We start from the raw sequence: 69772 nt of genomic DNA, 5'->3' as shown, positions 1-69772 counted from the left end.
TTGGTATGTTTTTGTAACTCGGCTATTAAGGCATGGCCTGCCTAGATTAGCCCTTGTTAGTTGCGGGCATGCCCTTTTTTTGTAAAATATAATTTGAAAATAATGAAGTGTTTAGAGTGTGTATAGAGTGTGTCCAGAAACACAGTTTCAGATGCAGAGAGTTGCCAGAACACTTTAAGACTGAACTGTGTGGAAAAACCCCACCAAAGAAAAGCACGGAGAGTTTGCCGAACAAAATCTTGGGAACACTGGGCGTAAAAATTTGAATGGTACACCCTTTCTGAGTACTACCCTGGTACTGCTCACCTTGACCCTCGGTCAGCTGATATATGTTTGAGAATTGCAAAAATTGCAGCAGGTAAAATGTGCCTTTTCAAACTAGTTTACACTGATAGTGATTGTATCGTGCCGGGAAATATCCACATCTTCTCCAGAGAAGGTTTTTTGGTTTAAACCCACCAAGGTACCAGAAATTTTTCTTTAGCTTTACTTTCCTTGACACAATGGAGGTAGGGATCTGTTGGGTGGTTATGGATATTTCCTAGAACTACACAATAAGAGTAACAAAAACCAAAGTATAAAGTGCCATTTTGAAATATCATCAAAGTACTTTTAAAATTAGGAATAATGTGCATGTCTTTCACAAGTTTGCTCCCTTTTTGGGATGTTTAAAAATAAAAAAAAAGGGCTACCGGTACACTAAAAGTCCTGTATGATTATGAAAACCTACATTTTACATAAATGGGGTATAACAGAATTTTTACAGTTTAAGAAAGTGGTGATGTGTTGCACAACCCTGCATACACATTTGCAAAAGGAGGGCTGAAGTCTATTCATTTCATTTTTTGATCCTTTTTATGTTATGGCTGTTCTCGGTAGTGACCAGCAGTTCTGGTCTGCACTTAAAACCGGATTGGCCAAGTCTGTCCATCTTGATGAGAGGTCGATCAAGTTTGACGGATTACGGTAGGACTGATGCGTCAAAGAGAGCCAAAACTCAGCCAATGGAAAAAGCGCAAGCTGCTACTAAAAATTCCACCCTTGAAGCGACCAGCCGATGGAGGCCTACAGGAAACTTCCCCACCGAGTTCGCACGTCCATGGAAATCCCGAGGAAAGATATCCGGTCCTGAAAGATTCGACTTTCGTCAGAGCCGGTCGACAGCTAGCTTGTTTAGATCTGTTAACAACACTTCCACCGCAGAATAAAACTGAGTACTCCGTCAAAATTTACTCACTGATTGAATGTAAATCAGGAGCCATAATCGGGGACGGAGACCGTAAGTCTTGGGATCCGCGCGCACCTATGATATGGGACAATTTTTCTATTTTAAGGGCCCATTAACCGATCTTTTCGAGCCGTTGCTAAGGAAAATTTATTCTCATATAACCTCATCATTTTTAGTTACTTTAGAGTTATTTCATGTGTTTTAACTTTTTCATGATCAGTAACACTAGTGATGACGTCATCAGGCCACGCCCACTGTCATGTGATTAATACTGGAAAAATGCAAAGGCTCCCAGGCAAATTACTATTTCGGGATTTTTTTCATTGAATTAATATTTTAATTTAAATCCTCATTACATTATGCATAGATTTTGTTTCATTTCTAAAAGGTCAGATTTTGAGAGAATTTCAAAATATAAAAAAATTCGTAATTTTCTGAAAAAAGCATGATTTCGAAAAAAGAATACATAGCTATGTTTCCAACGTTGGTTTTAGTCGAAATACGTCAAAAAAGGCTGGAGTTAATGAAAAACCGCGTTTCCTTTAGCATTTGAAGAAACCGGAAGTGCGCTCAATATATACTGGAAGTTACCCTATCAGCGAGTGCGCAATTTACACTACCAGTGCACTTCGGTAAGATCAAACAAAGCCACACGGAGTTAGTTTTTCTCTTTCTATTGCTCTTGTTTTGCTGTCTTTCTCTTATTTTGTCTTTGCTTGCACTTTTTTTACTTTGCATTTTGTGAAACACAAAGAAAAACATCTAAAATGTAAGCGAATTTGGAAGTTATTGAGTTGTTTTTATTTTCCGTGCTCAGGCTGACGTAACTTTGCTGATTATTTCTGCTTTATTCACATATTTTCAGCTTAGCTTTTAACATGTTCTGAAACATTTATCAATCTTAAACACGTTCAAAAACTATAGAGTTATTATGTGAAGTTTATATGAAATAATTCATATATGAACTGCGGTTGTAGATGAGAGTGAAGAATGATCATCTCAGTTAATTTTCCAATTTAAGCAATTGGAAAGAAGAAACCTGAAAAAAAAAAAAAAAACAAAAAAAAAACAATTCAGGGCCTCAACGGGAAGACCGTTGAAGCCCTGATTTTTTCAGGCTTCTTCTTTCCAATTGCTTAAATTGGAAATTTAACTGCGATGATCATTCTTCACTCTTATAGAGTTATTATTTGAGCTCGATGTACATTTTCACACAAAAGTGCGGCAGAAGTACAATTTGACTGACTGTACAAAACACACATCGGCGCTCTCATTCATCGACAACAGATAATTTACTGGATTTTTACACAAATATACTGAGCAGTATCTACGGACGTAAAGTTATTGGGCCTTGATGAAACATCAAGCGTTGCTTACAATTCAGGCGAAACTCAAACTAGCAATTATTTTGTTTTACTTTTCGGTCGCGATAGACTGGCAAATTCCTCGTAAGCGCGTGGCAAGAGGAGCTAGGAAACTATGAAGTCTTGAAACTCTGCTATATTTAAATATATCCAGCTAGTTTTTTGCTGTGTCATGGAAAAACTGTTAATCTTCAACATATGTAAAATTTAAAGTGGAGTAATATACAGCTCATGTAAAAGAAGCATCGGAGCACAACTTGGTCAGCGATATATATAAGCTTAAAGCGGAACATACCTAAATTCGACACCGTCTTACTTCACTCAAACTTGAGCAGCTTACGACGAAAAGACTTACGCAAAATTCAAACAGACGTAAACGCGTTGAGTTGTGGGCCAAAAACATGATAAATTTCGGGAATTTCGGACGCCATTTTCCCCGCGCGACATCCGCAAAAATCCTCGCAGCATGTACGCGCGTGTGCCGCTGGCGATGGCGCAATCTGTGCTAAAAATAGAAAAATTATCCCATATCATGGGGAGAGCCCCAAGACTAGAAATGGCGCGCACTTACGGTCTCCGTCCCCGATTATGGCTCCTGATATAAATTCAACACTCTTCTACAGGAAAGAATCGAGCGCTGACGAAATCCGAAAGAATTATACCAGGGTTCGACCCACAGAAGACATCCTAGTAAGTAAGACTTTGACCTTTCACTTTCAGTCTAATTTAGAATAAATATCTCTCTTCCATGGAACGACTTCTTTGTTGCAAACCTTCCCGCATGGCCCGCGTTGGTTTATGGGATACGGCATTAAAATTTCTTTCCCCAGGCTCCCGCAATGACGTCACAGATCTCTTGGAAGTGACGCGAATTGGTGAGTAGACAAAGTTTTCTATTTTTTCTGATATAACCAGGTACAGCTATCAGCGAATGTGCCAAAACATTGGACTCGAATAATCTTTCATGATTTTGAGGGGTTTTCGAAAGGTTTTAATTGGAAATACGATTGTTACGTGCCTTCAAAGCAGCTATCGAGCAAATAAAATGAACATTTGCAAATTGATGTTTATTTCATGTTTTCATGCAACCCGGAACTCAACGTAATGGTTGTTTTATTATAAATATTTGTTTCAGCTACAGGCAGGATCGATTCTAAAGCGCTCTGCTAACAAAAAGCTATGTGAACCAGGTCGATACAAAGATCGTTCACATAATTTCTTCATACGGAAATTCTGGATCCTTTCAATATTAAATACCGACAGATCAGGAAGATTTGCTTTACACATATAAACAAGAGTAAGTTCCGTGTCGTCTGTTCACCATCGTTTCAGCTTAACCGGATAATATTTCAATACTATCTCAAAGGGATTTCATTGGTTTTATGAAAAGCTTTTATAAAGCTAGAGTTATTGACCTCGCCGTCCTATACGAAAATTACACAACTTAAAGCATTTTGTCTTTGGCGACACGGTACGCGAAAGTTTCCCGCGTCCGCTGCCGTTCCCGTCTTGGCCTACCTGTCCTCGCATTGTATAAAGGTCCCTAATGTTGCTTGTGATGCAGAGGACATTTATGCCATGCACTCAAATTTTAAAACAATATTTCGCAATGTAGAACAGAATCTGCGATCAGGCCGGTTACATCACTGAGCGACCCAAATGACACAGAATCACGAATTCACTGTTCGCGTAATTCATTCCTCTCAAGGAAACTCGAATCCCTTTCGAGGGATTATTCAACCCTTTCGAGGGATTATTCATCCCTTTCGAGATATCTCAAGGGATGAACTATGGATTGTCAAGCTTGCTCATGAAGAAGAGTCTTTTTTTACTCGATTTTTTTTAAAACAAAATTTGAGCAAGAAAAGTGTTGGTCTTCTGGTACGAATCATAAATGTTATCCAGAATTTTTGTCCGAGTTCAGTTGGATAAGAAGAACTACATCTTGTCAGAAAAGAAGCTTTTGTTATCTGGAGACATTGAATTAAACCCAGGTCCTGCAAAGATTCCTAATCGACTTACCTTCGGCCGTGGATTCATGTGCTCATCGAGCAACTATTTCTTTTTTCCTGGGAGTAAACGCTTCAGTCTCAACCTGTAAAGTTCTGCTGCAGGATAAACTCGGAAGTGGACGAGAGACAGTTTGTTTAATTTGAAAAAGCACACGTTCCTGATGAATAATTAACGATATCTTCCTTGTTTAAACATAACAAGCAAAAAAGCTTAACTGTAGATCCACTTTAGCAGAAAAGAAATTGTTCAAAGTTATGTAGTTCCAGCAGGGAACTGAAGGAATTTCAGATGTTTTACAGCTTGTACCAGAGCTTGCCTTAATTTTGGGCTTTACTGTATTGTTAGAGACTATTATTTACTCACTACTGCTCTAAACTGACAACCGTCGAATTAACCCACGTAAAAGAGTATTCTTCTATGACATTTCTAAAATGTATTATAACTGTCAAGCTAGGTTATTCCAAACAAGTCAGTTTTCCTAGACGTAATTTCTAAAATGTAAAATGTTTTAATATTCATCTCCATTTTTAAGCTTTTAGCAATTTTTTAATGTTCTTTCAAACAGTTTAGTTTTTGCTACTCATCAAGTCACAATTAATTTAGTCGATGATGCAGAATAAGTCAGCAATGCATATTTGCAATGCCTAATTGAAATGCGTACAGCATCAAGGGCTAGTACAAAACAAGTCAACTTTCTTCAGGGTTGTAATTTCTAAACAAATGTTTTAACACGCATTTTCATTTTCAAATTTATCGTAGCCCAGGAAAGTTCGAGACAATGGCTTGAACCAGCTTTATAGCTTTAAAACTGAATATTTTGAAACTATCCTATAAATTAGACTTACAAGGACACGTTTGTAGTGTACAGATTATTCTTTCTTATTTTTGTTGTTTCAATTTATAATTACTTACTTAGTTTTTTTCGAATAAGGCATGTTAAAAACTTGAACTTTTATGTATATCTTTTTGTAATCTCATAAATATTTTCTTTCATTTCAATTCTTTTAAGAAGAGCAAGAGTCAAAACTTTTTGGGTCTAGAACCCGGGCATTCAAAGGATCAAAAAATGGTGTGCTGTCTCACTTTGAAATAATCATCGCAGTTTGTAATTCTTGGCTCAATTTGTATGAAAACAAAGTGACCGCATGGTTAGTGGACTCTGGATCGAGGGGTCTGGGTTCGAGCCGTGGTTGGGGCCGCTGTGCTGTGTTCTTACTCACGGTGCTTCTCTCCACCCAGGAGAGTAAATGGGTATCGACAAATTAAATCCCAGTTGGGGTTAACCTACTCTCGACTAGCCTCCTATCCTGGATCAGAAATTCTCTTCTCGCTTCATGCTACAGAAACCTCGTGCGATTTTTTTATTTGACCAAAATTCCGGTTGAATTTGGGGAAATTTCTATCGGCGAATGGAAGAGGGATTTCCTAAAGCTGCGGAAAAGATTACATCCTCGCAAGGCATACCCAAACTTTGAAAATTTTCTTACCGAGAATTCCTGTTCCAATATATTTTCCTCGCGAAATTTTAGGAATTTTGAGGTTGAAAGATTCGCATTTTGGAAATTTACCCTCCCTCCTCCCCTAAGAATTAAGTTCTCTATGGAAGTTCCCGAATATAAATTCACACCCTGGCGGTTGAAAAGGGTAAAAGCGTTTATTCTGGCTCGGTGAAGAACGTGTTACAGAGAGTTAATTAAATGCATTTAACATTTTAAATAAGCTTTTACAGTAGTAATGTCATACTAATATTGTACTGTAATTGTTTCGACTCTTTGGAATCGAGACGGTACGACAGTACATTTCCTTGTATCCAGGTATACAAATGCGTCAAAAGAAAGAGAAACACCAGTTAGAATTCAGAGCGGAAAAACGCATAAGCATGCGCGAGTTTTGGCCGCGTACCAGACTTCCAGGTTTGAAAAAAATGGCGGGAATAGACGTTTTTAGCTTGGGCGGTTTGTTTTCCCATTACAGACCACGTGATATTCTCTAGAGAATTGTTCTTTTATCTATCTTGAAATTATTCATTCATACAAATGCGACTATTTGAAAATTTGAAAGCAAGAATTCAAGAAAATCATCACATGGCCTGAAATGGGACAACAAAACAACCAAGCTAAGAAGGTCTATTTCGTCGATCTTTCGCAATTTTCCAGGTAACAAGGAACATTTTAACGTCACTAATGAAAAGCTGGTGTATTGTTTTCCTGGGGAATCAATTTGTTCTGACAAAATGAACCTAAAGCCTTTATTTTTCCGCTGTATAGATCGTTTTCTCTTTCACGCAATTAAAACAAAAAAAAGAAAAATGAATAAAAAACTATCTAGTGGAAAAACTTAAGAAATTGTGATGCTACAGAAGATAACTAAATAAGACACTTTTCTAAGTTTTGGGCCTGTGCGTTTCTCCAAACTTCAGATATTCGTCGAAATGTTTCGCAGAAATTTACAGAGCCCAGTAAGAAAGCGCCATGTTGGTGTGCATCCGTGGTACACCAATATGGCGGCCGGAAAATAGTGTAAACATCTGGACCTTACTTTGGCTTTCTAGGTGACTCATTACCAGTACTGAACAAACAAGCATTAACACAAGCACTTATCCTAATGTTCTAACTTCTAAAAAGGCTCAAAATCATGAGATAAGTATATATTTTTCACCAAACTCGATCGTAGCCTTGTGTCACGCACCTCCATAACGCTGAAATTCAAAATGCTCTGGGACCCGTTTCTCGAAAGCCCCGGAAACTTTTCGGGTCCGCAAAGCCATTTTTAGTCCATCTGTTTCTAAAGTCGGAGAAGTGTATACGCCTGAAACTTCTTGTATGAAGGGAACTTTTCTTCATCCTAAGAATATGTGAATAAAACAGCTCTGTAATCGTAAGGTTCGAGATTTTGCTTTGGCTTTACGGGCCCGAAACGTTTCCGGGGCTTTCGAGAAACGGGCCCCTGGTTTCCAAACGAAGCACGCTATTGAGCTGTAAAATTTAAACAAATATAAGTGTATTGTCCCTTATGCCTGATGAGGATAAAAACTTTGGTGGCTCTTTAGTTTTGGATTTCGGAAAGTGATGACGTCACGCGAAAACGATCTCTACAAGAAATTTCGGTGCGAAGACACATTTTTTCCCCCACAAACACTCTTTACATATTGCATTCATATAAGCAACCGATTGAATATATAATAAGTAAGAGAGCCCCTCAGCAGGCGGGGGGAGACTTGTTTCTTAACAGAGAAATGCCGAAAACGATTCACGCTTGCCCAAGTATAAATAAATGATTCGAACGACATACGCCGCTGTTTCCAACCACTGCTACACCATACAGCTTGCATTACTACCTGAGCCCGCAAGTGGAGTTAGGGATGCGCAGAAAGCTGCGCAGTACGTTTTTCCGCTCTGAATAGAAAATCAATGGATTTTCTCGCCCTGTGAGAAATAACCAGCTTCTTAATTGTCAAGTCAAGAATTAAGATGGCGCAGTAATTAATGGTGATATTTAGCTAAACAAATACAGCTATTTCAATATTAACGTTGACGAATTTAAGCCTCGATCTTAGGCGTCAAGTTAGTATGTGTAATAGTGTGAAGGTCACTTCTGCATCACCAGATATTAATGAATTATAACGACACGTACGGGGAACGCGATTTGATACATTTTTTCTTCAGACATGTAAGGAACGCTACTGGTAGGTCACTCTAAAGTCTGGAAGATTTTCCCGGGGCAAAGCCGTGTAACAGTAATGAAAAATATGAGAGAGAAACGCCTCATGAAAGGAGAAAGAAATAAATCTGGCGCAAAAAAGTGCAAATTTTCAGATTTCCTCTACAACGATATGCGTGGATCAGTTTTCAGTGTTGTCACAAAGAGTTAATCCCATACGGACCCGGCCAAACGATCGCAACGTCTTCAACGCAACATATCGCAACATTGTTGGGCGCAACATGTTGCGTGGGTTTGGCCACTCTGTTGCGACGTGTTGCCACATTTTGGGTGTTTTAAAAAAATGGCTCAAGTTTGAAAATGGTCAAATTTGAGCCAACAACATTCAACGTGTCGAATCACGTCGCAACAGGGTGGCCAAACGCGCCAAAATGTTGCGCCCAACAATACGGACAGCATACATTTTAAAAACGTGCGATATCACAGAGCATAAAAAAATCATTTAAGACAATCTTGTTGCTCGTTTAATACTGAGTAGGACATAATTACAGGGTTATGTTAAACCAGTTAGTTATCTGGACTACAAGTTTGAAGTTGGCTCTCATCCTTGTTCGAGAGTTTTCTCAGAGTTATCTAATTTTACTACATCTACAAAATCAGAAACTGCAAATTCCAATTCAGTCTCTAGGCACGTTTCCTTAATAAAGAATTCCTAAGAACTCCTCGATGCTCCGTGGGTAAATAACAAAAACTACTTACACATACATTACATGGGTGACTTAGTTACTTGCATTAATTCAACGGTCAAGTTCAACAATTTCAAAACAATTGTGAAAGCCAAGACAAAGTTAAGGGGACCTGCATACATGTGTCCACCTCCCGGGAGGACTTCTATATGAAAGGGGTGGGGATACTCGCCGTATCCCTCGGATTTTAGTTTCATTTAGGGTGTTCCAGACAGAACTTGAATATTTTATTTATTTTAAAGGAATCTGTTAGAGTTTTAAACGACGAAATAAACAATTCAAAGGTCCGTGATAATGTTTTGATGTTGTTCATAGATCTGGGACGAAATGTTTAATGAATTTTCTTTCTCAAAACATGTCATAACCATACCAGTGTCTTTAGTATACTAGAATAGCTCTTGCTTTTGTGGTTGCTTAGAATGGAATCTTTAAGGGATAAAATAAGGCTTAGCTATGTCGGGATACAAACATCCTGGCCCAATTAACATGTGAGTCCTCCTCACCCTCCCCTGGAAAACAGCTGGTCTAGCTTCATATATATAAAGAAAACTTGTGCTAACCGCATGGAAACACATTTATTTATGAAAGAGATTTGCATTACTGCAGTTCTTTAGCTAACGTACATGCCAACATTTGATATTTTTGCTGAGTTCTGTACATCAAAGCTGTACATGCGCATTCCTGGCTTCCAATCCTTGAACTTTTGGTAATGTGTTGTAAGGAATTATTTTCTTAAAGTCTACTGTTTAATTTCACTCAGCTTGATTAGCTTTCAAGTTATTCTGGGTTCTTGTTGTTGTTGGGTGAATTTATCTAATTTTCTGTTCTAATCATCGTTTTTCGTAACCAAGAGTTTTTTCTATTTCGGCTGACAGTAACAGTAACGTTAACTTTATTAATATACTCGGTCGAACCCCTATTAAGCGGCCACCCATAGAAAAATGGGAGGTACTGCTTAATGGGGGTTTGTTTACCTTTAATATTTTTTGCCAGCGGGTTAATTTCTAGTGAACATGGAATCGCTTAAAAACAATCATGATAAAAGTGTGTTTGAATGTTTTTCCCACTTGTCACCTTCTATTTCGGATTCTTATCCGCCATCGCCTTTACCAAAACAAAATTAATTTACGCGTATTAAATTTTGAGTGGCTTAATAGGGGTAAAGCTGACAATAGAAAAACTCTCATCGGGACGATCAAAAGGTGACCGCAGCCGCTTAATAGGGGTGGCTGGTTAATAGGGGTTTATTTGCATTATTTTACGCGCAATAATTTCGGGACTTTGATAACTGGCCGTTTAACAAGGGGTGACCGCTTAAGAAGTGGACTCCTAATAGAAGTTCGACTGTATACATAACACATAATGTAGAAATTAAGTAGCAAAACATGGCTGACATAAGAGAGTAGAGCGACTTAACAATAATAGTCGAGAACGAAATGGGAGAAAAGGGTAATAAAATGGGTAATAAAGCGCTTGTTGTTGCTGTGAGGTAAATGCTGAGCTCGCCATTCGTTTGGTATTCTTATAATAATCGTCTAATCTACTTTGTTGATATAGCAAAAAGGCAAAAACAGATAGCTCAAGCGAATGATTCATTCACAGTTCCTGTAACGTTTGTCATGGAGTCTGTGGAAGTATAAACACCTATCTCCTGACACAACAAATGGAATTTCTCTTCTTCTTCGCAGTATCCTTGGACTATGCCGTCCAAACGTTTAAACAGATCTTTCTTGGTCTTCTGTAATCTCCTAAGTTGAGATTTAATGACATCGTTTCTGAATCGTACTTTACGTTCCTTCTTATTATGGTTCTGATTGTCATAGTTTGCTTGTTTCAGGTGTCAAACAATATTACTGGCTTTAGCAAAGAACGACTCTCTTCTCGTGTTGCTTGGTTTCTCATTTCCTGATATCTGGATAATTTGTTTGCTGGCGTTTTTAATTGCTTGGCTGATTAAATCAAAGTTAATCGCCGTACCGTTCCTGGAATTCAGTTCTGGAGTTTTAATCTCTGTTTCACTCGACCTGGCTGATGATTCATTGACTTTCATTTGGTGTATACCATTACTAATCGCATCAAAAAGAACCTTGCGCTCTTGTGTACTCTTCCAATCGCATTCATCGACGACATAGTTTATTTTCATTAATGGCGTTCTTTGCCTCCAATAGGGCGTCGTTCATTAGAGCGATAAAGAAGTTCATTGAAAGTATGGTTAGACTTAAGTAAGTAAGGCAGCAAAGATCCTGCCAAAGGTATCGTTGGCCTCTGCTAAGTCGTTAATAGGTCTCGCTTTCACTCGACCTAAAGTTAACTCGAGTTGAAAATACGTTGCTTTTAGAACCGACGAGTAGTACTCAGCTCCCTTTCCAAAGATCAGAATACCGAAGTGCAAGAAAGCAAGGAAGAAAATCAATAACACAACAACAAAAGATGAAAGAAGTCGCGCAGATGTCTCCAATGTTTTGGAAAACTCCGCAACATGCTGATTAAATCGAATAAGTCGTAAAAGTTTTGCAGTAACGATAAAAGTGAGAATCCCCAAAACAGCATTCTCAGCTTCAAGCCACGCAATAGCTTCTTGGAAACTTACATTCGCGTAAACGTTTTCTTGTAATTTCCTGATTACTGATGTGACTCTGTCCGATTGCACGATATACATAACCACCGCTAGCACTGAGAAAAACACTTGACATAGTTCTACCAAGTTCCAGAAGGATTTAAAATACCGGAAACCCTGCTTGTAGAGCTTGTTACCCTCTCGCCCAAGGTACCACAGCACGAAGATGATAAATAGAAGAACACAGATCGAATAAAATTGCTGCGAAGCGGATTCAGTGGAGTACAAAGAGATAACATCAATTCTCGTGAAAGGTGCAGTGTATCCCGAAGCCTCAACCTCGTAAAAATTAAAAAAACTAAAACATATACTGACGGGTTGAACGCGGAAAACTCCACAATAACAGCTCTGGTTTGTCTGTCCAGCCAGTCATTAGTTTTTAAATTCTCAATGATGCTAAAACCTGTTGCGTTCTCGTATTCTAAGTCAGCCACAAATCCTCCCCCAGGGTAAAATGAGAATTGTCCCCACTTGGGCACCGTGTCACTAACACCAGCATCTTGGTATCGCCAGGGCTTCGGGCAAAGTCGGAGTAGTTCGTGATGAGTCGTAGAGTTATCGATAGGCTTCCATCCCGGTTTATTGTAGGCTGTCTTATCTTCGTTTGCTTCCGAGTATCCATCATAACAAACTGGAAACATTCTCTTCATGAAATCCATGACGTCGCACGAGGCTGCAAATTTTAGGAAAAAAAGTTAGTAAGATAATTTTATATGAAATCGAGATGAAAATACGTGCTCGTTATTTATAAGCTGTTCTCGTGTTCCCCCAAAATCCCGCGTGGGTTTATTGCGCCGGCAAACCCATATATATGTAATGATGGGATCAATAATTATTGCTTACATTCGGTATCAGAATAGATACAAATAGCACATTCTGACTATGCTGTATTGGGTTTCGCAGCACATTCATGTCACCCGATGAGTGTTTTTGTTTCATTGATTCCATTCGTTTTGAGTTAGTAGTGTATCATTTTTTGTGTGCTTTGCTATACAAAAGTTGGTCGCTATTGACTAATCAGGTCGCACAGGTTATCCAAGCAACTTCTAGTACCACGAGAGTAAGTTTAAACTGAGAATGTTTTGGAAATGCCAACGCACACCTGTTTCGAGGTATTGAAGCCTTCCACGAGTGTTTCTAAATCTTAACATCACTCTAAAGAAAAATAGATTTATTTCGTGCTAGGAGAGCAGAAATGGTGCAGTGGTGAGAGCCTCCCACCAATGTTGTCCTGGTTTGATTCCGGCCCGGTGCCATAGGTGGGTTAAGTTCATTGTTGGTTCTCGCCTCCTCTGAGGGTTTTTCCCTGGGTTCTTGGGTTTTTCTCCCTCCACAAAAACATTCCAAATTCCAGTTCAACCAGGATAGAAGACCCGCATGAGAACCAGCTAAGGCTGATGTGGCTTCCTCTTTAAATATTGTAATTAATTAATTAATTTATTTATGTACGTACTTATTATTTATTTATTTTTCGAGCACGAAAAGATGTAGTGAAAGGCGTTCAGAAGATCAAGGGATCGAATACTTTCGATCCGATCATGATCTCTCAGAATCCTTTGCGATGAAACACGAAACTTCGATTTAGTGTGTTTTTAAATGTTTAAGGGAAAACAAGTTGTAATTATTTTTAAGCATTTCCCTAAGCAAGGGTTTCCACTCCAATCAAATTAGAATTACACGGTAATCAAAACATGTACTATATGTCACTGTAAATGAAACTTACTCGGTTGAACTCTTAGTTGCCTTGCTCGAGCCATGCCAACAAGAATAGAGCGCTTATTACCAATGTACACTGTTTGATTTTCTTGCTGTCCGTTGTACCATGTTCCAGCAAAAACACCTTGCATAAAAACGTCATCTAACCAGTTCCAGTATTTGGCGTTCTTTAGAACCTGGAGTTAAAAAAGAGGCATAATGTCACGGTATGACGATAGTTGCGATCATTTTCGGGGCGTTCGGAAATGCTCGTGCATTTTCTGATTACAAACTTAATCATAAAAATTACAATTTCCTCGTTTGTGATTGGTTTAAAAAACTCCTATTTTCCACTAATTTACTTGCCAAGTTGTTATCGGACAGTTTGTTATCGGACAGTTCAATAAGCCAATCCCATTCAAAGTTGTAGTTTAAATTAACCAATCACATTCAAAGTTGTAGTTACGTGCGTCCGTGCGTGCGCTTGCTTTTGCGTTTTTGGGGCCTAATTGCCGGTAGGAGGCGCGGTGGCTTTAGAATGTTTACATCTCTTTTGTAGGTATTTTAATAAAGCTTTAAAGTCAATCGTTAAAGCGCAGTTAATGGAGCGTGACGCTATTTACGTACAGTCACTAGCTTACTGTTGTTAAACGTAACGCAATAGAACTGTTACGCGTTAGAACATTATAGAAGTCTTTCTTGTCTAGTTTAAACAGTATTCACGATAACCTTTCACGCATGCATGTTGGAACAACGTCTGGTTTAACTATATCATGCGTTTTGTATGGCTAGTCTTTTAAATAGCCCCATTCTTGTTTCGTTCGAGGCCGCATGGACTCTGTACGTTTCATGGTACATGATTTTATATTGATTTAAACCCAGACATCAGTCTACCTATAAATGAGCCTTAGCTTGGACTTTAGCGTCATTCGCTCGTTATATCACTACTGTAACGTTTAGTTAGCCCTCGAAATTGTAACTCCCACCCTTCCCTCCCTTTGGAGGTTTATTGTTGTTGTTCATTAATATAAATAATAAACTGGGGTTCACCTCTCGTGACACGCTATCGGTTAAGTCTTGCAGCGACTTCCCCGAGCTTCGTTTTCGCTAATTTAGTGGCGCTATTTAACGCTCTTTTATGCCTCTTCTTGTCCGATCCAGCACGTGCCGGCGGAGTCGGCTCGTAGTGCTGGGGAGATAAGTAAGGCTTGAGAACTGTCTACACTCTAGCACGACGCTGACCGGAGGTCAGCTCGTAGTGCCGTTTAGAGTTACGCTACTAGGACGCGCAAGCTTTTGGCCTCGCCGACTTGTCCGATCCAGTGCAGAATTAACCGCTGGGGAGATAAGTTTGGCAGTTGGTCACGCACTGGAAGTTCGTCTGTCACGCCGATTGCAGAGCGGTGTTCCCCCCCTTTACGCCATAGAACGCGTGTTTATTGCTTGTGTTTGTCGGGATAATTAAAGCATTACTCCCTAGGAACTGCAACATTAATGCAAATTTTCCCTCTCTTTCATAACTTGGCTAGTCTTCTTTTCTCGGAAATTGTAATTTTTATGATTAATTGGTAATAAGACTTCGTGTCGTCCAATTCGGTCTGTAATCATACTCGTGATAAACAAATCAGTCTCGCGCTGCGCGGTCGTCCGATTTTGTCATCACTCTTATGATAACAGATCGAATTGGACTCCACTCAGTCCTATTACCATTAAATATAGTACTCTTTTTCTCATCATTGATCCATTTAATGACTACATCATTTCATTTTTTCACTTTACCGATCGCACGTTGGTTGTAAAAGATGTGCAATTAGCCTTGATTTTGATCCTAATTGGTTAAAAGTATGTAACATTTTTGTTTTGGATTATTATGGCATTTTAGTGGATTAAATCACTTGAAGTGACTGGCAAGCCTACAGCAGAAACAAACACAATCACTTTCGATCATAGGCAATCAGAACACGGTGTCAACAGAGCTTAAGAGACCAATCAGAACTCAGGATTTAACACTGGAGCCGATGGCCGGGACGTATATGCTTGAAATATGATTGGTTGAGAAACAATATGCATGGTTCTCCTTATTGGTAAAATCAACTTGCTGCATTATTTTAAATTGTTTATGCAAAAAGGTGCAAAATTAAAACCTTCCTCGTGATAACAATTAGACCCGTAGCCCTTGAGGGCGAAGGGTCTAATTGTTTTAGTATCACCCAACTAGTCGGACAGAAAAGGCAATAATAAAGTTAGCAAATGCAAGTTGAAGAAATATTTCTTTGGGAATAAAACGAAAGAAAGCGTCACGCTCGATTGCGCCAATTTCGCTACTCGGACTATTACTAATAGTCCTCTGGTAGCGTAGCCAATTAAAGTGCAGGATTTGCATTAGTCCACCAGTTGGGTGATACTAATACATGGTAGACTGTACTCACCTTATCAAAGTGCGGTAGCCCATCTCGAATAGACCTTGTCATCTGATATCGATGGTCATTCCGGCTACCATAACATACCACCATTAGTAGGAAAACGAAAGTGAGGTAAACAAAAAGTTCCAAGAAAAACCGCGACAGGTTCCGCTTCCTGGCTTTGCGTTTTCTCATTTTTTTCACTTCAGATAACTTCATCGTCCACAATCTGTCTTTTGAAGGCTTTGTTTTTGCCTCTTCAAGGCCTATGTATCCTTCATGTCTACTCTTCTTCCTTTTGAGAATTGCTGCAAGGAACAGAGCTGTAAAAAATACCTTAACTGGTTCTGTAATTGTCACATCTTTCGTGAATGATATAAACATCGAAGATAGCCACTGCTCGCTGATGCTCTTTCCCCAAATCAAACTGTAGAAGATGGTAAACGTGGCAGAAACAGCACAGCACTTCTATTGACAAAGACGGCCAACATGGTGTGCATCATGCGGCGCGGTGTAACTCGCGCGAGGTACTCAAACTGCTGTTTCAAGAACTACAAGCTGATATTCATATTAAAGACTGGAAAAACCGATTTCCAATTCATCACGCTGCGGCGACAGGCAGGACTGAGAACGTTCTGTTTCTACTTCAGAACCGTAGCTGCTTAAATTCGAAGACACAAGTCATAAGAGACAGAGGGTTTGATGAGTTGGGAAATAATCACGGTGGAATGACACCTGTACAGTACGCCGCGCAAAATGGTTATGCTAATATTGTGAGACTTCTCGAACAACATGGCGCCGATATTGATGCTGTTACGGATTGTGGGCATTCCGTGTTCATGCTAGCCGCGGAAAATGGCCATAAGGATGTCTTAGTTTACTGTATAAACGAGAGTTCATTAAGTACACTAAAAGAAAAACGCGTTGAATCATCCAATCGCGCGAGTTCGTGTCAAAATAAAGTCACTCGGATAAATGAATGTGATGTAAATCACAGTTCAGAAACGTTCAGCGCATAATCCTTAAGAGGCTTCGTTGTTTTCAGAAGATCCTGAAAAAATTATTTGTCGTTAAGGGAAATGTTAACAAAATTTCCTGAGGCACACTACTTCGGTCAGTGCCAAACAACAACAACAACAAAACAACAACAACAAGGAATACAACAATATTCCCTTTGAAGCCAAATGTGGGTTGGTTAAGATGGCTGGACATCGACTGAGTTTTCTTTTGCACGTTTAAGGGACACTGTTTCGGCTGACACATCGTGTTGTAACATAAACTCGCCTTATCATCTTGCAAAAGAAAGAAAAATAAACAAAAAGCAAAATGGCCAAAGCAAAGAAATAATCGATTAAATAGAAAACAAAAAGTGAATGAAAGATTCAAAAACAAAAGTTGTTCACATCTGCGTTGCTTGGATGTTTCTTTGGAAGATGATAAAAAATGCGCGTAAGGCTGCTTTAGTGGCCCACTTGGCAAAATCTTAGTTCGTCACAGAATGTGGTTCAAGTACAACAACAACTTTATTTGTACTCAATATTTATACATAAGTTAAACTAATAAGCAAAACATTAAAAAAGTATCGTTTACTCAAAATAACCATAAGGCTGGAATACAGGGCAGTTGTCAATAGCAACGTAGTCGTTAGCTACAATGCTGTCATGATTGGAAATTACACAATTATTTGGTCAAGTTTTTTACATTTTTTTCAGTCCGTACCAGGATCAATTTAATTATTTACAAAGACATGTGGTTATGTCTGCAAAGATCCCACTCAACGCTTAGTGAGGTCAAACAATTCCTGGAGTACAATGGAAAAGTTAGAATGCATACTCTGGACAAACTAATAGAAACACAAATCATTTTCTTTTAACAAAGCATACTTTGTTTGTTACTTAAAGGAATTCATTTGTTTTCAGTCGGTTGCATTATGTACAATGAAAACTTTAATATGGCCTCAGTTAGATATTTTTTTTCATTCATTCAATGATGTCGGGAATGCTAACTGGTCGCTCGTGATATTCAAATGACTCATTTGGAAAAGCTGTAACGTTTATCATGGGATCCAGAGAGTTATGAACACCCATCTCATTCATAATCAACTCAAATTTCTCTTCCTGCTCGGCCTCTCTGGAATATGACTGGACTATACTGTCCAAGCGTTGGAACAGATCTTTCTTGGTCGCTTGTAATCTTCTCAGTTGAGACTTGGTGACATCCTCTGCGAAACGTACTTTCTTTCCCTTTTTATTAAGTTGGCAGCGATGCTCATTCCTTGCATGCTTCGGATATACAATAATATTACTGCCTTGATCAAAGAAGGACTTTTTTTTCGAGTTGTTTTGCTTCGCATTTCCTGATGCTTTTTTCCTGATGCTTGACCGGGCTAACGTTTCCTCGAGTTTCCGTTGGCGTAAACCATTACTTATCTTATCATAAAATTGATGCCGTTGGTTTGTTTCTTTCCAGCTGCATTCGTCCACGCCAGGGTCGTAAAGTGGGCTTTCCTTTGCAGTGTTATTTGCTTCTACAAGTGCGTCGTTCAGTATGACGATGAAGAAGTTCATCGCCAAAATGGTAGTACTCAGCAGAATCATGGCTGCGAAAATTCTTCCGAACATTCTGCTGGTGAGCTCTAACTGATTGACTGGTCTTGCTTTCACTCGACCCAGAGTCAACTCTGTTTGGAAAAAGCTAGCTTTTAGAAACGATGAATAGCGCTCAAATCCCGCACCGAAAATCAGAATACCAAAGTGCAAGAAGGCAATGAAAAGAATTAAGAAAATAACACTGAAAGATGCGAGATGTCTCGCACTGTGCTTCAATGTTATGGAAAACACAGCAACGTGTTTATTGAATCTTATCAGGCGCAAGAGTTTCACAGAGATTACAAATACCAACAAACCAAGAACGACATTATCTACCTCGCGCCAAACCAGAGCTTCTTGGAAACTCACATGACCATACACGTTTTCTTGCAATTTTCTGATGGCCGAAGACACTTTTTCCGATTGTACCACATACATGATAATAGCTAGCACGGAGAAAAACAACTGACACAGTTCTATCCAGTTCCAGAAGGATTTAAAATACCGGAAACCCCGCTTGTAGAGCTTGTAACCCTCTCGTCCAAAGTACCACAGCACGAAGATGATAAATAAAAGAACACAGATCATATACAACTGTTTGGCGGCGGTCTGAGTGGAGGGCAAAGAGAGAACATCAATTCTCTTGAACGTTGCTGTGTGTCCTGATGCCCCAACTTCGTAGAAATACGTTGCAATAGCTAAAACGTTTACTGACGGGTTGAAGGCTGAGAATTCCACAATAACAGCTCTGGTTTGTCTGTCCAGCCAGTCATTAGTTTTTAAATTCTTAATAATGCTAAAACCTGTTGCGTTCTCGTATCCTAAGTCAGCCACGAATCCTCCTCCAGGGTAAAATGAGAATTGTCCCCACTTGGGCACAGTTTCACTCTCCCCCGGATTCTGATATCGCCAGGGCTTCGGGCAAAGTCGGAGTAGCTCCTCGTGACTCGAGGAGTTGTCGGTGGGCTTCCAGGTTGGTTTACTATAAGGGGTTCTATCTTCATTTTCTAGCCCGTATCCGTCGTAGCACACCGAAAACATTCTCGTCATATAGTTAACTTTACAGGATGCTGAAATGTTTACAAAACCATTATTAGAAAATAGCTGTTCATGCCTTAAAGAAGGCTCTGTTCTACTGCAAAGTGGTTCATCAGAACATACTAGCTAATTCTGTAATCAAAATTAACCTACTTTGACAAATTTCCAAGTAGATATAGCTCATAACCTGTTTTTCTCACACTTCAAGGGTCCAACAACACGTTGAAGGAACAAGCATATTTTCTTTGGACAATTTTAGTTAACGCAATATATTGCTGTAAAGAAAATACGATCATGACTTACATTCGGTCGCGGGTGAAATCAATTTAGCCTAAACGCTGAATTGCAATTTCATTCTTTCCTAAAACATATGCCGTTCATTTATTTTTCTAGATTATATTCGGTTTGAGCTATTTTATTCTTAATTCCATGGTTACCGGCGGTGTTTTTTTTCCTATTTTCCGCACCAATATTATCCACTTTTCTTCCGTGTTTCGTGGTCGGAAATGCGATCGAAACCAAAACGACTTTGTAACAGTGATGCCGCCCTTGGCAGGTGTCAAAATAACTCCTGTAGCTATGTCAGCGCGCTGGACAAGTCCGCCACGTGATAAATATCCCGTATCATAATCCATCGAGTATTTTCACTCGCAGGCGATTGGTCAAAACACTGAATTCTGAGACCATAACTTACTCGGTTTAACTCTTAGCTGCCGGGCTCGAGCCATCCCAACAAGGACTGAGTGTTTGTTTCCAATGTACACTGTTTGATTCTCTTGTTGGCCATTGTACCATCTGCCCGCGAACACACCTGGGATTAAAGCGTCATTTAACCAGCTCCAGAGCTTCTCCTTACCATTAACCTATCATAGAGAAAAGACAAAGAGGAAATGGACCGGTGAATATTAACTACTTAATAATCGAGAGTGAGGTCGTTACGGGAAAATCTCAAACTGAGGCCTACCGTATTGACCTCGCTATCGCTCGGTCAATACGGTAGGCCGAGGTTTGAGATTTTCCCGTAACGACCGAACGGTCGAGGTTATTAAGTTGTTTATTATATGGCTCATCAATAAAGAGAAAAATCATTCGAGCGGAAGTCGTCAATTTACATCCGGCGATGCGCGCGTTTACCGATTCATTCATCGTCTCAAACCCAGGGTAAAACTACACAGTCAGTGAACTTCACCACTGTATTACGTATTCCGTTAAAAACACTCATTTCTTTACGGAAAAGTCACTGTCACAGCCTCAAAAACGTGTTTTAGTATCGTGGTACCACAAGTTGATGGGGGAGTTTTTCCGACTTTTGGGGCGAAACGTCAACGCATATAGAAAAGACAGCAAGTGCTTCAAAATTGTTCAAACCAACCGTCTTTCGGTGAAACAAAATACTAATGCTTCAGAATGCACTGCTCAAAATAAGCTTAACTTGATCTTCGCATTCGCTTTCGACAACATATCTTCGCCTTCTTCACTCTGGGATTTATGGATGAACATTTCAAGCCTTGTGAACGTCTGCAGTTATCAGAAACACTGCTACCGACAGAAACCGCCCGATTGTTTACATCTGATGATCCTGGAAGCTGATTTACACTTGCTTGTGTCAAAGCGAGGGAATCTATTTGACGAGAACTTTGACGGAGTTCAATACTTCGGTAATTGCTGTGACTAAGATGATAACTTATAAGTTTCTTTGTGGTGTTCTGCTCAGGATGCATGGCAGATCTGCCGATGGTGTTTTTTACTTAGCGATTTTAGCTTTACTTAAGACTAGGCAAACTTTGATTGTTTTTCACTAGTGCCCGCCAAGGTTACCGACTGGTAAGTCATCTATATAAATTTTATTAAAGAAATATCTCTAAACTTTTAGCTACTGACATTCTCGTACTGATTTTAATCGGCTTTCATCGCTTCAATGCGCTTGAATTTTCAGAACGGGGCTCTTCCTAATTTGCATAATCCGTAATCGGCCCGTGGGCATTACGGCTGCATAATGACCGCTCAGATATCGCTCTTAGCCAATCAGAGCGCGCGTTATATCGGCCACAAGCCAAAGCCATATAATAAATGAATGTGATTGAACTAACGCGAGGTCCATATTGGGGCAATATTTCCCTTGTTCTTTTTTTCCCCCAAGGTTATGGACCGAGCCGAAATCGCTTCAATTCCACATGTCTTGTGACGCCACGTTCTGAGCACTAAAATAGGTTGGCCTCATTCTCGGGGTGCGTTCGACTGACCTTATTCCAGAATAAAAATATCGCTACAATGCTCAATTGAAAACCTCCTCTAGCAACATTGAGCGGTTTCCAATTGAATATCGTAAAACCAAAACCAAAGTAATCACTTACTAAGCCAATCACAAAAGACACAGACCAATGAACCAATCGATAATCGAGGTAAATGCATGAAGCTGACGCGACGTGCGGGAAAACGTGTGCGGGCAAGTCACGATTGGTTATTTTTGACAAAATGGCGCGAGTTTTTTAAGCCAATCGTGTAGCATGATATGACAAAACCAATTTACCTTTCGACACTCAATTGAAAACCGCTTTAACTTAGTTGAATTAATTGAATAACATTTCGCTTTGGTTTTAAGCATCACGCTTACTGTTCGTGCTGCTCGTTTTGTAAAATATGTTGAACTGAACAGCTCAACAAATGAAAAACCAAACGAATCCACAAGATTACTTAGTTTGGAGTTAACCCAGACTTGTTTCGTTATTGACAGTACTTACCTTTTCAAAGTTTGGTAACCCATCCCGGATGGACTTTGTCATGTGATATTGGTAAGTATTCCGGTTGCCATAACACAAGACCATCACCAGGAAGGTGAACAGGAAGTAAACGACAATCTCGAAGAAAAGAAGCGACAAGTTCTTTTTCTTTAGCTGTTGTTTCCTCATGTCTTCCACTTCAGATAGCTTCATTTTCCACAGTCGCTGTTGTGAGGGGCTACTTTTAGCTGCTTCATGGCTTTGGCGTCCTTCAGATCTACTCTTTTTCCATTTGACAATGGCGGCGAGGAATATCGCTATGAATAACACTTTAGCAGGTTCTGTAATTGTCACATCCTTCCCCAGTGATACAAGCGTTGACGTTAGCCACTGCTCGCTGGTGCTCTTTCCCCAAATCAAGCTGTAGAAGATGGTAAACGAAGCAGAAACACTACAAAAACCAAACAAGAAGAACCAGGCCAGGTAAGTAAGCCACTTAGCTTTATGACAACACGGAGTCTCACTTACTCCTTTCTGAAAAAGGAATACTGTCACAATGTTTATGGGTGCAACAATAAGTGCACTTTTAAAAGTGATAATAATTTGGGCCCACGAGAATTTCAGGGGTCCTACTTGTAGGACTTGCTCAGATTTGCCATTCAACTTATAGAACATCGCGTTAGCAAACATGGCTGTAAGCAGCACTGAAAGGCAGCACGACGCTCGCTGTACTCTTGTGAAGCGGCTTCTCCCCCGCTTCGTTAGAACTGAAACCCAAAGATGGGTTTCAGTCAGACCTCTCCACCAACGTTTTAGCATCTCGTGTCTAAAAGTGCCCTCATTTGGCGCCTGTTCAATGATTCGCTCAATTCGACCGTCTTCTCGCTCCAGAGCAAGCCACTGGCTGCTGGTAAACGCCCAAGCCTGATTCACCTGTTCGTCAATAACAACGATTTCTTCTAGAAACCAGGAAGGGCTCTCACCAGAGTTGTCATGACCAATTCGCACTGCGTGAATCGTACCAAGAGACTGGCTAAGATTAAGCACAAACACATCCGTGTTTCCACGAGTAAAGAGAAAGTTATTCACGCCAGGCTCGTCCATGTTGAGTTGAACAATTCCGCTACTTCCTTCACTACTGTATATCTCCATGGCAACCTTAGCTGTTGTACCTGAATTTCTCCACACGCCCGTGGAAATGATTATCCGATAGATGTGTGAGCAGCTTGCTGTGGAGGGTAGATGCACTGGCAGACCAGTCTAGAAAACAAAGTGGATTTCATTTATTAATGTACTGTGAGATACTAGACCTGAAGTTTTAACGGCTCAAGCTAAGATCATGATAATAACGAATAAACTGGAACCCCGTTAAAACGGTCACCAACGGGCCATGAAAATTTCACAGCATTAATGGGATCTATTTTAAGTGACATCTTTGTGAAGGAAATTGTGTTTGATTTGTTAACGACAGAGGTCAATGACATGTTACAGGCGTTTGAATAAACAAGAGAATCGCTCAATATTTTTTCTTTTGTTTAACCAAACAACAACAACAACAACAAAAAACAAACAAACGCGTATTTGGTTAGTTGTAAGTTGGGATTTCAGAACGTAATCGTTGGCCGTATTAACAGGGTGGCCGAATGGACGGGGTTTTCCTATGAGAAAATTTACGGGCGTTTCGTCGGGAGAAAAAAACAACACGGCCGTAATAACGAGGTGACTGTATTAACGAGGTGACCGTAAGGAGTTGTTCCGCTAAATTTAATTTGTTTCTACATCAACCAATCAATCAACTTTAATTGCCACTTTTTTTTTCTTCCATAAATCACTTGACTCGACAATTGCTTATGTACCAGCTGGATCATTTCAGTAAGCGCGTTAGAGAATTAAACAGTATTTGAAAAAGCTTAATCCTTTTTGAAGATGTAAAGTTTGGAACTTTGAATTTCCCTCCATTTTGTTACTATTTTAAGAACATTTAGAAAACTGATTCATTTCTTCATATCTTTAAGACGGATTAAGCTTTTTCAGTAATAATAGCTGTCCAACAGTAGCAATTAAATGTAGACGTGACGATAGATGCGAATGCAGCCCTAACACTACTGGAAAAAAGACCTGAAAACATTTTCAGGCTTTGAACGGGATTCGAACCCACAATGTTAGCGTTACCGGTGCAATACTCTCCCCACTGAGCTATCAAAGCCACATGAGAGCGGTCGTGTGTGGGCTGGCTCTTTATGTTCAGTGGACGTAATACTCGGCTCACGTATGTGAATTCCATAATAATACCTGTCCAACAGTAGCAAAGCCTGAATTTTTTATCAGGTCTTTTTCCCAGTAGTGTTATGGCTGCGTTCGTATCTGTCATCATGTCTACATTTAATTGCTACTGTTGGACATCCATTATTATGGAATTCACATACTTGAGCCGAGTATTACGTCCACTGAACATAAGACCGCTCTAATGTGGCTTAGATAGCCCAGTTGGGAGAGCATTGCACCGATAATTTAAAGGTCGTGAGTTCGAATCCCATTCAAAGCCTGAAAATGTTTTCAGGTCTTTTTCCCAGTAGTGTTATGGCTGCATTCGCACCTATCATCATGTCTTTTTCAATAAGTTTATCGCATTTCACTTTATCGTAATGAGTTCTTTCCGACTCGATTACATTGGTTAACAGTGAAACTGAAATATGCCTTGAGCTCTGTGACGTCATTTTCCCCGCCGAAAAATATTTAAGTAATAATAATAAAAAAACCTCGTACGATTGTTCGAAATTAAAAGTTCTATCACTGCAAAGTTTGAGCTCCATCGGATAAAAGACCGAAAAGTTTCCCCAAGGGTGCAGCTTCAAGCCCTCTGCTAGCCCGGTGTGCTTAAATTTACAATACTTTTTTTGCAAGCTACATTTGCATGAATTCCAAAATTGTTGAACTGAAATCGTTAGATTCCAGGGTACAACCCGGCAAGTTTGTAAAATGTTTAAAACAGCGGATTTTACAGTTGAACCCAACATTAATTCTTATACCTTGAAATGGTTAAACTTCCTCTAATTAGTCATGTTGTAACTCAGTTTCATAGCTAGGGCCATAAGGGAGACTGCAGTCTTGACTGTAATTATGCACGCTATCGAAATAAATTGTCATCATCAATGCTTACATTTCTGGCGTCTTTTTTATCCGCTTTTCTGACGATAACCAGCACGACAATATAGCACAGGAGAACTACAGAGATCATCACAATAACTGCAACGTTTCCAGTTTCTTCAAGATTCTTGAACTCCACCGAGACCTTGTCAAAATCAATGGAATTCGCTTTGATCAAAAGAGCTCCTCCAAATGAAGTCAGATGATTACAGGAACAATTAATAAATCCGTTCAATGTTGCTGATAAAACCTGGTAAGAAATAAACAGTAAAAACCCCTTAAAATTAAGTTAAATTATTTAAAATTCTCCACATTGTCATTTGTAGTACGTAGGCTAACAAAAGCTGATAACATTGCTTGTAAAACGTCCTATCAAAAAATATTTTATATTTCTGCCAGTCTGTTAAATATTTCATCATAAAAGGTATTTCACCACAGTCTTGAAATAATCACTTCATTACGGGTTGCAAATTTGTCGTAAACAAGCACTAGAATGCTACAGCCTGCGTCAAATTACGAAAACTATTAAATGCCCTGGACAATTGCCGCGGATTACTCTTTTATATCAGAATTTCAGAAGCAGAGGCTTCTAAAGATCACTAGATTGCAAAATTGAAAATGACAAATGAGACCTGACTGAAGAACATTTTCACCACTCACCTGACAGCCCTTTGTTATCCACTTTTCCCTCTCCTCTGACCAGAAGACACAGCTCCCAAGGGCTATCCTCAGAGTATAGTTTTGATCCGATTTAGAATCGTATTCTGGCACCACAGTTACATTTTGGCCCTGAGGGGGAGTGGGATGGGAGTCCTTGACCTCGACACATGAACGCTTTTGTCGTCTATTTCCGAAACATGATCTTTTCTCCCTCTTGTGAGAGTTTGTTCCACTTCTGTTATAGCCTTGCACTCCAAGAAAGTATTTCCCTGGTTGCTTGGCGAGAGTTTCTATTGGACTTGTTAGCTGGGAACATTTAGTTTTGCCATCCTTTCTGCCATGCGCACCCCGTGACCAAACACACTTTCCGCTCTTCGAGACAGTGGCTTTGAGGTCATGCACTTGGGTGGTTGGCCGCTGACCATATCGCAGGTACACAAACAGATTTGTATTTGCCTCAGTAGGCGTGATTTCCAGCATTATCAGGGTATTTTCGTATTCAACATCAATCACGTGAAAACGTAGATTGCCATTCTGGGTGAAATACTGCGGACTTTCAAGGGAGACGGTCTGGGGTTTTAATGGTGCAACGACGATGACGTTGTTTGAGAGATTTGATACTCTGATCAGCTTGCGTGTGTCATCTTTTAAGTCCAGAGCTAAGACATCAGAGTTGACCCTTTGTCTAGTACTGTCCCAGGTGTAAGGATTGAATGGGATTGATAGCATCTGCAAAAGGAACAAAAACTGTCAACTGCACGGCATTAATAACTTTAAAGGGATGGTGTCCCATACGTTTAAACAAGTGTGGCAAATAACATCTGTAGAACTAGCTGACTGCCCGTTTTAATTCTCTGGTTATTTAAGGTAGCCTGGCCCCTAACTCTGTTTAAGAAATAGAAAGCATGTCCTGAGTTTCTATCAAGTTTTAGTATAAATCTACTAGCGTTCTTTGATTACGAATACCGTTCTCTGATTGGCTACGCTACTCACTATTGATGCTGTGATAGATACTGAGTAGCGTAGCAGTGTGCCCTTGTTAGCAAAATGACGGTCGATTCTTGGCGTTTTCGAAATGTCTGTGAAGAGGATTTAGATAAAGTTTTGAACGACTAGTAGATTTATACTAAAACAATTAGATTATTCGCCCTCGATTTTCATGCGTGATAGAAATCTCGAGCTCATAATCTAATTGTTAAATAGAAACACGGGTTCTCCCAAACTTTCACGAGTGTTTCTACAACTCGATAGCAAAACGGAGAACATGTTTGCTATTTCTGTTAGAAAACACCGCGACGAAAAAAAGGAAAAAAACTTGTTAACTTTGATTATCAAAATGTAAATTCTCTTGGCTCGAGTTATCTTTACGTCAACAGCTTGTGCTAGTTCTGTGTTTAAATCGCGTTAAAGAAACACGATTTTTAACCAATCCGTGCGCGTATTTTCTTGGGACTGTTTTCTAATAATATTTTTGTTAGGCCAAGGGGGAAATAAAGCTTGTTGTTGTCTTGGAAATTAGGGAAGAGATCTATAGCTTTCGATAAGCAGTCAAATCCGTCGTTACAATACAAAAGAAATGTACCTAGATTTAAGCACCGCGTGCCAGGCCATGGTGCTACTCAAAAAACGTTTTGTTTAGCGATTATCTAATTGTACTCTTTATTTCCGGTCACGAGCGGAACAGTAAGTTTCTCAGTGTTTCTCGAGATGAAGTCGAGGGAAACATCTCTAACCACTCGTTTCAGAAATGTCAGGTTTAAAAGCAAAACAAACTTGTTTCCCTCAGGACGGTCATCATCTGCTGCTTGATACAATATCCATACCTGAGTATCCACAAAACTTGCTTCTTGTATTCCGCTGGACTCCAATGCTTTCTTTTCAGCCGGCAAAACAAATCTAGCACCCCTTTCTTCAATTTTTAATCCTTCAAGTTTATCCGGGCTATGGCGGCCTAAGGTCAAGGTCAGTCCTGTTGTCTCAATCGATATCATTTCTTCATCCGGGACTCTTAGTGCCAGCACTGCATCTCCAACTAAGCTGATGATGTCCTTGGATCTCTTGACTATACGTTTACCCTGAAAAACAAAACAAAACAAAAACAAAAAAGGGCTGTCTTATAAATCAAACTCCAAAGTACACACACGAGGTCAACCAATCACAAGAAAAGCAACAATTTACACGATGAATCAATCCATGCCATGCCAAAACACTGAAGTAGATGCTGTCAAGCTTGGGAAAACATGTGACCAGCGGCGAATCATATAACAAGTGGAAAGGCGGGAAAAGCGTGGCACTTGCTTCAGAGCCAAGCAATGAAAAAAACTTGCTTGAAACCCGTGCCAAGTGTGTGAAAGTATGTAAGCCGAGTCATGAGTGTGAGTGAGTGAGTGAGAACTTTATTAAAGTGTCAAAAAACCTTATAGCCTGGGAATAAAAAACACCATACTAATTAGGGGACACTGCCTGGGAAAACATGTAACCAGTGCTAAGCATAGGAAAACATACAAGGCGATTTATGTGTGGGAAAACATGTAACCAGTGCCAAGCATATGAAAACATGTAAGGCGAGTCATGTGTTGCAAAACATGTAACCAGTGTCAAGCAAAGAAAAAGATGCAACCAGTGCCAAGTATAGGAAAACATGTAAGGCGAGTCATGTGTGGAAAAACATGTAACCAGTGCCAATCATAGAAAAACATTTAAGGCGAGTCATGTGTAGGAAAACATGTAACCAGTGCCAATCATAGGAAAACATGTAAGGCGGGTCATGTGTGGGAAAACATGTAACCAGTGCCAAGCACAGGAAAACATGTAGGGAGGGTCATGTGTGGGAAAACATTTAACCAGTGTTAACCAGAGGAAAACATATGCATGTAAGGAGAGTCATGTGTGGGAAAACATGTAACCAGTGCCAAGTATAGGAAAACATGTAAGGCGAGTCATGTGTGGGAAAACATGCAACCAGTGGTAAGCAAGGAAAACATGTATGACGAGTCGTGTGGGAAAACATTTAACCAGTGCCAAGCATAGGAAAACATGTAAGGCGAGTCACGTGTGGGAAAACATGTAACCAGTGCCAAGCTTGGGAAAAATCTAACCACTGTAACAAGTGTTAGTGTAAGGATTCGTCACTTAATTATTAGCGCCAAATGCAAGTTAGGTAATGTTGAGGAAATATGATTATAGTCGAAGTTATAGATCGAAGTGTGTCCTCGTGCATTTCAATGAAGTAACAATTGACAGCCATTAACAATGCAAGATCGCAAATATTAACCTTTTCTTGAAGATCAGAACCAACATCTCCTGATGCAATGGCTTCTCCTGCCTTCAGCAAGCTGTTAAGACAAGAACCTAAGTTTTCTGCAGATTGGGTAACCAGCGGTATCTTTGCCACATCTTTTGCTTGAGTAGTATTCCATAAGAGTGATGTCATTGACTCAATAGCAGACAATGAGGATTCCTATCAAAATAAAGTGTTTTCAGCAACAAAATAAGTTCTTTTATCTTTTCCTCAGCTCGTGAGCGGGCGGAATTCAACAAATCGTGCAATCTGATTGGTCCCTGGAGCGGGCGGAATTTTCTCATCCGGACCGCCACAGCAGGCGGAATCTGTCATGTTGATCTATTTTCGTGAACGAATTAGCGGTAATCGTCAGTCTTTCGCCCTTTTTACACTTCTATCGACGATTAATCAACGCAAGTTTATCTCTATTCAACTTTAAATGGCAAGGAAAGTCACTGTAAGTAAATTCAATTGAGTTTTTTGAAGTTGTGAGAGTTTGCTTGGCTGTTTGTAGCTCGGCGCTGTAATGGCGCGTAAATTCCTGTGTCTCTCTCTCTCTGTACAGTTTTGAGTAAAAGATGAGTCAATTTCAGTCGAATTTACCTCTCTGATCGTTGCTGTATTTGAGAAAATTTCTATGGAGTACACTTAACGAATGTCCTCGCTATCTGCTACCCAATTTACGGTAGAAAAGTCTGATTTCGAGTGATTCGCAACGACTGACAGAAATTGTTTTTGTAGTATAATTTCAAACTTTGCACGAAATTTGACACCGGAGAAATAATTTTGGAGAACTCAACTGGTGAACCAAATGCAACTAACATAAAGTAGCTCGAAATAAATCTGTTCTTTAATACATCTTTCTTTGTCTAGTATCTGAGTTACTCGCTCGTTCGCTTGTTAGATTTTTTACGAATGGTTTGTAGACGGCGCGTAAGCCGATTCAATGACAAAGTTGCGTAAACAAACCCTCTTGTAAGCCAGTTTACCGCAGGAAAAAAACATAAACATGTTGTTGGCCGGCTTATACGGACCGACCATGAGCCGGCCAATAACATATATTTATCATATGACCCGTACGGCCCCCCGCGCTATTTCCTTGGAAAACCATAAGAAAAAAGGTCCCGTATGAGGGCCGTAGGCGTCGAAGCGATAGGGCCGGAAAAACGCGCACGGCCCTACTAGAAACGCGTACGGCCCTACTAGAAATGCGTACGGCCCTCCTAGAAACTCGATGCGAGTTAATGATTAAAAATTTTGTCGTTGCAAAATTTTGCTCTCCTCGAAATGAGTGATGAAAGTGAACATTCTGAGAGCGAATCTTAATATCCAGGCGAACTGTCCGACGCAGAACTACATGTACTTTAGTCGCCAACTTACTCCGAAAGCACAGAAAGAAAGTCAACACCCCTCACAACTGAAGAAGTTCACAACTTTCTCAGAAGCCAACAACAAGCAAACAGGCAGTCAAAAAAACAACTTTTCCGGATGAACTATCCGATAATTAACCTTCGGAATAAGCAAACAGTCTTGGGCGAAACTTCTTTCAGAAATCAAGAATTCATCGTGGGTCAAAAGTAAGAAAACCGGCGAGTCGCGAAGAAAACAAAGTACAATATAAGTGTTTTCTTCGAGTTTCCAGAGTTGTGAGAAGCGAAATCACAAACATACCTTGTGTACAGTAGGATAAATTGCTCTGCAGTTTCTGCATCAGTGTTGTTTGAAGAGACAAAACTGAGTACGAACACAAGTTCATAATTTACCGTATAGTTTATCCAGATAATAGGGACTTTAAGATACGCTACGGCGAGGTGCTACTACTGCTACTTTGGCTGTGATGGACTAGGCTGACAACGGTGTTTTACCCGCCAAAATCAAATGATTAAGATTTTGCTGTACGGTAACGGATGTGCAGTCTCTGCGTGTCTTTACAAAAACGACTACTTTCAAGGAAACCAGAGATTATTCTACTTTCATACGAAATAGGCTTGATTAATGACAATGATTTCCTTCTCCTGTATCCGTCTTACATCTCCCAGAACTCAGATTTGAAATTTTAGCACTTGATAGAACCGCCTGTAATTCCAACCACAAAATAAAATATAAATTCTGATACAAAAAAGCTCGATTTCAACACGGACAGGTTGTTCGTACAACGATTACGTGATAAGCCCGAAAATACAAAACTTTCGATTATAATAAAATACATTTTGAACGGTAAATAAACAATTATAGCTCAGATTAGTACATGCATGCGAAGCTTTCTTATCTGCGGCTGTTCGGCCCGATACTAATATGACTGAATTGATCATCTCGCGGTAGGTGTTAAAATCGTTCAAATTTTCTGTACAAATGACAAAGAAACAATGATCTTAAAACTGATTTTTATGATTGAGAACTTTATCTTCAAACTAGGCTGTTCAAACCGTGAAAAAGCGTTAAAATGAGAAGTAAACAGCAGGCTTATACTCACGTAGTGAAGAGTATGTGAAACCAGGCACTTTCCCGTAGTAGAAAGCAAGGCTACGGCGAGAAAGCCGTACTGGTACGCGCGTTATGACGTCACCGGAAGTGATCTTCACTATCTGCCGCCGTACTACAGCCTAGCCGTACCATATCTTAAATTCCCTAATAAAACTCGCTTGTGTTTCATGCGTAACTTCCACTACACAGCAAAACCAGCAAATTCAGCCAACCCAGACACTGTTTGCGGGAGCCAACATCGGTGTCATTAATATTCGGTTGCTGGTTCTCCCTTGTTCAAGAGAATCCAAGAGGTCGACAGATCGCTTGAAACGACGCCAACATTTTCTTGAGTCTTCGGACGACGAAGATTTGTCAACAATTTCAGTGAAGCGTGAAGCGAACTTTTGTCATTCGCTAAGTTTTTGATGGTTTTGACATATTTTTGACAGCTTTATGTCAACTTTCTGTTGACAAACAGGTTAGCCAATCCCGTTAGCATGAATGGTAATTGAGGACTTACATTGAAAAACGAAAATGAGAAAACGAGTCGTGTTTTTCGATGAATTATGTTTCTTGTTCGACGCGATGAATCAAGTTTTTATTGTAGAATCTTAATAATAATTATTGTAGCTGTTCCGCGCGCGGCCGTCTGATGTTATGTAATCTCGTCCTTTTTAAGTTCAAACAGACTTTTCAAAATTTTCAGGTCATATGATAAAACGCTTGTTGACTGAGTTAGGTCAGGCCGAACGGGAAAACATTTGGTTCTCGTTCAGGACGTACGGACCTCGCTGCGCTCGCCCCGTACGTCCTGACCTCGAGCCAAATATTTTCCCGTCAGGCCCTCCCACTCAGTCAATGAGTACATAACTGTGCTTGGCTGAATCTGAGGCTACAATAGCTTATCACAGCCTGCTGTAGCTAACAATGGCTACACATGCCTGACCTGATATCAGAGTATGATTCTCTCTTTGCAGACGTCCCAAACTCGCAATTCGAAAAATTGATCGAAGCTTAATGATTATGTAAGTGCATCAAGTGGGACGTGACTACCCAACTCATAGTTGTCATCAGGGCCATTGCCAAGAAACATTTAACTTAAAGTTGAAATGATGGGATAGTGCTTATGGCAAAATGTTTTAGAGCTTACGTCACTGTTTGACTGGATAATTAACCGCCAGAAACAACCCAGTTGGTGCATATAACACAGTCAAAGTAAATGAGATTCAGCATACTACAGGGCATGCACACAATCCTGGACATTCATGGATGGCAATGATAAAACATCTAGTATAAATATTATTATTTAGTAGAACGGAGGGAAAGAAGCTTGATCTTGAAGCAGGATGAGGGATTGTAAAATACTTAGAGAAACCAGGAAAGGGTAATCCCTTTTTCTGTTCATCTCCCCTTACCACAACCCGGCATCCTCCTGCTATACCCTCCCTCAACATTTATTTTGCTCACCAGTGATGTGCCAGACACTGTTTCGGTTTCCTGAATAGCAGACCCTATAATGGAGGAGCTTTGCAAAAGGTCTGGAAGATTTTTCACTTGCAGTGAGACAATCTTTTCAATGATGGAGTCTTGAATCTGCAATTTATCGAAATTGTAGGGAGAACACTGCCAGATGAGTTTCTGTAGAGACATTTTTTCAGCACATTCCAAAAACAAATAACTGTTCAGCATTTGACTTAAAGCATATAATAATAATAACAATAATGATAATGATAAAGATAATGGTAATGGTAATGATAATGATAATGTTATTATATGGCTTTGGCTTGTGGCCGATATAACGCGCGCTCTGATTGGTTAATTGTCACTGAATTGTAGGGCATTATTCTCCCGTAATGCCCACGGGCCGATTACGGATTATGCAAATTAGGAAGAGCCCCGTTCTGAAAATTCAAGCGCATTGAAGCGATGAAAGCCGATTAAAATCAGTACGAGAATATCAGTAGCTAAAAGTTTAGAGATATTTCTTTAATAAAATTTATATAGATGACTTACCAGTCGGTAACCTTGGCGGGCACTAGTGAAAAACAATCAAAGTTTGCCTAGTCTTAAGTAAAGCTAAAATCGCTAAGTAAAAAACACCATCGGCAGATCTGCCATGCATCCTGAGCAGAACACCACAAAGAAACTTATAAGTTATCATCTTAGTCACAGCAATTACCGAAGTATTGAACTCCGTCAAAGTTCTCGTCAAATAGATTCCCTCGCTTTGACACAAGCAAGTGTAAATCAGCTTCCAGGATCATCAGATGTAAACAATCGGGCGGTTTCTGTCGGTAGCAGTGTTTCTGATAACTGCAGACGTTCACAAGGCTTGAAATGTTCATCCATAAATCCCAGAATGAAGATGGCGAAGATATGTTGTCGAAAGCGAATGCGAAGATCGAGTTAAGCTTATTTTGAGCAGTGCATTCTGAAGCATTAGTATCTTCTTTCACCGAAAGACGGTTGGTTTGGACAATTTTGAAGCACTTGCTGTCTTTTCTATATGCGTTGACGTTTCGCCCCAAAAGTCGGAAAAACTTCCCCATCAACTTGTGGTACCACGATACTAAAATACGTTTTTGAGGCTGTGACAGTGACTTTTCCGTAAAGAAATGAGTGTTTTTAACGGAATACGTAATACAGTGGTGAAATTCACTGACTGTGTAGTTTTGCCCTAGGTTTGAGACGATGAATGAATCGGTAAACGCGCGCATCGCCGGATGTAAATTGACGACTTCCGCTCGAATGATTTTTCTCTTTATTGATGAGCCATATAATAAACAACTTAATAACCTCGACCGTTCGGTCGTTACGGGAAAATCTCAAACCTCGGCCTACCGTATTGACCTCGCTGTCGCTCGGTCAATACGGCAAGGCCTCAGTTTGAGATTTTCCCGTAACGACCTCACTCTCGGTTATTAAGTAGTTAATAATGATGATAATAATAATTCTATATTATTAATTATTATTGTAATATAACTAAAGCAAAGTGCGCGCTCTGATTAGTTAATTTAGCGTCTACTATTTGCCCATGGGTGTACGCTGCTGACGTGTGTGCTAATGTTTACAAAGCAAATCTTTTGACAGACATTGTTTCCAAAGTAATGGCCGACGTTCTTCTGCCGGAAATGCGAAACTGTCTTCACAGTTGTCGGAAGATGAAACTTTACTGAGTTACTGGTATGCAGTCGGTTGTCATGAGTGAATTTTCGCGCGCTTGTTTTCTCTTGTCATGTAAGACTACACGAACATTTTTTTTGTGATGTAGCTCAATAAAAGGACTTCTGTTGTTCCAATGTCTCAATGTCATGTTATAAAACAAATGGTAAACGCCATAGCGTATACTATTGAGTTACGGATGCACTTGGAAGGTTTGCTAAGCACTCAAGAAGCTAGAGTCGCACTCGGCTATCGCCTAAATAGTTCCTCTTTTTATTCTGTAAATATTTGTATGATGGCCACTGTTTTTTCAGTTACTACTGTTCGGTGCTACCCTTGATAAATAAAGTTGATTATTATTATAATTATACATGTAATTAGTTACATTATATGGATAATCACCTGCAAATTAATTTGATTAGCTAATCTAAGCATGTCAAGACCACTGTATAGGTATAGCCTGCATGCAAACTTTACTATAATTTCCCTTCACGCAGAAAAATTGACATCTAAGAAGCGCCTTCACTAATTATGTTTCAGTATTCTGCTAATTCTCCAGAATTCAAGGACCATGCTCTAAATGGTTGCTTAACAATTAGCCTCGTTAAAAGTCGACTCTGATTGGCTATCTGTGTATCAATACAAGAAACTCGACATTATTTATGTGGTGTTTAATATGTGGTATAATGTTTGGTATGTTTCTTATTGACTTAAACACGTCCGGTTTGTGCTGTTTTTTTTACGTCCCCCAGAAGCAGAATGACAGAATACTGTTGACGGTCTTGGGTAATAGGAATCCATTCATTTCACTAAAATACTCATTTGCTCACAGCGATCATTCTTGCTACAGAATGACGAAGAGAACAACGCACTGTTCCGATAAACTAGTGCCAGGCCACTATTGGGAAATCATGTACGGTGTCCAGTCCCGGATTTGTAACATTCTGCCCTAGAGATTTATTGATCACCGGAGGGAAACCGCCTTGCAAAATATAATTATGCCAAACTACAGAGGCGCTAAATTGGAAGTTCCATGCAGACCTAGCTAAGAGCTATAAACATTTGTTATCACTGTAGTCAAACGGATTTGAAATGGATATCTGTACTTCATTTAAACTCAACACAGCGTACCATACCCTTCAGAAACAAGAATGAGCTAAATAGCTTGGAAACCAACAGTGAAATGAAAACGGCAAACGTCAGGAACTGTGCCTGGCTTCACAGACCTCGCTGTTCCCTCAAGAAAGTAGACGTCTGCACACAGGTTATGTTTTGGACAAATCATATAGTTAAATTTATGCTCTTCTGATGATATGTAGACTACGAGTAGTTCCTCTTTCACTTAGTCCATCAAGCGAGACCGTAAATAGACTGCAAGGAAAAAAATGGCCGCGTGAAATCCTTGGGTCGAGAAGCGCTTCTTGCCCCCAGGATTTCACGCAGCCCTGGTTTTCTCGTGGTTCTTTTTCGCATCATGCTCGATGGATGAAGCAAGAGAGAGACTACTCGAAGTCTAGATGAAATGATAACTTTGGAACTATGGTGCAGAATAAACTGCATGTAGTTAAATAAATAGCAATTTATTGAAAGATAGTTCATTACCTTAGATATTTTTGTTGAATGTGTGGTAGTATCTTTTAAAACTGCTTGAAGGACTGCATTTGCTATTTTTTCTGCTTTGCTGAGATCCTCATCTTTGGTTGCATTTTTAAACTCACTGTTGTTTGCTGTGACAAGTCTGGTGATGTATTCTGGTCTCAAGAGCTCTGGAAATGGTTCAACCTACAGAAGGACTTATGAGTAATATGTGACAACGTATTGCTTGTTGAAAGTGACAACCTGTTATTCAATATGCATCTTTGTTATACATTTGTAACGTGATGCAACAGTTAATATAATCAAGGATATACTGTACCTGCACAGACAAATAAACTGTTGGAGCAGACACACCATTTTTATCAGTCACTGTGACATTGACCTTCACAGCATAATTCCAGGACAAGTTTCCAGATGGCAGCCATGAGCTGACACTACTACTAGAGCTGTCGAACAACAGCCCGTGTAGACCATTCTGTAGTTGATATTGAAACCGGTAAGACAGGGGGTTGCTGTCACTTTCCCAGTCACTACAGCTCAGGTTAAAAACAGTCTTCAGTGAGGTGCCATTTGATGGAGTGATTGAACATGTTCCCCCGGTAGGTGGTGATGAAGTTGAGATGTCGTGAGCACTCATTCCTCGCTGACCCTCCATAGTTTGAACAAACACTGCCAACCGGTAGTACTTTCCGCCGTCAAGGGAGTCCTCTTTGATTACAATACTGCTAGAATCGAGGGATGTAGTTGTGATAAGTTGCAAATCTTGTATTTTCCTCCAAACAGTGTTATTATTTGTGGCAGATGGGTATTGTTCATAAAGTATCCATTGGTATGAAGATGTCTTGGAGCACTGTGCTCCATAGCACTGTGATTGGATACTTAGTTTAACTGATGGACTGATTTTAGGTTCACAATTTATTATACATCTGAAAATCAAATGAAATCAAATGTTATGTCATGAAAAATGCCTTTGAACAGCTGTTATTCTAGGAAGGAGCTAAGACCCACCATTTGAAACAAACAAACAAACAATCTTTGAGTAACTGCCGTTGTTTATTTCATGGCTATATGTGCCAATAAGCATTTCTTTCTTCTCATGGATGCCATGCTATTCTAACATTAGTATCAAGAACCTTGTCAGTTAGTGGCAAAAGAGGTTCCAAGGAAAGCAAGAAATAATAACTAAACGTACTAAAGTGAACCAGGCTACCAATTGCATCCAGAACTAGTGACAAGCATTGGTTTGGGACCACTACTCGTGAAGAATTTAAAAAAAATAAAATAAAATAAATAAATGAATAAATAAATAAAATAACTGAAAAATCTATTAACGTGCTATGTATGTCTTTTGTGTCTTCTGAAGCTCGTGCTGTTAATTAATGCACTATTCTGGTGTACTGGCATTTTAATAAATTAATTGTAAGGTAATTATTTAATTCCGTTTATTTCTGAATAGCTAATTTATCCAACTATGCTCCAGTTGGTGTGAAGTTGTGGTGTTATCAGCTGGACATCTGCACTACCTGTACCATATAATAATGCAGAGAACAGAATCAACATATAGTTCCTTGAGTCTGTAGTCCGCAGACTGCGGACTGCAGACTGCAAACTACAGACCAGGGCTGGGGTCAAATGCAGACTGCAGACCAGGGGGCAAATGACAGGATTAATAAACAATGAAACAAATTTCATACCGTTGAGATATTTGAGGCGGATCTCCTTTTACCAAGTGTATAACTTGATGATCACTTGAGCTGCGATGATCTTTTGCCACCACCAGTTTAACTACTAAGGTCGTCAGGTCCTGGAACATGGAAGAGGCAGTATTGATGGTAACTTCAAGTCCAGAATCATTCCCAATATAATGAACATTTGACTGGTTTATTCCTGTGAAGGAGTCGCTTGCTGCTGTCAGAAGGCCAGAATAGTTGCTTTTGATCTCACCATAACGCCACGTGAAGTTCATCCCGGAGTGGTTACCAAGTCCAACAACCGGGTCATAGGAGAGTGACGCATTCATCGTGATGTTTTCGTTTTGTCCACGGATTACTTCGACACCACCATAGATGACAGCGATGAGGTTCGGTGTTCTTTGGTAGGACTTTCCATCTACATGTAAACATCATCAAATAACAACTTTCATTAGTTTACACATATTGTATGTATTGCTTCAAACATAAAGACACATGCACCTGTACATGTAAGCAAGGCACACGAGTCAAGATCCAGCTATTGCAACCTGCAAAGTTCTTGAAAACGGAAAAAAAGAAACTTGAAAAAGCAAATTTTTCGACCTACATAATTGAAAATGGTTCTGCATGTACGCTTGGAAATTTTACTATGGAGATCTATCTCAAGAAGGTGCTTTTTTACGAACAATTTATTGAGAGGACATCAGCAATGCTTTCTCTAATAAATTGTTGTTGTGCAGCGTGGATTGAGTTAAAAGCTGTAGAAATCAAATTTGAGCATGACAAATTGAGTTTTAAAGTATCATGTCTATCATCCAACAATGCTCTGGAGCATACACCGCGTTTGTGATACCAGAGATACTCACACTTAGTTCGATAAAACTAGACAATGAGGAAACAGCAGAACACTTAACAGAAGAAAAGGTTTGAAATATTATGAGAGAGGACATCGAAGGATGGGAAGTGATTCTTATTATCCTTAGCAACATTTATTTTGGCTGGACTTAAAATCCTTAATAATCACTTGTCACATACACCACTGGCTTAAAGACATCTTTTTGATTGCCTCCTTTACTAGACTCTTTGCATTTTTGACCAAAGACTTTAAATAGAGCCCAAATTAATTGTTAAGGATTTCAGAAAACTCCCAATTAAAAACTGATGTTTTTACCTTTTCAACATAATCAGGTTCTTCAAAAAGCATTAGGATTCTTATAATTGTATTTTATTTTGAATACAATTAGTGAGGAGTCTGATGTAACATAAAACCATTATAAGAGTTTAAAATTATTAACAATTGTGTCACGCCATACTCAAAACAGTAAAAATTATTAACCACTAAGGCAAAAATTCCGATAACTACACAGAATGACAGAATAATAACTATCAAGGTTTATTTTGATACCTCACTGGACATATTCAATCAACTGAACGACTTCCTATACCAGATTTCACAAGGCTCAGGTAGTTGGGTAACAAATCACTAAGTATTGACACATGTTACTGAATCTCATTGTTGCGGCTATTTCGTGTTTTCTATATTTGGTGTTTTCCATATTTGGTGTTTTCTTTGTGTCCTTTCTTGTTCCGTATGTTAATGTATTTTTTCACATTCTGCACGCTTTTTATCTCGCGTCGTATGTAAATTTCGTTGCGTATATATTTGTGTTATTCCTTCATGTTCATTTAGTGCTAGTTTATCGTCCGGTACACTTCTAACTTCTTGGTTCTCAGAACCCCGTTGCCAGCATTTTGGTAAGCCGTTCAGTTCATCGTCTGTTTTGTATTTTCCTCTTAGTTTTCTGCCGTCTTCCGTTAGTAATTTGTATTAATTCGTCTTATGTTTATCTTTAGGAATTTACCTTCCTCCTATGGAAAGTCAAATAAATTTGCTGGTCAGGACTAATTGAATCTCGCTTTAAGTTGTGTTTGAAGTCGGCCCGCTGCCTCTTCACTCATTGTTCTTGAACTTGAGGTGGGTTAATGTTTTGACCACTCTAAACCATCGAAAGAATAGTCATTTGGTCTTCCTGCTGCTATTGAATCGTTAACATCTGTCTCCTCTGCTTCTTCATCCTCAATAACGGCATTTCTCAAATCAATCTGGCTCCTGAGGCGTCATTGTTACTTTCGAATCCTTCGGAGTGCCAGAGGGGTTTTTTTGAGATGGTGGCGAACGATCACAATCGCAGCTTCGTCACGAAAAAAAAAAACAAAAAAAAAAAACGCTGTAGCTGCATGTCCGGCGGATAGGTTTCTTAAAATATTTCGTGTCCAGCAGTGAGACTTTTTTTTTAAAAGTGAAACAACGGAAAATTACGTTATGACAGGCGATCCCAAGAGGAATCGAGCCCGGTTCGCCGGCCTAGCAAGCGATCCTGATGACCTCTGCACCACCGTAACTGGCCGGCAACACCTGGGAATTTTTTAATTACTAGTTGAGTTACCCTTAGCGTTATTGGAAGCTAACCGTGAACAGGCTAACCGGAGAGCTATTTAGGCTAACCGGAGTGCTATTCAGGCTAACCGGAGTGCTTTTTAGGCTAACTGGAGTGCTATTCAAACGTTTTGACTACCGGTTATTTTATAATAGTCTACGTTATAAATCCCGATATACAGGGTGCCGGGCTCACCAAAATTAGTATTCAGCCACATAAACAAGGATTTGACATTGTTAACTGAAATTTTTAAAAAAAATAATTTTGACTGCCGGACACGGAGTATTTTGAAAAACCTGTCCGGCTGCCGGACATAGACACACCGCGGAAAAAAAAAACCCTCTGGTACCTAGGGTACCAGAATAGAGAAGTTTCCATCCAGATAATAAAGTATTTCTTGAGCGCTATACCTCACAGGCCTCGTGCTAAAGTTCACAAGTGGACTTTGAATCGTTTCTTGTCCACAAAAGCAAAAATTTTCGAAAAAAATCGACAAAAATAGCTCTTATCTGGCCAAGCTGGTGCGTGCGTGTGTATTTTAGCATTTTGTCTTAATTGGCCGTTTGGGAACTGGTTATGACTAAGGGGCAGACTGCTGACTAAAGGGAGTGCAGGCTACTCTGCTGTCCGATATACCGCACACTGAGCTCTAAAGGGTTGCAATAGAGATTTTAACTTTAAACTGCTATTTGGCGATATCGAATACCAGACATTTATTGGCTATTTTACAAATTTTGGCAGATTGCACCCTATTCAGAAATCAAGACTCGGTGTGCAAACGTAGCTCAAGAAGAATTTACAGGTTCGGAGTGAATCCTCGTGTAGTTGGTGAGAAGCCCATCACTAGTGATAGGCTCCTGAGTTCGTACGTTACTGAGGTAGGGGATGGGTGGGAAGGAGATTGGTTTGTTATGTGTGATATCTAAAATGCATACTGTATCATAGATAAAAATGTCAATAAAACCACGGCAAAAATAAGCAGAATTGTAGTCATATTATATAATTTAAATTCTGCTTGCGCTACCTTGCATATGGCTCACGCGCCTGAAATGTGAATTGACCAATCAGGATTTAGCAGGCGGAAAAAACTTTTCTGTCCTGAATTCGATGTGAGTTAACAAGAAAAGCGTTAAAGTCGGGCAACTTTTCTCACTGGGAACGGCATCAAATATTCACGAAAAGGAATTATAATTCCAAAAAAAGTGAAAAATATGAAACATTTTGAGCCTCCAAGCCTCTAATTTGGCGCCAACGTCGAGCAACTCGCTCGTAGTTCGTCGAGTGTCGCCAGGTAGGATGATAGTTCTGTTATTCTGAACGAAATATGTAGTTCCTCAAAAAATTAAACCCAGAATTCTTAAGTTAACTATTAGAAGAGGTGAAAGCAACATTAGCATTGTCTTTATTTGTGTTAGTTGCGCAGAAAATTGTGTCATTGCCTCGCCTGTAAATTAATGTCAATCAGTCCTTAAACAGTTCATGTTAAAATCACCAGGCAATCAGGTTAACCAGCCACCCAAGTTCCGTACCAACTTGGTGGTTGCCTTGACGGTCTCCCACGAACACTGGAATCTTTCAGGTATGACGTGTGCATTCAACTCCACTGTTTCACTGCTGCAGCCTCTGGGTTATGGCAATCCGCACTAGAAGTTGACAATTCCGCGCGAGGTTCAGGTTCTCTCACATCATCAGGCTGGTCACTGTTATCTGCCCCAATACAATCAGCATTCTGAGGTCTAGGGGTAACATCATCCTCTTCTCCCATCGTTGATTCTGCCCCGACAAGCTCAACTACCTGTCGACTGTCATTAATCGGAGCTGACTATCCATCTTCAAGAAACACTGGAAAATCTACATCTGATGCCTCTGTTTCCTCCTCTCTTGGTAGATAACTGCGTCTGCCTTTTAGCAATCCATCTCTCCAGTGGAGGTCCAACTGGAGACAATAAACGACCTTTGGCTTGGTCTTCCTGCTCTTCTGGATTCGGTACACTCCATCAGACAACACTGATATTACCAGTAAGGTCCTTTCCAAGGGCAGTCAAGTTTGACATTTCTCCCTTCCTTTCTCCGAACATTGTGCAGCCAAACAGAATCACCAACAGTTAATGGTCTACCAGCAAGCCGTTTATCATATTTCCACTTCTGGCGTATGGTTGCCCAGTTCAAATGGCGTCTAGCCAAATCGTGCGCACTGGCCAATCTCTTTTGAACAGCTTGGGCGTAGTCCGTCTTGAGTGGTGGTGTATCAGGAGGTGCCTCGCTTATGGCATCCAAAGGAACTTCCAGCTCTCTACCCAGCATTACGAGATTGGGCGTAACCCCTGTTGACTCATGAACAGCATCCCGATGGGCCATAATGCAAGCTGGAAGCTGAAGATCCCAGTCTCTCTGGTCTTCTCCAATCTTTCCACGCAACATTCAATGGGGGTCCTGTGGAAACGCTCTACCTGTCCATCGGATTGGGGGTGCAGTGGAGTAGCGCGAGTTCTCTCTAACAGCTTGCAAATTTCAGCGAACACCTTTGATTCAAAGTTAGTTCTGTGGTCGCTATGAAGTTCACGGGGTACACCAAAGCGACAAATGAACTCGCTCACTAACTTTTCAGCAACAGTAGCCGCCTCTTGGTCTGGTATTGAGTAGCTCTCAAGCCATTTAGTGAAATAATCACTAACCACCAGTATAAACTAGTTCTTCCGCGGAGTTTCTGGTAGTGGGCCGAGAATGTCAATCGCAATCCGTTCCATGGGAGCTCCTACTACGTACTATTTTAAAGGAGCATGACGTTTCTTCCCCCACGTTTTCTTTGATCCAGAGACATGGCAACTGGCGACTAATCCATGCACTGCTGATGTAAGTCCTGGCCAATGATAACGAGACTGAAAAGTTCTTATGGTCTTTCGTACACACCATGACTCGCAGTCGTGTGACTATGATGAGCTTCAAAGGCAGTCTGTCGGAGAGTGTTTGGATGAACAACCTGATTGATTATCTGATCTCCTATGTCATTTTCCCATTTGCGGCAAAGCACACCGTTCACGAAGAGCAGCCGTTCTCACTGTGACCGAAAGGTCTTTACAGCACGACTCTGAGACGACACGTTCTCCCTAAATGGCTTTATTCCATCCAATAATGACCTTAAGATCAGCATCTGCTTCCTGATGCTCTCTCAAGAAGTTGGACGTCCATGTTGGTTCTAACTTCACTGTGGCACAACGAACACCAACAGGACCTGGACAGTGTGTTGGTTGCTCAATGTCCTGGTTAGGTACACGCATTGCAGTTTGGACACCCACATGAACAAAAGACGTTTGTTTCTGAAATTTCCAACGGTAATCACGGGGTCGACGGGAGACTGCATCAGTGTTGTTTTCTTGGTCGATACTGGATCTCAAAGCCAAAAGTACTTACGAATTTAATCCAAGATGCCAGTTGTCCTTCTGGGTCCTTAGTTTTAATGAAAGAACGCAGGGGGCATGATCAGTTCAAATGCAGAATTTTGTACGCTGCAGGTAGTGTCGATGTTGCTTGACAAACTCGACAATTGCCAAGAGCTCACGACTTGCCACACAATAGTTCTTTTCAGACTTAGACAATGTTCGACTTGCAAATGCAATAAATCTTTCCATCCCATCTCGAAGCTGTGATAACAGTGCACCAACTCCATGGTCTGATGCGTCAGTGTCTAGCACAGACTTCCCCTCTCTGGTCGGGTAGGCCAGGACCCTAGCGAATGTAAGTGCACCCCTCAGGCTGTCAAAGGCCAGCTGACATTCTCCTGTCCAAACAAATTCTGTCTTTGCCTCTGTTAGCTTATACAGTGGTTGAGCTACGGTTTAGAAATCAGGGACGAACCGGCGGTGATAAGAGGCAAGTCCAAGGAACTTTTGACCTCTGTGCTGTTTTCTGGGATGGGCCAATTGCCAACTTGTTCGACCTTTTCAGGGTCTGCGCTAATACCTTCTTCTGTGACCACATGTCCCAGGTATGAAACCCGTTTCTGAAAGAGAAAACACTTTTTTGGCGTAAGATTTAGCCCGCCTAGGCCCGTCGCTCAAATACCTGTTTCCGCCGCTCTAACTCTTTCTCAAATGTGCGCCCCATGACAATCACATCATCAAGGTAAATCAAGCAGATTTTCCAATGAAAACCCTTCAAGACGAGTTTCATTAATGTACTAGGTGAATTACAAGGGCCGAATGGCATCACATTCCATTCGTACAAGCCGCTTGAAGTTACAAATGCTACCTTTTCTTGGGTATTCGTGTCCATTGCCACTTTCCAGTAACAGGAAGCAAGATCCAACGTGGAAAACCATCTTGAACCACTTAAAGCAGCTAGTGAGTCGTCAACTCTCGGAAAGAAAAAAGCATCCTCTACCGTAGTTGCATTCAACTGGCGATAGTCAAAGCACAGCCTCTGACTACCATCTATTTTTTACCACCAGCACAACTGGGGAGGACCAAGGGCTTGACACTCTTTCACCTTCCTTTGCTGCAAGAGGTCAGCCGCTTGTCGCTCGATTTCATCGTGTTTCCACAGAGAGGTGCTCCTGGGTTGCTGTCAGACTGGAGGTACATTGGCTTTTTCAATTTTGTGCTGGACCATATGTGCGGTGCCTAGATCCCTGTCGGAAACGGAGAACACGCTGGTAATTGTATAGTAACTCTTTTTTGTCTCTCAGTTTCACTGTCAGTCAAGTGCCCCGTGCTCCTTTGTAGAAGTTCTAGTAGGGATTCCAGGGGTTCTGAAGAACAATCGCAGAATTGGCTGAACTTAAACTGAACTTGACACTGGCAGGTAAATAATTATAAACCTCGAACGATAAAATAGAACGAGCAGCACCACCATCTATTAACCACACAACACGAGTTCCATCAAAAAAGCCTGGCAAATAAAGCCTCGTAATTTATTACTAATTTGTGACCTTTCCATGGGCACATCAGGGCAAGCCATATCCTGCTTTGACAATGGCTGTGGAATAGCATTGTTCACATCATGTCCAGCAGTGGGGCCAATATCACTCTCACTCAGGCATCCCCCTGGCCAAATTCTTTGCAATCTCAGCACGGACCATTTCGACTAAAATAACGTGGAGCAGGTGAGCGTTGCTGGTTTTCGGAGGTGTTCAGAGACATTGACCAGGAAGGCTGATATATCTGCTGAACTAATTGTTCAAGAGCATTTTGCTACGTCTTCTGACGTTGTTGTTGCGCTTGAAGGTCAGAACGTAATATTTCCATCTGAGCTTTAAATAAATTATGCTCCCTTTCAACTTCATCGACAGAGCGAACTTTCGGACAGCTCCCTCGCCAATCCCCACCCAAGAGACGAAATGCTTCAAGTTCGAAAGCCAACGACAGAGCTTCATCCATGGTGCGCGGTTTATCTCTGCGTAATCGGAGCCTGTCGTCTTGATCTTTGACGGCATCAATGAAATGCGGCAAATCTTTCCTGAGTGTCAGGTGACAAATCCTGATACGCTAGACTGGACATAGACAAGATATCTACAGCAAGAGCTTGAACACTTTCATTTCCCTGTCGGCGACGGCTATGCAGACGCGCCTGGTGCAACTTGCGTTACTTTTCCAACCTCGTTCCCAGGGTGTCTCATCTTACCGCCCCCTGGAGCGAGCGAAGAGAGACCCTGGTTGGGTCTGGTCACATGTCTCCCAGAATCTGGGAGATGACAATTAAATTATCGAGGGGATGGGCGGCCTAGTAGGAATTTTGTCTATACTTAGCCCACGGTAGTGCGGGACGTGTTGTCACCAATGTAAACCAAGAACGATATGATGTTCTGCGGCAATGTCCGGCGCTAATATCATGCAAACGCCAAGGAAAACTTATCCATCATCTGATAGCGGATGTTAGAGACAGTTTGCCTTACCGTGCCCCTCTGTACCCCCCTTGGGAGGGTCACGTGATTTCTACGACCATGTGCTCTCTTAGTTTGATATGCGTTGTTTTGTGTGTAGGTGGAAGTTTGCTTTTACCTTCGCCTTTTACTTTCTCGATGTTGACATCTTAATTAGGCCTGAAAATGCCCAAAAATATGTAAGTGGTCGCTCATTTGTATTGTTTTTTTTGTAATTCAATATTTGTTCGAGTCGCAAGCTTTACATTTGTAACTTTCAGCTGTACCGAACCGACGGAAGGACGAGTAACAGAATAAACATCTTCAGTGTGCAATTTGTTTGTGGATTTATTCAACAGCGGAAATCCAAGTCGCTGAAGGTTGTATGGTTCAGTGAAGGACGTTACATATTGTAAAAATCTCCTCAAGAAGGTCAATGGGGAATTGCACATGTTTGACTCATCTTTACCTCAGAATGAAGTGCAGGTCTTGTTACCGGCGATTAAATAATTTTAGGGAATTCAGGGCCTTTTAATTGATCACTGAAAGCCAAAGTCACTTCGAAAGGAGCGAAAGGGTGAAAAGATTTATTGAAGTTTCAGCGCGCCGTCGGCGCCCCGAACTTTGCAGAGCGCGAAGGATACAACGAACTCGTCGCGGTGTGCATTTCGCCGCCGTTCCAAGGGGCGGTAAGATGAGAGACCCTGGGAACGAGGTTGTTGTTTTTCAACACCAAACCGAAGCTCCATTCTGTCAACAATCTTCTCGTAATTTCGACAGTCGGTATCAAACAGGCCATTTAGAACCTTTTGAGCTTCCCCGCGAAGGCTAGCAGCCAGGAATACAACAGTCCTTCTTTGCTCCAACCATTAACAACAGAGCAACGCCCAAAGTGTTTCAAATAATCTCGTAGCGAATGAGTCCCACATAATCCGCAGGACTTTTGACAGGTTTCATAAACTTCCGGTGTTGTGTAAACACATCAGCTGAATAATTATCCGATTCGTTCTCTGACGCGAATGGGTTTGCAGAGTGAGATCAGCAACTTGAACTTCCGAAATAATTTTCTGATGGATCTAGAGATGAATCAAACTCTGGTGTAAACGGATCCCCCGCTTAAAAGGGTTAACTGGCGTCAAACAACTCATCTCTTTGAAATTTGACTCCACGATTGAGTTTTCCCGACCAAACCACGCGAGAAAACACACAAGCAAGATTTCCAAGTAGAGCCACACAAAACGATGATATTCGGTCGCAAAAACCATTAAAATATCTCCATTGACCACATGTTTATTGCACCATACGTCACGTGATTTACGTGACGATAGTTACTAAGAGGGGGACGGGGGTACCCGTTGACAATCAGCCAACGCTACAAAAAATATACATAGATTTAGCCAAGCCTAAAAGCGGAGCTCCTGGGCTGGGTTGTTTAAAGCCCGATTAAGATAACCCAGGTTAAACAAGAATTTTGATTGGAGTTTTGTAACTTTGCAGTGCGTTTTCTGAATATTGTTTGGCCTTCTGTTTTGAGTTTGAGTAATTTCAACATACACAAAACAAAAGAAGTGAAAAGCATTTGTATTCTTTTAAGTTTAAATACTGGGTTAACGTTAACCGGACAACCCGGCCCCGTTTTCAATAAGTTAACCTATGAACCCGCGATCCAATAGAAAACAAGCACTTGGTCAGTGGTCAACTTAAAAAAACACATGATCTCGATAAGCTCTAAACTTGACCCCGCGATATCGTCACGTAATACTGGTCAGCAGATACCTTGTTTTGACAGGTGTCAATCGACCATAACATGGATGTCCAAGAGGCTTAAAATCAAAGCTGTATGTCGCTGTCAACCTTTTAGCTGGAGTATGGCCGCCATCTTGCGCGACTCCGTCGTCGTCGTGCGTATGCGCCCATGAGCAATACCGCTAGCCATGAAAACCACGAAAAAAGTCAATTCATGGGTTTCCTTTTCTTTCCTATATGTGTATGGGGCTCCGCTTGGTGGTCCTTCGGGCCGCCGCAGCTACGCTATGAGAATAGCCGAGGGCCAAATATTTTCCCGTCAGGTTCTATGTGGCATTAGGAGAAATGGAACGTTCATAATCTTAGTGTAATTTTACAACAAAGTTCAATCCTTACCTCGACTTACACTGCTTTCAAGTAATGACGAGTGTGATTCAGTAGCTCGCGATACATTTATACTCGGTGTATTTATTGCACTTGTTGCTGAGATTCTCTTGGTCAATGTTGCTGGCAGCACATTGAGTAGTGTTGTCTGAGAGGTTGGAAAGGATGATGAAATGGCTGAGGGCGCTGATATTAAAGGATGACTTGACGAGCCTGCAAAATTATGATCAGAACATTACAAAAAAATATATGGTACTTTAATTACAATCATGATGATCTTCTTAGTTCGCCTTATTACGATTATCATTATGCCCATCACAAAAGAAAATGCAGAGTAAATGTGCATTATGTGCATTCCCCTTCGCTGCTATCTGGGAGAACCCCCGGGAAAAATCTCGTACAAATCTTATAATCTCCAGGATATGAAGGAACAGCGCAACAGTACAATTTTCACACTCATTTTGGTTGACGTTTCTTTATTTTTTGGCATCTTATGGGAATTTTATTTGGATGTTTGACGCTTTTTTGTGGTTAAATGGGAATTTACTTTCTGAACCACGTTGTTATTATGATCTAGAAGGTAAAGCTGGTGATCTCAAGGATTTTAACCTTTTTTAGGTTGGCATCTCTTAAGTGTCTGGCATCGAAACTCTGGCTGGCGACCCAATCCTAGGGGGTTGGGGGTTGGGTGTGGCTATACGTGGCTATATTGATGGGATTGCCCCGGTACATTTGATATATAAAACGCGTACTACCGTTAGAGGTTAGACATATATAAAACCATGCCAAAATTGTAGTCATATCACAGTTTGGATACTGCACGTGCTCTGATTCAGTAAAACATTGACTGAATGGTAGAGCGAGGCTAGAAAATGTTTGGTGTGTTATCATACCAGTTTGATGGGTCACAGAACATTGCCCTTCAAATCCTCAATCACGTGAAGAACTGGAACGGATTCTTACAAACATCTAGTTACCTCTTGGCATCAGATCGTGACCTGGTTTAATGGTCTGTTGCTTTACCATTAGGTTGTCACCACAAGGCCGGGGGATCACTAGCTTTAAGGTCACGAAAAAACGAGGAATATAACGAATACCACTTAAGCTAAAAAAATTATCAGATAGGATCAGATAGTAGCAACAATCATTTTCCCAATTACAGAATTCTCTCTTGTTGTGGCTCAATAAGAAATAAATTTATTTCTTACTTGAGGAAGTGTAACTCAGTTGCGTGCACGCTCGGATTGGCACAAACGTTTGAGCTTATTGACCGAGTGGCAGGGCTGAGCTAGAAAATATGTTGTAGGAGGTCATGACGTCGTCGATATCGTTTCAAATGTTGAATTTTGGCTTCGGTAAAACGTGTGAAAACCCATGCAAAGAAATTACAATGAGACTTATGTTGAGAAAACAGCTAAACGTTTTGCTCAGCTTTTTTCTTGAATCGAGATATTAGAGACTCTGCTCTCGGGATCCCCTTAAACGCTAAAACGTGGCTATTAAGGCAATATTTAAAAATTAGATTTTGACCTCGAGAGTTTTATCGCATGATAGTTAACGAGTCACCTATCACGCATAGAAATCGAGAGCGATTGAATAGTCTAATTGTTTTAGTATAAATCCACTATTCTTCAAAACTTTATCTAAATCTTCTTTACAGACACTTTGACATATAAGACTGCTTGCGGAAGAAGCCTGCTTTCCTCTCGAATTATTTTCGCCTGTCAAAGATATCTCTGTTCTTGGTAATGTATTAAGAGGATTTACCGTAGCTCATTCATTTCTTTGTTGATCGAAAATTCTAGAAGGGCCAACATTGGTTTTCCGATTAACAAGCAGAAAATTATTTTTATTGTATTGGAAAACAGTACAAATTGGCTATATAGGAAGGGTATGATTTTTAGGCCTTTTTGGTCAGAAATAGGCTATCGATTTTGGCCATTTTGGTCTCGAGATTTTTTTTACATGATAGTTGACGGGTGAGAGTTTTGAGAAACTCGCGCACACCCCCAACCAATTTTTCTGAGAGTACCCTTCCTGAGGACGGAGATTGTCTGTTGACTGATAACCATCATTATTATACATTGAACTCACTATCTCTTTTCTGATTGGCCGAAAGCGTACAGCGAATTTTCGAAATCAGCGCCTGTGACGTCATCTAGTTGCACATTATACAATAATCATGCCAAGGGCACTCAAGGTCACGGGTAATCAGGTCATGTATGAGCGCAGTGTCATGTCAAGTTCGAACGCCTTGTGTTGCTTGCTGTGGGTGAACTAGCATTTGTGTTCGTTCGGTGTTTCGTTCAGTTCTCTGTAAGGGTTATCAGCCTCAGCCTTCGGCTTCGGCTGATAACCCCTACCTCGACCTTGATTATTCTGGATATCACAAAAGCACAATCCAATAATTGTTTATTACCCCAGGCTAGGGGTAATGATGGGTAAACTGTCAGTGAGAAGTCGGGTTTTTGGACAGTGCACTTGCAGGGCGTGCTCGGCAAGTTAAACCTTTTACTAGACGCAAGGTTCGTGTGTAGAAGATTGGTGAACTTGGACCTTAATGCTGGTCGCAAAGGAGCTCTTTCGATAACAGTGTTGGACGAATTATAAGCTCACGGAAGAAGCGTCCTTTCCTCTCGGATTCTTTTCCTCTGTTAACAAACTCTTTGACCTAAGCATTACAGGTGCTAGTTGCTGCTCCCTTCCAGCTTTAAATAGATCTCCAAAGGTTCTTACGTTGGCATGTCAAACCAGTCGGAGGAACGGATTGAATAGACGAATTGACCCGTCAAACTGCACGCAGATCCTACACACGTGGTCTCAAACAAGATGGCGGAAAGTGTGTCATTCGCCAGACCGCCGGTACCGCTGGAAATTTCGACGGGAAATCCTGCTCATTCATGGGGGAAATGGAGACAAAAATTCGAAATTTACCTCAAAGCAATTGGAGCTGCAAAGAAACCTGATGAAATGAAAGTGGGGCTGCTATTAAACCACATCGGCGAGTCGTGTTTCAGGAATTTACTCAAATTTCATCTTCTTACCCGAGCGTGACGACCCCGCCGGAGGAGAAGACAAACTTCCAGCCGAAAATCCCGACAACTACGCAAACGTTATGGCAAAGTTTGATGAATACTGTACTTTCAAAAACGAGACCCTAAACTTATGCTGCTATAGAAATTTTGGGTTCACCTTAAACGAGAGCCGACACAGACCCTTGATTCGTGGGTCGTGACTGTCAAAGAAAGAGCCGCCGAGTGCAAGTTTCCAGCCGATTCCTATGAGCAAGCAGTTAGAGACAAACTCACCTTTACCTGCAAGGAAGACACCTACAAGCTACAACTCTATGACGAAGGAGCAGCCCTTTCACTCGAAAAGGCGGTGAAGGTCCTGTCTTTGCAGGAAGCAACAAAACGTGAGTTACAAGGATAAAAAGCCGCAGATATTGGGAGTGTCAGACCGCGAGGGAACAGGCCAGACCTTATCACTGATCAAGATACAGAGCAAAGGAATCAGCGAGACTCTAAGAGGAAGCCCTTCGAAACGAGTGGCCAGAACTGTGGTTTATTGCAACCACCGACATACCCCTGGAAGGGGGAACTGTCCAGCTGCGGATACACGATGCTGCAAGTGCAATAAAATGGGACATTGCTCTATCGTACGCAAGAGTGTACCTGTAAAAACAGTCAACCAAGTTCTCGAAACTGAGGATGTTTTTAGTCCTACATTTGTGGGAGGGGTTACCGCACCCACTTGTTCCAATACTTCCACGGCAGAACCAGTTGCAAACCCTCAAACTGGTAGGTCCGACCCCGGATGGCATGTCTAGCTCAAGATCCAAGACCAAGACATGCTGACATGGTGCATTGACACAGGAGCACAGGTGTCTACCTCATCTCCAAGATATCCCCAGTTTAACGGTGAAGTGAAAAGGACGGTCCAAACTATGAAGATGGTCTTAAATAAGAGCAGTGACGAATACTTGGCTCTCCTGAATTACAGAGATACTCCATTGCATCATGGTTACTCTCCAGCACAATTAAGCATGGGTCGGAAACTACGTACTAGAGTTCCCTGTCACCCGGATGAGCTGAAGCCAGAGACCCCTGTCTATGATCACATCAGAAGAAAAGAGAGGGAGTACCGAGCAAAACTGAAATTCAATTATGACCAGAGACACAGAGTAGCAGAGGGAGAGGAGCTGTCACCTGGTGACCGTGTTTAGATTCTTGACCAGAAAGCAGAAGGGACAGTAATTAAGCAACGCGAATCTCCAAGGTCTGTAGTCATACAGACCCCAAATGGCCAACTCAGAAGGAACCGGAGGATGACACGAGGAGTTCTTGAGGGAAGACCTTCAGTCTCACCCCAGAATGAGGGCTATGAGAACCGCGAATCAACACCAACAAGAGAGAGGAGCCCAGACGTTCCTTCAGCACTTGGAGCCAGCCAAGAAGACTACGGAGAACTGCCTGTTCCTGAGGACCAACCAGCAATAAATGAGCCCTTACAGCCTGAACCGTTGCTGACCCGCCTTAGACCTAGAGGAGCTCTTAGAAAACCGGAAAGACATTGAACAATGCTAAGATCAGTATTCATTTAGGGCACTGGAGAACAGTGATGTGCTTATTGACATTTAGTTAAGTTAAGAGAAAAAGGAAGATGTAATAATATGAGGTCCTGACTGACCGCTGACCGGCTGAAGCGGGAGAGAATTGTGCTAGCTGTAGGAATCGATCGCATTAAAGCATGTTGCGTTCATGTTTGTGTCTTGGTACCTTTCAGGACACAACAACAACTTTCCCGTTTATCATGATTTAGACCTATTCAGTACGTCTGTCGGTGTTAGAACTATTCTCAACTCGATATGTGAAAACAGAATGTTGACTGATGGTCATTTGACCATCAGTTGCCTTAGAAACGTGGCAAGACTGATTTTTAATGTACTCGCAATAACCCTTGTACTGCTTAAACCTTTCATTTTCATCAGACTTGTCATCGTAACCGTGATTACATCACCTATATAAACATGATTTCCTCTATTAACATTTTGTCCGTAGTAGAATAAGAAATTTCAATTTACTTAGGTAAGGTTGCACGTACGTCCCCAGGGAATGGAGGTGATCAATTTTTCATAGAGTGATTTATATCTGAGTAAATTAGATTTCAAATTAACCGCGGTTACAGAGCGCGAAGTCATTGTTCATGGGAAGTACAAGGATTCCCTGGGGAAAGAGATCTTTTTACTGATGCAACTGATCTTACTTTGGGAAAGTTCACCGACATAAATGTTGAGTGACTGAGAGCAATCATAATTACCCCGGGCAAGATCGTCAATGGTGTGTTGTAGTGGTGCCAAGTTTTCCTGATAAACCGCCAATGAGAAATTGAGTTTTAAATTTTGGACAGTGCATGCATGCACAGTGCGTGATCGGCAAGTTAACCTTCTGACCAGTGCACCGTGCATGTGTGAAGATTGGTGAACATGGCTCGGAAGAATAAAAAATTAACAGTTAATGTAGAAAATCTCAAATTTTATTGATTACTGTAAGTCTTTCCTTTTTGTAGGGTATCTTATCTAGATTTTTGTTTAGGCTTGTCATATTAACTTATTCTGTCTTATTTTTTTTGACGTTCTAGGTTTCCCGGCGTATTTAATCGAACGCAGTCGAACACCAATGGTTCGATTGGATTCGGTAATCGAACGTAGTGGAACTCACACTGCAATTTGGTCAGTCAAACAAAATGGAACGTTCGATTGCTGAACGGTCGACAACCGAACAAAATCGAATGCTCGATTACCGGACGGTCGACAGTCGTACTCAATCAAACGTGCGATTACCGAACTTCTGTTTGTTTGATTTTTATGTTTAAATATTAACACTGATAAAAAACAGAGTAATGAAAAAACAAATGCCTTACCCTATTATGAAACGAGTGTATATTTTACGGAAATTTTGTACGGCAAACCGTCTCCCTAATCCTCCCGAAACCTAAATTTGTTAGCGATTTGTTACTTCTGCATAATACCCCATTATAGCCACGTGGTCGAGGGAAATTTCTACTGAAGGTCGAATTACTCCTAGTTTCCAGTGAACCCAAAAGAAATGTTGAAAGCGTCAAGAACCCGAATTGATATCTAGGAGACCCGGGAGGAGACTGCATGTATCGACATTAGAACTGCTGTAAAAGAGTATGAAGAGTGTCGTTTTAGTGTTGATGAGGGAGAAGAGTTTCGTAGTTTTAAGAAGATTGGTTTTAGAGCAGTTACTGAAATTGTACAACTTCTGTTTGAGTATTACGGCGACATTCAGAGAAAAAGCCTGTTTCCTCCCCACTATTTTAAAAATGTAAACAATAATACATTTGAGTATTTAACTGTCGTTTTGTTCTCTTCTACATATGCATAACCAAACATTTAGTTTGATATTTGTTTTTTTTCTCTTAATTCCATTCAATAAAGGTTGATTGTGATTACTCCTGCGTGATTTACTTATCAAGAAATGGATCCAAACAAAATCGCATCGGATTGAGTTTGATTGCATTCGATTTTGTTTGATTGGTTTGATAATCGAACTGACAGCAAAATGGATGTTCGATTTTGTTCGATTACCGAACTCAATCGAACGATGCGGTCTTCGATTGAGTTCGATTGAATTTTGGTTCGATTTTGTTCGATTAGATACGCTGGGAGGTTTGTCAACATATTTCAGGCAAATGGTATATTTTCAGTCTTTCAGGTTGGCTATCAACACTATTGTGTAATTTGTACAAATATCCACCTTTTTGTGGGGTATCTTGTCTTTATTTTTGTTCAGGCCTGTTATATTAGCTTATTTCTTCTTATTTTGTCTGACATTCTAGGTTTGTCAACATATTTCAGGCTCGTGGTATACTTTCAGTCATTCAGGTTGGCTACTGACACAACTAATCAATGCAACTTACCAGCGCCGCCGTTACCACAATAGCGAGAGTACCATTTACTTGGAGTCCTCTGTAACTCATACGCGTAGTAAGAGCTGCAGTTCTTCACTTTAATGATGTCAGTATCCCCACAGCAGGCACTGTAACCACTATAACAGACTTTACGTGTTACCACTCCTTCAGCAACTGCCGGGTGTGCACCATTAAGCCAACCAGGATGTATAGTACCGCAGCGATGCATGAGAACACATTTGTCCAGCATCCGATTCCCGGCAGCTCCTTGGAAACGGTACCAACCCGTTACCAGGCTACCATCGCTTCTGTCATGAGGCGGTTCTGCGTTTCCTTGAGCGCGGTCTGCTTCACTCAGGACTGTGTAATTTGTACAACCATCCACTTCAAGCAAAAAAAAAAAAAAAAAAAAAAAAAAAACATTTAGTTAGAGTTATGACAAAATTATATTCCTTTTTGTGGGGTATCTTATCTTTATTTTTGTTCAGGTTTGTTATATTAGCTTATTTATTCTTATTTTGTCTGACATTCTAGGTTTGTCAACATATTTCAGGCTCATGGTATATTTTCAGTCATTCAGGTTGGCTATTAACACAACTGATCAATGCAACTTACCAGCGCCGGCGTTACCACAATAGCGAAAGTACGAAAGTGTCCTCTGTAACTCATACACGTAGTAAGAGCTGCAGTTCTTCACTTTAATGATGTTACTACCCTTACAGCAGTAACTGTCACCACTATAACAGACTTTACGTGTCACCACTCCTTCAGCAACTGTCGGGTGTGCACCATTAAGCCAACCAGGATACGTAATACCGCAGCGATACCCGAGAACACATTTGTCCAGCATCCGATCCCCGGCAGCTCCTCGGAAACGATACCAACCCGGTACCAGGCTACTATCGTTTCTGTCATGAGGCGGTTCTGCGTTTCCTTGAGCGCGGTCTGCTTTACTCAGGACTGTGTAATTTGTACAACCATCCACTTCAAGTAAAAAAAAAAAAAAAAACCATTTAGTTAGAGTTATGACAAAATTATATTCCTTTTTGTGGGGTATCTTATCTTTATTTTTGTTCAGGTTTGTCATATTGACAATAAAGTTGACAGTTACTTGTGATAATACATTGTTCGTGGCTAGTCTTACGCAGCTCGTTTCGTCCCGGCCAAGGGACTCATCAGAGACGTTTCTGCTTGGCAAACTCGTTGGACATCGTGCCCAAAGTCCCGTTCGCTAACAAAATGATGACAGCAATCTCGTCTTATATCGCATAAGGGTTCCCGACCGCACAAATTCACGAGTGAAAATTGACAATAAATTTGACAGTTACTTGTGATAATACATTGAATTTGTGCGGTCGGGAATCCTTATGCGATATAAGGCGAGATTGCTGTCATCATTTTGTTAGCGAACGGGACTTTGGGCACGATGTCCAACGAGTTTGCCAAGCAGAAACGTCTCTGATGAGTCCCTTGGCCGGGACGAAACGAGATGCGTCAGACTAGCCACGAACAATGTATTATCACAAGTTTGTCATATTAGCTTATTTATTCTTATTTTGTCTGACATTCTAGGTTTGTCAACATATTTCAGGCTCATGGTATATTTTCAGTCATTCACGTTGGCTATTAACACAACTGATCAATACAACTTACCAGCGCCGCCGTTACCACAATAGCGATTGCCCCAAGAAGGTGTCCTCTGTAATTCATACACGAAGTAAGAGCTGCAGTTCTTCACTTTAATGAAGTTACTACCCTCACAGCAGTCTCTCTGACCACTATAACAGACTTTACGTGTCACCACTCCTTCAGCGACTGTCGGGTGCACGCCATTAAGCCAACCAGGATACCAAACACCGCAGCGATCCCTGAGAACACATTTGTCCGGCATCCGATCCCCGGCAGCTCCTTGGAAACGATACCAACCCGCTACCAGGCTATCATCGTCTCTGTCATAAGGCGGTTCTGCGTTTCCTTGAGCGCGGTCTGCTTCACTCAGGACTGCGTAATTTGTACAACCATCCACTTCAAGTGAAAACATACCAGTTAGTTACAGCAAGAGAGTTTAGAGTCATGGAAAATTAATTATGATTCCTTACTGTTGGGTATCTCATCTTTATTTAATTATTCTTTCCTGTTTTGTCCAAAAATATTATATTTACCAAGATCATTAGATAACCTCATAGAATTTTCCCTCACTATTTATCTTGAGGAGTACTTTTTTCTGATCTTAACTAATTCAAGGTTCGTAGAATCACTGCAGTCTTTTGTAAACACGAAAGCTCACTCTATTCTACTCTGCTGACCTCAGAAAACAAACGCTTAATGATCCGAATGGGGAAATGCAGCAAATTAAATTAAACGAAAACATTGAAGAATTTCTCAGCGTGAACGGCCAAATTTGAACAAATCCATTACCTTTCCTAGATATTTTACTTACCTCCGCGGGTAGGTGCTGAAAATAATCATAAAGTTTGGATTAAATTCAAAGTCAAACAAGGTTGATCAATTTCAATTCAGAAAAATTCGTAGTACAACCCTCAAATATTAATACTTGCACTTAGATATCGTTCTACAGTGGAACCCCGTTAATCCACAGGCGGTCCAGACGTTGAATACGATTGATACGTGACATTATGCTGTTGGCGATTGCGTTACAATTTTAACCGTTTATAAGACAAAATATGAGAATGCTTCGAAAATTACTCTAATAGCTACGTGTAGAGAATAATTTGAATAAAATGGCTTACCTTATGTTCGCATTGCGTTATTTTGATGTCTCTGGGTTCCTGGAGGTGGTGTAGAGCCATTTAGGCGAGTTTTACTTTCTGGCGGTTTGCTTCCCCTAAAGAGAAACGAAAGGCGGGCGACCCACTGGGGGTTTCTGGAAAACCGGAATAGCGAATAGCGAATAGTCGCGAACAGCGAATAGCGAATAGTCCCGAATAGTGCGAATAGTCTCGAATAGTGTAAACAGTGGCGAACAGTCGCGAAAAATGGCGAATAGTGACGAATAGTCATCAATAGTCACCGCTTTAGGTCTAATATCCTGCGTTAATTAATTATCCAAATAAGCAACAGAATCTCAGTGAATTGATTACCTTTTCTTTTCGGGACTCAGGCTCGGGCTGTCCATCGCCGACATTAAGAAAACAGAAAACACAAGGATAACCTAATAAAGACGTATTTACGCTTTTGGAGCGGTTAAAACAGAAGAAATTACGTTTAGAAACACCTTTTGTCCTGATAGGCGTCTGTGCTTTTTAGCTGGAAAATCCCGTCCTACGTTGCCGCGAGGTTGACTGCGAGATACTGGGTATCCTATTTGTTACGATTTGCCACTAATTTGTCACTATTCGCCTCTATTCGAGACTGTGCGCCACTATTCGCACTATTCGAGACTATTCATACTATTCGCTATTCGCTATTCGGAACTATTCGCTGTTCGCCATTCGCGACTATTCGCTATTCGCTATTCGGGTTTTCCGAACACCCGACGCACTGACCCGACGACCCGCACTCAAAGCTCCGTAAATTCCACAAAAATGGTCTAATCTCGTCAAAATTGCCTCATGGCAGCCATCGATAACTCTTCTTCCCATTCGCTTTCTCCCTGGGTTCCAAAGTTTATCTTGACCGCCCGAGAATCGCTGGTTTTCCAGCTCTTGCTTGCCATTTCTGCTCACTTTCTATCCGTAACCGATTATCTTGGCCACAGGATTTGAATTTCTAGCTTAACGACCTCGCCATCGTGACAAAGTCGCCTCCAACCGTTGAGAGGCACGGGGCATTTTTTGATCATGCAAATTGCACCGTGCCGCGGTGTATAACTGAAATTAGCGCCAAAAGCACTGTGTTACGAGTATCGTTGAAGAGCAGGGTTGTTTCCAGACAGAACTCAGGATCGCCGGTAACAGCAACAAACTAATTTATTTCCGTAAGATAACTTCACGAATTTACAGCACTAAGATTCTTCAAATTTGAATCAATCTCTTTTACGGCAGAACCTCTCGCTCTAATATACATGAGGCTTAAAGTTCTAGAAACTTCTGTTTAGAACTAAATTAAGTATTTTGACACAATTTCTAATCTGAGTAATTACATAAGGATCAGAATGTTCTGGAATGTTCTTATACAAATTGGTCACGGCTGAATGACTTCCGGTTCTAGATTGTTCTAGAAATTGACTTAGACAATTTTTCGTAACACACTGTTAACTGCAAAAATACAAGGAGCAAACAATGTTCAGCTGAATTTAGCGCCTAAAAGTACTGTTAACTGCAGCGAGAGATGGCAACGGGTAACAAACCAATGCCCCGTGCCTCTCGACGGCTGGAGGCGACTTTGTCACGATGGCGAGGTCGTTACGGATCGAAAGGGAGCAGAAATGGAAAGCAAGAGCTGGAAAACCAGCGATTCTCGGGCGGTCAAGATAAACTTTGGAACCTTGGAGAAAACGAATGGGAAGAAGAGTTATCGATAGCTGCCATGAAGCAATTTTGAGGAGATTAGACCATTTTTGTGGAATTTACGGAGCTTTGAGTGCGGGCCGTCGGCCAAGTGGGTCGCCCGCCTTTCGTTTCTCTTTAGGGGAAGCAAACCACCAGAAAGTAAAACTCGCCTAAATGGCTCTAAACCACCTCCAGAGACATTAAAATAACGCAATGCAGATATAAGGTAAGCCATTTTATTCAAATTATCTTTTACACGTAGCATTTAGAGTAATTTTCGAAGCATTCTCATACATTGTCTTACAAACGGCTAAAATTGTAACGCAATCGCCAACAGCATAATGTTACGTATTAATCGTATTCAACGTCTGGGCCACCTGTGGTTAATCCGGTCGCTAACAGGCCACAAAAATCCGCCCGTAATAACGGGGTGACCGTATTAAAGGGGTTCTTTAAATAGGACAACGACTGACTGGGCTTTAGCTCGGGCCAGAATAAAGTAGGCATAATAACGAGGTGACCAGGCCGTATTAACGAGGTGACCGTATCAAACTGGGGTGAATCGTGACGCAAGGGTTCCACTGTGGATATTATGATCACGGCATGAATGCAGACAAGTTTACAGGCGTTATCCCTTTCTAATGTCTTGACCGAGTCATTATACTCTTCGGCCAATGGGGGCCAAGAATCCGGCAGGGTAACCATAGAGGGCCGAAGCTAGGTGGCGGCGGCCTCTTTTCTTCAAAACCTTTTTTAGAGACTCTAAGCCTAATTGTTGGAAGCAGTTAATTAAGTTTCAAAAAGTCAAAGTTAAAATCACTTTAACTAACCATGCATGAGTATTTATTGACAGAGTCACTTTTACATCGAAAGAAAGACTCTATCAGAACAATATTAGTTGAACGTTTGAAAGAAAAATTCTATGATACTGCATTTTCCATTGTATTCGTCAGAATTCTGCTATACCACAGATCTTAGGGACTATCATGATATATGTGCAAGATGTTGAAAACTAGGAATGTGGTGGTTATTATAATGGCAATGCCAGCGCTCTAATTTGCCATGGGCCTTGAATTTGTTACAGTAGCCGGTAGGGTGCTACACTTAGCGATCACGGCCACAGGGAACACAATGTTAAAACACAATAGCACACAGATTAAATGAGTGAATGGCTTACTTATCTGTGCTGCGCCAAAAAGAACAATGGCTTGTAGAAACAGCAGTGGTATCATCTTACATACCTGCAGAAAACCACATCAACCCTATGTTATAATTTTGTTCTGTTTTGGTGTAAAGTTTGTGAGTGGGAAGAATGCGAGTCGAGTCGAGTTGCGAGTTGAAATTGCCAGTTGCGAGTTGTTGGTTTGAATTCGAGTTGACGTTTTTACATTCACCAAACGGTAGTAGCTAGACTGCTAACAACAGTTTTTTTTATATCATAGGAGAACAGTTAATCGACGTGATAAATAATTAAGGCCAATTAAACTAAGAAAGGACGAGAACCTAACAGAGGAAAGCACGCCAACAGCAGCAAAGTGATGAAAGATCATTACAGCCAACTAAAAATGAAAGAGTTGTCTCTGTAATTGTTCCTCGGTTTGAAAATCTTTCTTGTCTCATGAATAGCTCAAAGACCATTGTCAGAACCTGTCTGGCTTCTCCATTTTATTGTAGTTATACCAATGTAGCACTGAGGTAATAGCAATTTTTTTCGCCATCATTCAAAACTCTAAATTGTCTAGGGTTAGCCCGAACTGAGAATTTTCACGGACACAATTTCTAAAATACTAAGTGTTTTATTAAAAACACGTATTCTAATTTACCGTTGTTTAAAATGTTCTTTTAAATCAAAGAATTATTCCAGTCAAAAAGAAAGAAAAAAACTATGGCAGTTACAAGACTGTAATACTTGAAATGTGTGGAAGACTCACGAGACAACAGAAAAATCGACTTAAAAAACCCAAAAATAGTGAACCCACTCTGCCAACTTAGTGGGAAATGTGCCCCAGCTTGACTGAACGAGGTCTGTTGAATCAAGTGGAAACGACAATGCCATATGACATAAGAAAATGTCGCAAATTCCAACCGAAATTTTTTGTCTGATGTAACGCGCTCCATTGAACCAAAAGATTTTTCGCTCGCCTTAAACAAGAAAAATACACCGTCTATTGGACAATTATGAACGGTAGCAACGATCTTTCACTGCAGATTTTTTTATCTCCAGAGCGTACTGACAAAGACGCACTTGAACTGAACATAAAAGAGAATATGACTGCATCGTCGAAGTAACGTTGTTCCTCGATTGTTCCAAATATCTATTAAAAGAAGAACTAGTTCGTGCTTTTGGTTGTGCGTCTGTGGACTTATGATGCACTTGGAAGGTTTGAAGAACACTTGAGAAGCTAGAGTTGCTCTCGGCTGAGCTCATAATTTTCAAGCGTAATGTCCGAATACTAACGCAACAATGGAACACTACTACTGTAAAGAAGATGTCTTTTTCATCCCAAAAAATTATTAGAATTATATAATACCTACTGTTAAAAAAGTACTTATTAGGAAAAACGTACCAGAAGGCTTTGCCTTCTATGTGCAAACTGTGTCTTCCTCTTGTGGTAAACCGACTACACTGAAATGATGAACAAGATGTTAAAACATCCACGATACATTTTTACTGAAAGAAAATTAATTATTTGGTAATTTGGGTCCATTTTACCTTTTCTGCTGCTTTCTTTTTTGGAAGCGCGCGCTTCGGTCTCAAACTGAAGATTCCTGCTGCAGGATAACTTCTCTTTCTGTGAGGATAAAAGTAGACAACTCACAGTTTGTTTAATTAAAAATACGCACGGGCCAACTTGATTAATGAATATATGTTATTTGCGGGCTGGGAGGCCCGTATAGTGAAAAACTGTGACCGATCGAGTTCTTGAAAATGTTGCCCTCGGCCTGCTGCCTCGGGCAGCATTTTCAAGCCTGAGGTCACAGTTTTTCACTATACGGACCGATCCTAAGCCAGCAAATAACAGGTTTATTTTTTTTTCCTGCGTGAAATTGGTTTTACAGGTTACAAATGGGTTTGCTTACGCAACTTTGTCATTGAATCGGCTTCTGCGCCGTCTACTAACGATTTGTAAAAAACTCTTCGCAACGAGCGAGTATCTCAGACAGTAGACAAAGACAGATGTATTAAAGAACAGATTTTTTCCTAACTACCTTATGTTAGTTGCATTTTTACTACAAAAGTTTTACTACAAAAACAATTTCTGTCAGTCGTTGCTTTTAAAATCACATGAAATCAGACTTTTCTACCGTAAATTGAATAGCAGAAAGCGAGGAAATTCGTCAGGTGTATTCCACAGAAATTCTCCTAAATACAGCGACGATCAGAGGTAAACGCGACTGAAATTGACTCAAATTTTACGGCGAGAGAAACACAGGATTACGCTCCATTACAGCGCCAAGCTACAAACAACGAAGCAAACTCTCACAACTTCAAAACACTCAATTGAATTTACTTACAGTGACTTTCCTTGCCATTTTAAAGTGAACAGAGATTAACTTACGTTGACTAATCGTTGATGGATGTGTAAAAAAGGCAAAAGATTGACGATTACCGCTAACTTTTAGCAGTGAAACTTAGCCAGCGGGAAAAAAATCCGGCCCGTGGGCTGTATCGTAAAAAGCTGGACCGGTCACGTGCGTATGATTAGCCAATCAAATTCGAGGATTTAGGATTCCGGCCCGCTCAGATGCTTGAGAAAAAAATAATTAATGATATTTTACTTGTTGAACCTAAGAAGGAAGAGAGCCTAAAGGTAGATTCCTCTTTAGCAGCATAGTGAAATTGATTAAAGAAATTTAGTTCTTGTTTGTCTTAAAAATTCTTTGGTTACGTATTGTCCAAAGAACTAAAGAAAACTTTGTGTTTTATACCTTGTCCCCGCGCCTGTCTCAATTCTGGGCTTTAGTGTATTTTTATGAAGCTATTATTTACTCACTACTGTTTTAAACTGTCAAACCGTCAAATTAACCCAGCCAAACAATATTTTCAGATGTCATTTTTAAAATTCTAACATTATTCACCCTTGTCACACGGCGGCCATATTGGATATGACGTATGTACTTTAGGCATGAAATCGAGGCGATGCGTGTTTAATCTGTGAGTTTCCAGCTAATCATGCCAAATAAAGATCATTGTAGTGTGCCCTTGTGCTCAAATAACAGATCAAAAGGTCGGTTAGGAATTACCTTTCATCGCTTTCCAGTCGACAAATATACGAAGAAAAGCTGGATTGTAAGAATTCGTCGAGATGTTGCCAAAAACTTCCAGGTTAGTGATTGTGTTTTACGACTTCAAGATAAGCAAGCTTTATCTGTAATCAATTTGTTAAGGTTTACAAAGTAATTAATTACATTTAATCTGATCGACTAGAATTATGTGTAGAGCCGAGCTGCTATTTGACTACGTTGCTTATGGACTCTTTATTGCCCGTAATAATAAAACGTTACAATTGTCCTGTAGATTTCGAGAAGCACAAAGGTTTGCTCGGAACATTTTAAACCATCGGACTTTCGAACGACCTTCTCTGGGAAACGCGTATTGAGGAAAGGTGAAAATGGATTCTTGCTTTCCTCTTTTTTGGAGAACGTACTGTCCAGCGAAATACAGAAAGCTTTTTGGAATATTGTAGGTAATCTAATGGTGGAAAGTTTAAATTATTCTTACGATCATGGAGAATTGTCGAACTCACAGAAGCGTGCTATCATTACACTTATTGAAAAAAAAGATAAAGACAGGAGGGATATAGCTAACTGGAGACCAATATCGCTTATTAACGTTGATCTAAAAAGTGGCTCTAAAGCTATTGCTAAAAGACTCGAGGCTGTTCTACCTAGCGTTATTCATCATAATCAGTGTGCATATGTCAAAGATAGAACTATTTGTGATGCCGTAAGGTCTGTCGAGTATATTTTGGACTACACAAAAAGATATCAAATAGAAGGGAGGTTAATCTCTATTGATTTCAAGAAAGCCTTTGACTCTGTGAGTAGAGATTTCGTGTTTCGTAGTCTGTCTGCTTTTCATTTTGGACCTTCTTTAATACAATGGATTTACACATTTTATAACACTATATCAAGCTGTGCTTTGAACAATGGTTTTTCCACTGCCCCGTTTGAAGTTCAGCGGGCCGGGGGTTAGGCAGGGAGATCCGCTATCCTCCTATTTGTTCATTATTGTCTTGGAGATTTGACTATTAGTACACGCAGCAACAAAAATGTCCAGGCTATTATGGTGGATGGAGAAGAAATTAAATTGGAACTTTTTGCAGATGACTTAACCGCTTTTTTGTTAAATGATAATTCTTTATTGAAGTTCTTGGAGCTTCTAAAAAGTTTTGGAGAGTATTCTGGTCTCAAAATAAATCATGATAAGTCAGAAAAATTGATGTTACTTTGAGGCTGTGTTCACTCATCACTGAACCGTAGCCTTTTTAAAAATGTAAAAATGAAAGCGTATGTTAAAATTCTGGGATTCATTTCACATATGCTTATCGCATCAAACAAAAGACGAACTTTGACGAATTGATCACATCTATCAAGGATAAGTTAAGGATATGGAGGTGGAGAGACCTCACTTTTATTGGCAGAATTCAAATTGTCAAGACATTCATTATTCCAATATTCCTTCATCGAGCAAGCATTATCTGCTTAGACAAAGAATTTGTGAACGAGGCCAATAAATTTATCTTTAACTTTATTTGGAAAGGAAACGACAAAATCAAACGCCTAGCGCCTTATTAGTGACATCGAAGATGGCAGACTCAAAGCTCCTCATCTAGACTCCATAATTAAAACCCAGAGAACACTTTGTTGCAAACGACTCGCAAGTGAGCAACCCAGCAGTTGGAAAACTATACTTCTGCACTACCTAAAACCTGTTGGAGGTAAATTTATCCTGTGTTGCGACTTTGATGTAAAAACCTTGCCCGTCAAGCTTCCAACGTTCTATGAGGAATGCCTTAAATACTTCGCAAAATGCTCTGTAGCAAACCAAGGCAGCACACAAAACCCCACCAATGTGGATCTTTCAAGAATAATTTTATGGAATAATAAAGCTATTTGTGTGGATGGTAAGTCTGTCTACAATAACAGTTTAGCAAATACAGGCATTCTTAGAATAGGAGACCTGGTATAATAATCGTATTCGAAACTAGTGCCGTTTTACTTTTTTATTCGTAAGAATCACTCGTACATCACATTGAAGGATCTCGCTCTATCGAAAAGCATCGAGACCAAAAAAAAAAAAAAGAAAAGAAAAAGTACTGAAAGCAGGGTATTTTTACAAAACGCACGTGATCAAACCGGTTTAAACAAGAATATGTACAAACAAAACGCAGTGTCCAATGTCACTGATTAACTTCGTTACTATGCAGGGTGAACGATTTCTACCCCTGTTTTCTGAGGACAATAAGCTTCTGACCAACCATGTACGAGAATTGAATATCTCTCCGTTGGATGCATTCAGACTTACTTGTGTAATTGAAGCTCTTCCAATTGAATGGCGCAAATTTTTAAAAACGTGTAATCATTCTGTCATGGAGCCTTTCAACTTACAAAATCAGGTTCAGTTATATTATAATAATAATATTCAGTTATATTATATTATAATTCCATCTCCAGCTTGTTCTCTTTGTGGAGAAGCAGACGAATCTCTCGAACATCTTTTTGTAACTTGCCATTACACCAAGAAATTCTGGGCAGAAGTTATAAAATGGATGGGGAACCTAGATATTGAAATGAAACCTCTTTCTAATAAACATATAATGAAGGTATAATTGATTGTAAAAGAGATTTATTTGTAAACGGTGGGGTCAAAAGGCCTGAAAATGGGGCATTTAGGCTATTTTGGTATTCTTTGTATATTTCTTCACCAAACTTGGCATATGAACTTGCGTTTTGTCCCGATTGTTTCGACATCTAGACCGACAGAAAATCTTAAATGATGACGTCACAAATGTCCTTGATATAAAGTTTCTTTTTTCAAGAAAAAAAAAATGCGGTTTGAAAGACCTTAACGAGAGGAACTTAATGCCGAAAATCATTCCTCGCTATGACAAAAGCTTCGTGAGTTATGGCAAGTTAAAACAAAAATCGTTGCCCCCCCCCCCGGAAACCTACCTAGCCATACTTTTTCTCAGAAATCGAAACCTTTGGCAATTTTTTTTCAGCTCTTTTCTGGGAAAGCTAATATTTTGCTGAGATATAATGCTTAGAGTGGCCAAAAATCGTATGGTTTTAGAATTTTAGTTTTGTGTTTTATAGCGATATTATAAAAGATTAAAGAATTGATAACATCACAAACACAGTTTTGGCGGCTTTATCAGTGACAAGAAAATCTTCCATTGTGATTTTTTGTATTACATTTGTTCTTATCGTCTGGTAAACCCCATCTGCAACATAACTGGAAATAGTGACACCAAAACAACAACTCTAACTTAGAAATATTTCACACGGGCGAACTTCTTTCCTGGGCAAACTCACTTCAAACTTTGGAAAGTCATATCTCAGCTAGTTTTTGTGATATAGACAAACGGTTTGCGGCACTCAACTTGTATGGATGATTACCTTCGAAAACGAGCAAAAACGTTTCCAAATTAGTAAACTGAATTTACGAGTTTGGTATGACTTCATTAATTGTGACGTCATAACTTGAAACTTTCTGTAACATTTAAACTCAAAATTATTGGGTCAATGTCCCATACCTCCTTGCCAAGTTTCGTAGACAAATCCTAAGAACTCATAAAATTATTGCAAAACACACGTTTACGTGCTCCATTTTAGGGGTGGTTTGGCCCCACCGAATTTTGTTGATTGCGAAAAAATATATTTATTCCTGTAGATGTAATAAAACCAAACCATCCATTATGGTATTAAACGCTAGGATTAAGATGATTCACCGTCTTGAAATGATGGTCGCCAAATCTTGTAAGAAGTTGCCCACGCATCTTAAGAAATGGGGCAAGTATATTGGAAACTAATGCAATTATAATCTTGTACTGCCCTTGTCTTTATAATGTTAAAAAAGAGTGTGTGTAATATTAACTACTTAATAACCGAGAGTGAGGTCGTTACGGGAAAATCTCAAACTGAGGCCTTGCCGTATTGACCGAGCGATAGCGAGGTCAATACGGTAGGCCGAGGTTTGAGATTTTCCCGTAACGACCGAACGGTCGAGGTTATTAAGTTGTTTATTATATGGCTCATGAATTAAAGAAATGAAAAAATTATTCGAGTGGAAGTTGTCAATTTACATCCGGCGATGCGCGCGTTTACCGATTCATTCATCGTCTCAAACCCAGGGCAAAACTACACAGTCAGTGAACTTCACCACTGTGTTACGTCTTCCGTTAAAAGTACACATTTCTTTACGGGAAAAATGATTGTCCCAGCCTCAAAAAGGTATTTTAGTATCGTGGTGCCACAACTTGATGGGGGAGTTTTTCCGACTTTTGTGGCGAAACGTCAATGCACATGGAAAAGACAGAAAGTGCTTCAAAATAGTCCAAACCAACGGTCTTTCGGTGAAACAAAATACTAATCCTTCAGAAAGCACTGCTTAAAATAACTCGATCTTCGCATTCGCTTTCGACGACATATCTTCGCCTTCTTCATTCTGGGATTTATGGATTAACTTTTCAAGCTTTGTGAAAGTCTAAAACTTCCTGCAGTTATCAGGAACACTGCCACCGACAGAAACCGCCCGATTGTTGACATCTGATGATCCTGGAAGCTGATTTACACTTGCTTGTGTTAAAGAGAGGGAATCTATTTGATGAGAACTGTGACGGAGTTGCTTAATTTCGGTAATTGCTGTGACTAAGATGATAACTTATAAGTTTCCTCGTGGTGTTCTGCTCAGGATGCATGACAGACCAGCCGATGGTGTTTTTCACTTAGCGATTTTAGCATTACTTAAGACTCGGCAAACTTTGATTGTTTTTCACTAGTGCCCGCCAAGGTTACCGGCTGGTAAGTCAAAAACGACTTCTATATGAATTTTATTAAGGAAAAATCCCTAAACTTCTAGCTACTCGGAATTAAATTTACTTCTCTTACTGTTTTTAATCGGCTTTCATCGGGCTCTTCCTAATTTGCATAATCCGTAATCGGCCCGTTGGCATTACGGCTGCATAATGACCGCTCAGATTTCGCTCGTAGCCAATCAGAGCGCGCGTTATATCGGCCACAAGCCAAAGCCATATAATAAATATCTCTAAAGAGGTCCACTGTGTATCATATGTGTATGTATTTGTAAGTGAGTATTGTAACTTCTAAGATGAAATTAAAAAAATAAAATAATAATTAAAAAAAACTGCTCTTCACGTAGTTGAAGATTCGTGGTCATTTCCAGATTTCTTTGGCGGAATAAAAGAATTAATTTATCACGCTATCCGGTACGTTTTCTTTGGCATTTCTTTAACACTAATGTTTGCCACTTCAACGGTCGTATTTAATAGTCGTTATCAGACAAGAAAATGACAAAGACAGAGTAAAAGATCCGTGTACCTTGCACCTACACCTGGCTAATACTTGGGAACGAGGGCTTATTTTCACATTCCATGAACCCATACACTACAGATAAATTGTTGAAATACTTTTGATGTCTTAAGCATTTAAACCAAATTCGTTTTGAACAACTTTTCCCGATGCCTTCTGCAAGGAGGAAAATCCATCTTTTTCAAGCGGTAAGTCTGAATACTTAGGGAACAATCAATTGATATGAAACAATACCACTGAAAACATTATATATAACTCTGAATCGAATGTAATCAAGATTACTTTTTTCACCAAAATTATGCAACACACGGAGGGGCTTACCGGAAGGG

At 40.3% G+C, this 69772-nt stretch overlaps 2 protein-coding genes and 2 pseudogenes across 2 annotated transcripts; 1 reads left to right on the top strand and 3 right to left on the bottom strand.

Annotated features, from left to right (window-relative positions):
- Positions 1–10119: 10119 nt before the first annotated feature.
- Positions 10120–16555, bottom strand: LOC149114626 (polycystin-2-like; annotated as a pseudogene).
- Positions 16556–17226: 671 nt separating this feature from the next.
- On the bottom strand, positions 17227–61120 carry LOC149114624 (polycystin-1-like protein 2). Its single transcript, XM_089284042.1, has 15 exons — positions 61066–61120; positions 57878–57892; positions 56053–56421; positions 48514–48714; positions 38080–38494; positions 36705–37311; positions 36392–36571; positions 33095–33220; positions 29153–29338; positions 27702–27953; positions 25879–26607; positions 25232–25468; positions 22093–23331; positions 20046–20214; positions 17227–19383 (listed from the first exon to the last, which is right to left on the bottom strand). Exons 1-15 carry the CDS (start codon positions 61118–61120, stop codon positions 17705–17707), a joined length of 6459 nt encoding a protein of 2152 aa, XP_089140168.1. The 3' UTR covers positions 17227–17704.
- On the bottom strand, positions 57077–57541 carry LOC149114625 (pancreatic secretory granule membrane major glycoprotein GP2-like). The gene has a single exon (XM_089284040.1). It carries the CDS (start codon positions 57476–57478, stop codon positions 57077–57079), a length of 402 nt encoding a protein of 133 aa, XP_089140166.1. The 5' UTR covers positions 57479–57541.
- Positions 61121–64421: 3301 nt separating the features above from the next.
- Positions 64422–68046, top strand: LOC149114623 (uncharacterized; annotated as a pseudogene).
- The last annotated feature ends 1726 nt before the right edge of the window (positions 68047–69772 follow it).

The sequence above is a fragment of the Orbicella faveolata genome, unplaced genomic scaffold (genome assembly GCF_042242905.1).
Source record: "Orbicella faveolata isolate gen_17 unplaced genomic scaffold, um_ofav_v1 contig_13, whole genome shotgun sequence".
Classification (NCBI taxonomy): Eukaryota; Metazoa; Cnidaria; class Anthozoa; order Scleractinia; family Merulinidae; genus Orbicella; species Orbicella faveolata.
This window is presented reverse-complemented; position numbering and strand designations above follow the sequence as displayed.

Coding starts and splice junctions, on each gene's coding strand:
- LOC149114625 (XM_089284040.1), bottom strand. CDS start 57,478: ATGTTTTCACTTGAAGTGGATGGTTGTACAAATTACGCAGTCCTGAGT.
- LOC149114624 (XM_089284042.1), bottom strand. CDS start 61,120: ATGATACCACTGCTGTTTCTACAAGCCATTGTTCTTTTTGGCGCAGCA. Junction 29,339..33,094: donor CAGTGTCTGGCACATCACTG/GTGAGCAAAATA, acceptor TTATTTTGATAG/GAATCCTCATTGTCTGCTAT. Junction 27,954..29,152: donor GTTCTGATCTTCAAGAAAAG/GTTAATATTTGC, acceptor TTTGTTTTTCAG/GGTAAACGTATAGTCAAGAG.